The sequence below is a fragment of the Carex rostrata genome, chromosome 19 (assembly GCF_964058835.1).
Source record: "Carex rostrata chromosome 19, lpCarRost1.2, whole genome shotgun sequence".
Taxonomy (NCBI): domain Eukaryota; kingdom Viridiplantae; phylum Streptophyta; class Magnoliopsida; order Poales; family Cyperaceae; genus Carex; species Carex rostrata.
Genome location: NC_135936.1, coordinates 8,025,345 through 8,086,757, shown reverse-complemented (window position 1 = coordinate 8,086,757; position 61,413 = coordinate 8,025,345). Strand labels below are relative to the sequence as shown.

The window sequence follows — 61,413 nt, the reverse complement described above, 5'->3', positions numbered from 1 at the left end:
TTTGGTACTTTCAACATAAGCTTGGTCCACAAAGTTTCCTTACAAACTCACTTTAAGGCTCATGTACACCAGGTCTAAACACAGTGAAGATCATCTTTCTCATAAAATCAAAAAGTAAATAGAAAAAAACAGAGAAGGGGCTGAGATAAATGGAAGGAAGAGATTATCTTCGTCATGTATTACATTTTTCTCGATGGAAAAAGGAAGCAAGGAGAATCTGATGTCAAATCATGGCCTAGTTGTCGTATATAGGTTTTTAGATTATGGACTTGTTGGCTGGGGAAGGAAAACCAACAAACTTTTCAACCTTGACTTGGTTAAGCAATCTGTCAAGCACATCAGGCCTCGAACTTTAATTTGAAAGGCTAATATTTGATTTACATTTAAATAATTGTGAATGTTCTCAAGGTGTTTGATAAAATGTTCAAACCAAATGTTTTTTTTAATGAAATAGTATTACAATTGAGTACAAATGTTGAGGCTAAAGATTTTGATTTCGGTACTAATATGGACTGTTTTGAGGAGAATGAAGATAGAATGTTGATAAGGTAGCCGGAGATGCTAAATTGGAACCATAAGTTCTATAATTAAGTAGTGCTTTCACAAAATTGCACTAATAATGTATTTTCAGTTGGTTATGAATTAACTAAGACACATCTGTATAAATCTTTGTTCAACCCAGTATCTCTTCAAGCATATTGGAAGTGTGGGGTGATGCAAGATTTTTCAGTCCTCACGTTGCACTATTGGTTCAATATCTTGTATTGAAAGATATTGGAAGAGCTGTTAAAATTGTAATTCGTAACATAATAGTAATGTCACTTAATATTACTCTTTAGTACATATATTTGTTGCTTAATCCATATTTGATATATTAGATTAATTTTGAAAATAAATAAATTTGTGATCCTCTGGTTGAATTCTTGTTTGTATGTGTAGAAAACAAAAGAACTCATGTACAAATATAATTATTTTGGAGTAGAACTAGGGTGCTCTTAAGCTCACCAAAGTTTTGGTGAGCTTAACTTTAAAACTCATCAAATCGATTTCAAATGACAAATCCGAACCGTTAAAACCCGCCTACTTTACGTGTGATGCATCTACATGTGAAATTTTTAAACATTCAAATTAATTTAGTATAAAGTCAAGCGGTCAAAAAACGTTCAAAAATGAATGCACTAAAATTAATTTATTAACCTTCTAATTTTGACCATTTGACTTTATACTAAATTAATTCGAATGTTTAAAAATTTCATATGTAGATGCATCACACGTAAGGTAGGCGGATTTCAACGGTTCGGATTCGTCATTTGAAATCGATTTTATGAGTTTTAGAGTTAAGCTCACCAAAGCATTGGTGAGCTTAAGAGCACCCTAGTTCTACTCTATATATAAGTTTGATATCTGATTAATATAATAATTTCAAAAAATCAGCAATTGAACCTGTTAAACCACCGATCCGACCAGTGAACCGTTGAACCGAAGCTTTAGCGGTTCGATGTCCGATCCGGTTCTGATAACATTGGTATGGATTGATATTTTATATCCATTCTATATCTTTTCATTCCGTCAATAAATCGTGACATAGAATTAATTCGATCATATTTTTTTTCTTTTCCAGATATTGTCTGTGTCACTCTTTTGCGATTTGCTCTCTCCCTTTCGTTCTCTCTTTTCTTCTTTTTTCTTACCAAAAAATGACGGATATTCTTCTTTTAGTATTTCTTTATCTAAATCGTGGGGAAAGGACTACATCGATCGACATAGAAAATTTAAGTGCATATGGCATGCATGTTTAAACAAATATTAAAAAAGATTGTGATTAAAAAAAAAAAAATCAATCATGTGGGACAGCATTTGGGTCTGACAACAAATGCTTATCCTCATTCAATTTTTACAAATATGTTTTTTCTTTTATATAATTTGTAATTGTACATTGGAATGGATCCATAATTCTAGATAAACGGCATAAATATTAGTATAACATAGTAATAAAAAAGAAATAAATAAAGAATTTTATTTTATTTATAAAAGCTTCATTTAGTTTGTTTATTTCATATTGGTCCTAGTAAATAAACATCATTACTAACTTCTTAATATTATTTGGGAAAATGAAATTAAGCATTGATTTTGGGGTAAATTAAGATTCGAGCATAGTCACTCAGGTATTTTTTTTTTAAAATAGAAACAAGGAGGAAACTCCCGAAACTTTTATTTTTACCATCTTAAAAATAAATAAATCAAATAACCAATTTTTTTTTTCGGAAAATTCAATTTTTATCATGTCTGCCATTTGTGTGCAGGTCTGATTGAGCGATTTTTACCATTATTATTCGGTTCGCTAATTCAAACTGCGTACTATATAAAAATCAAACATTTAGATAAAAAATCATGTTTATTTGAATTTTTTTAAATGGTTAAAATGAAAATTCCGGAAGAAACTCTCACCTTATATATTAACAAAGAATCATCAATTTGAATTTCAATCGTACGATCTTTCAGGCATATAGGTTTATCTTTATTACTAATTAATTTATTATATACCAAGTTTAGATTATTATTTATTATAAAATACAAGTAAAAACAAAAATGACTAAATAAAATATTTTATTACTTTTGAACTATAAGTAAATTCTGATCAATTTTCACACTACATCGAAATTATGTTTGTATATTTTTCCGTGCTTTCTCATGTAAATATTGAAATCCCACCATCTACCTTAGTCACAAGATTCGTAAATTATTCGCGAATTAAACCCGAATAATTTGTTTTTTGGTGATGTCAAACCGAATGCCAAATTATTCAATCGACCGAACTTTGACCGAATTAAACTCTAATAATTCATAAATTTTACGATTTTTTTCCAAATTATTCGCGAATTTTTCCCGAATTTTTTTTTTGCTCTGTTACAGAACTGGAATATCTGGTCCAGATAATTCTAAATCATTTCCGAATTACGAATTTTTGATCTCGTAAAACTGAATCCGAATAATTCATTTGTCAATGTGCTATCTACTGTACGTTGTTATCTGCTTCTACAAATAAAATCCCATATACTACCGAACATCTAATTTGATCTTGTTTGGGATTTTATTTGTCGCATTTTTCATAGATATTTTGTGTTCATGTATGATTTTATCAGGTGCAACGGTCTCCAAATATTTCTTCCTTTTACATTAAATTAGTTGCACCAAGGTATACCTCAAACTTTTACTGGTTTCGTCTTCCAGCTGTAAATTCTCAAATTTTCCTTCTGATATCACCATTTAATTTTTTTTGTTCTGTTTCAAATTTTAGAAAAAAGTAATAAAAATAATTTTGTTTTGAAAGGAATAGGAAAAATTACAAATGAAATTTAAATGCATGAATTTTAAAAAAAATTAATAAATAAAAATACAATTAAATATGAAACTCTTATCGGATGTTAGGTATAACCACCAATCAAATTAAAGATAAAATTAACGGTTATCTCTTGCATGTAGACTTTAGATCTAATTTTGCTCTTCTTTTCATATTGGAATGATTATATTTTTAATAAAATTTAATATATCTTAAAACAATTTTAGACAATTTGGTAGGCTCTTCTTATTTTGCAACTCCTAGATGCAATTGTTTGTTTGATGGAATATTTCCTGATAAAAAATATATTAAAGAAAAAAGTTTTGTCCGTACTAAACCACAAATAAAAACTAATATTTGATTGAAAAAGATGGATTGAATCGGAAATAATATAATATATAGGACGAATAGAATATTAACGGTACATTTTGACCTTCTCTTTATTACTTTTTAGCTCATGTGATTGGTGCAATAATCAATTCATAGAATCAATATTTATTTATCAAATTCTTTATTGATTTTTCTTTCTTTCTGATGATCATTTCATAGAATCAATATTTTGCTGAAGTTGAAGAATTAAATGATGTCATATCAATGTACCTAACAAAAACAGAAAAATTCTTTGGTGTACTTTTATTTTCTCCTCAAAACAATATTTTTTTTTTCATTTTTTCTAAAAGAGACTTGGATCAACGGAATTAAAAGATATTCAAATATGGACAATTGAAAATTGAGGTTGGACTTTTTCCGGATTTTAATTTTTTTTTTTTTTGATCTTTGGAATTGATATGAGGCAAAGAAATCTTTAATTAATTGGTTGTTGAAGGAAAAAAAGAAATGGAATTTTAGTCGAATTAAATTTTAGAAGCGTAAACTTGTTTCAGCTGTAAAATTAATTTATGGATTTCCAAAAAATATTTAATTATTCTTACTTGGATTTGTACTTAAAATTATTTTTCAATTGAGTGACCGTAAACATTGGTATGAATTTCATTATTCATTAATATTATGTGAAATTCATGAAATTTATTTGAACATGACTTGAATTTATTTGGAATTTAAAAGAGCATTATCATAAAATTCAAGTCATGTTCTACATAGTACAAAAGGAAAATCAGAACTATATCATTTATATGGTGATAAACAATTTTAAAATGAACAAAAAGAAAAGAGTCACATGTTTAATTTGTACATTATTGTTTTGAACAGAAGTATCAGTGCTTATAAATTGGAACCAAAGAACACATATAATCATAAAAATGTGCCATGGATCGCAACTTGCACTTGATTTAAATGTGATATAAAATCAAACAGTATATAAATAAAAAGAGATTGGATACTACGGTCCGGATCACCGACAAATTGGAGGTAATGAATTTAACAGAGCTGTTTTAGCTGCATACAGCATATAAACAATAGAATTAAAATAGTGTTGCATATAAATAGTGAGCTGCGTCAAGCCAAAACTACTCTGTTAAAATCGTTACCCACAGGCTGGCTTCAGAACTACAAATAAATTAAGCATGCAAAACACTTAGTTTCTTTTATTATTGAACATTATATAGAACTAACGGAGGCTTCTTTTTTCCGAAATTTTTTTAGTTACCACCTCAGAAAATAAAAAAATAAAAAAAATTTCTTGAAAACATTTGCAGAAGCTGCGAAGTCGTGAGTGAGAATCGAACTCTCGACCTTTGAATACAACAACTCTAAGACTTTTTTCTAGCCAATTGTGCTACCTCCCCTTTCTCAAAAATCAAAATCAATTAATTACCACTTTAATGATTAGATTTTATTTCCTACCATCCACGCGAACTCAGTTTGCGCACCAAATTGGATTGGTGCGCCAACTGGGAATGCACATTGTTTTGGTGCGCATATTAGATTGGCACACGTAATTGGTGCTTTTTATGCGCATACTGGATAGCAGTGGCTAATTTTGTGCGCCAACTCAATGTGCGCACCAAATTGGTGCGCATTCCCAGTCTGCGTGCCAGTCCAATTTAGTGCACGGATTGAATCCCACATAGGTGATAAATTTTAAAATATGTTGATTAGAGTGGTGATTAATTAATTTTAATTTTCTGAGATGATAACTAAAAAATTTCGGCTTCTTTTCGATTTGAATCTCCGGATCAATAAAAAATATTTTATTTATCGATCTGTCAAGTTATTTCATCACGAGGGGGGATTTCATTCCCTCAAAAGGATTTCCATGCATAAAAAAATAACACATGTACTATAAAATATTCCTTGATGATCCCCAAATTTTTTTGTCAGATTTTAATTATTTGTGTACGCCAAATGATTACAATTTTAGAGTAACTGAGAAAGAAATTTACCAAATATATTCCACTTGCGCTAATTAATTTAGTCGTTTTCACATGTCAGATTCCATAACATGTGTCTTTTCCTTTTATTATGCAAACTATTATTTTATTTTGCAAAACTGACCAAAGGTTTTTATTATGCAAACCTATTTAAATATTTTTTAATATATTATATATGTTTGGTGGTACTTCTGCTTAAATATATACCATCAATTTTAAAATCTATCAAATCAACTTCAAATGACAAATTCAAGCCGTTTAAACTGATCCAATGAGTGGTGTGTTTACATTAAAAAATTATAATTTTTTGAATTTATTTAGTATCAAATCAAGCGGTCAATATGAGGATTTTCTAAGTTAATTTTAATACGTACACTAATTACTCATTATTTATTATTATTTTTACCGCTTACATTGATACTGAAATAATTAAAAAATTATAAATTTGCATATAAACATATTAATCATAAAATATATCAATTTAAACAGTTTAGATTCATCATTAATTAAAGTTTTACTTGTATATGTAACTTTGTAAAGGACGGGAAAAAAAAAAGGAAATTTGAATACAAAAGTTGAAAATAGAGGAATTGAAACCGTTATTAGGTAGAAAATCGTAGGGTTTGATGGTACCAAAATAGTTTACTTTAGACAATTAAGTAGGAGAATGATAAAAATTAGAATGGTGAGTTGATATTTATTTTTGTTGGTTTCTGGTGAGCTAACTGGAGTCTGGAGTGGAGTATGATACGAGTGTATGGTAATGCCAATGGTATAACTAGACGTCACTCATCATCTAAATCTAATATTTTATTAATCATAAATATCATTGGAATCAAATGAGTACTAGCAAGTTGTTAATTGTTACCAATCATTAGTGCTAATTTTAATTTTAATGGGGATCTTTTCACGTGCTTTATACGGTGGTCACATATGTAATGTGGGAATCTTTTTGGGGCTAACAAAAGAGAAACTTTTGGTACAGTTGGCATACAAGAACTAGCAAATAGGAGCTGTTTGTCTGTGGAACTAGCATTCAGAATTTTTTCTTTGTTTTTTTTTTAAAAAAAAAAATCTTTTAGCCATTTTTTTAAAATTTTGTATTTATCAGATCCGCAAATTATAGTTGCGTAACTAACATGTTGGTTTTGTAAAAAATAGTGACTACTCGGTTTATTTTTTATTTCAAAAGAAAAGAAAGACAACAAAAACAAAACAAAAACAAAGAACTTGCACTTTTAAAAAAAAAATCCTTAAACGATTTAACTTTTTTAGCATCACATCTATAAATCTAAATAGTGTTGCACTTTTAAAAAAAGATATTTTAATGTATTATCAAAATTTTCTTCCTTTTTTTTCCCAACTAAAAATATCAGCTCTAACTAGCTAAAGAACATGCAGAATTTTATAAAATTTGGACGGTTTGATTAAAATAAAATAAAATATTGAGAAACCATATTAAATTTTGCAAAATATGAATGTTCTTGATTAGTTATAGGTATAGACGATAAAATAGAAATTATACTTACAAATTAAAGCCGGAATGAGAGATAGTAGAATATTAATGTTTTGCTATATATTTCTGGCATTGGGTCTTGCCATCTTGGTCAATTTATATTATTAGAAAGCAGATCACCTGTCCTCTGAGGTGCAGGAAAATCTTACCCCCTCAGTCACTGCAGCTGGGGCCAGTCACTGTTAATTTTTTAGTTTGAGATCTACTAACAGTGACTCTGAAGACAGGAAATTCCTGCCACCAGGGGAGCGGAGGATTCAATCTCATATTATTAATCCAGCCATGGAACAAGACATTGACATAATCTGTCCCAGATACCAACTAGTACTCAATAATGTTTCAAGTTGAGTACCAAATTGCGTATAAATTTAAATAAGGGACATGTTGCTGGCCCCTATATGATCGACGCTATACAGAAGGTTATAAACCGCAAAAAGTGAAAATTTTCATTTTCATATTGTTAAATGAATGATTTTTTTTTTTTTTTTGGGGGGGGGGAGCTACATGCGACCAAATGTGCAGAATTCTTTTTATAAACCATAATTAAAAAAAAAGATTTTTTGGAAACCAACATGATTACCTTTTTTTTTTTTACAAAAACCATAAGAACTGAAATGCTATTTCGGTCCGAATTTTTTTTTTTTGACCGAAATAGAAATTCAGTACGAGATATTTTCACAATTTTTCAGCGTATTTTCTTCTTGAAATATGTCAAAACGACTCGGACCGAATTGCCATTTCTGGTTTCAAAAAAAAAAAATAGGACCGAAATGACATCTTGGCTCTTATGATTTTTGTAAAAAACAAGTTGTTTCCATAAAATATATTTTTTATTTATGGTTTCTAAAAAAAAAAATTCAAAGGTGCATTCTTGAATATGACGTCTGTTATTATTATGTAATTTCGTCACCGAAAGATGGAATTTATAAATTTTTTAAAAAGTAATTACGTACGTCTTCGTCAAATTAAACTTCTAAATTAATTTCATAATATATTAATCGAAAGGTAAAAAAAAAAAATTCCCTTCAAAATTAAAACCTTCTATATTTATCTTTTTTTTTTCATTTAATTAATATTATTTTGGTAGAAGATTACTTATAATTTCTTCGTAATCCTTTGCTGAAGATTAGAATTACCATTTTATCCTCGCATAAACAATGAATAATTATATGGAATGAGTGCTGACAATTGAAATAAAGAGGAGTCTAGTACTTTGGACTTCTATTATAAATTAAGTATAATTATAATTTATTCAAAATAAAACAAAAGAGAGGAAGTCCGAAAGATCTTTTAGTTTCAATAGAAATAAGCAATTTTGAAAATTTGATAGGGACATCATAACTTTTAGAAGTTTTAATGATCATATATATATATATATATAGAGCAAGATTATATACATTAATTAGATGTAAACATTTTCTGAGAAATAAAAAAGAGTCTAGCCCTTATTAGTTTCTGTCCAGCGAAAACTACATGAAGTTCAGAAAATAAAATTAGATTTATAAATTGTGCTTATGAAATGTTTTGCCATATAGAACCATGGGCTTAGCTTTAGTGCCTGATCAGAGCTCTCGTCTCTCTTCATAGAGATGCATATTCTATTTTTAAAAATAACATTTAAAAAATACTGAAGTGTACCATGAACTTTTAATAATAAAAGAAGAAATGTTTTGGCCATATATTCTTAGAGAATTTCATTATTTTTTGCTATATATATATCAGTGTTGTAAATAACGGTATGTGGTTGTTGGACGGATAGAGTACTGCAAAGCGATTAATCGGGAATAATAAAAAATAATCTGTCGATTAGTCGGAAAAATCTATGACGGTTTGGTCATCGCCAATAACTAATCGGTCTAAACGGAAGTTTTTTACAACACTGATATATATAGAGGAAAAGAAAGAAAGAAATTAATTATTTTATTTGCGTGACTAAATATATATGAATTTATTGTTCAACAATTAGTTTATTAGATGTTGAGACTGGCGTCATTTTGAATGAGCTTGCTTGAAAAATTCGTTAGCAAATGATGGTGTGCATAGCATAATATATAGCTAGCTAGAGCGTCGATCTTAAGAAAGCATCATATAAAATTAGCTAGGAAAAAGAAGAAAAATTAAAAAAGAGACGAGGAAACATTATCTCTATTATTATTCTTAAAGGACCAGATCAATCGATCCCTGTTAGCTTACACGCATCCTTGAGCCTTTATAGATTCTATCCCTTCGCTTGCAAAGGAAGGTGTCACCACAACAAATTAATTATCATCAAAAATTAATGACACCTATATAATATAATATAATATAATTAAGCCTATGACAAATTAAACAAAGTAGGAAAATTCCGCTGTTATGGAGCCCAAAATATTGCTCACCATTATGGGTGTCAACGAGCTGGCTCGGTCCGAGCTAGACCGAGTTAAACAGTAGAAAATGCACACAAATTTATACAAATTCACAAATTGATGCCTAGCCGAACTAGCTGGCGAGCAAGCTAGGTCCCAGCTTGAACTCGTTAATTCTGAACCGAACTAGTAGCAAGCTGGCTCGTCAACAGCTCGATCAAGTAACGAGCGAGTGAGTCAAGTGCGAGTCACGATCGAGCCACGAGGTGCGAGATTTAGTGGGACAGGATCGAACAGGAATAATTCATATAGTTACAGTAATTTTTTTCTGAGAAATATTCCCCAGGAATCTTGGATCCTGTTAGCTCACCTTAATTTCTAAACCAAACAAATATTTTCTTTTCTCTAGCCCAACCAGACCAGTTTGGTGTAACAGTGAATTCACCTTTCCTTCTTTTCTCTTCCCATTTGGACACCTGCTGCAGGGTTCTTATGAAACGCTTATTGTGGAGTCTGTATACATTCATGTATAATCTGGGTTATATTTTGGAAGTTCTAGTTCCCCTTCCATTGTTTGTTATTATTTTGAAGAAACTGAAATATACATTTTCTAAGCTTAATAAAGTGATTCGCTACACAGGTTACTACAGATCAGGTGGCACAGTACTTTTTATTTTAGAGAGAATAATATAGGATGATGGATTGAATTGGAGGGCTACAAAGGAAGGATTGTGGCTGGAATAGTACCAGGCATATTCCTCCAATCCCTTTAATTCAAAGATTTCCAATCTCTATGGATTTGTCGGCGCAGCTGCTATGGCCTACGAGCCTATGATGCAAAGTTGGTCCTTGGATTAAATGCCTCAATTATTTATGTCTTGTATTAACTGTATAATTAAGCATGCAGCTAGCGCAACATCGCATAGAATATTATTATCATTTAAGAAAATAGTTGCATTATGTTATGCTAAATTGCTAATAATTAATATAGTAAAAAAAGCGCATCATTGATTAGCAATTACAAATTGGTTATTGGCTATTAATTGTTGTCACTGCATTTCCTTGCGGCATATATATATATACTTCCCAAAGTGATCCAGATATTAAAATAAGTTTATTAGAGAAGTTGGGTGGCCACGTGAAAGAATTAAACATACATAATAAGATTCTTTACGGTCCCCTATTAAGACTAACTGGCGTATAATGGGTTCCATCAAAGAAGTTAAATTATAATAATTAACGACTTGTAACATCTATAAATTGAACGGTATAATGTAGTATGAGATCTCATGGTCATAAATTACTTATGAATTATTTATAGACACTCAAACACATGAAAATGTATATAATTGATAATGAGAATGTGTAAATAGAACTCTTTGGTTTCCCCATGAAAATTATTGTGAAAAATTATAATTTTATTTTGAAAAGAAAAAATAGAGCTCTTTTGTTCATCAGAAAAAAGAAAAGAAAAAAGAATTATCGCTCGAAAGAACTTTACAAATAAAAATAATTACAAGTTCATCATAAAAGAAAAAAGAGTGAGTCTATGGTACTATGCATATTACGATTTGTTACTGTGCTACGGCTCTATATTCGAGTTTTCAAATCCTAACGGTCGATTCGAACCGTTCATCTTGTTCTCCATATTAATATGTGTTTGGAGACCAAATTTTACATTTTTTGAAATTTTTTTACTATTTTTTTAGATTTATTGAAAATCACTGTTTTTAGATGGTACATAATTTTCAGATCAAGTGATTTTCTAAATATCTAAAAAAATAGTAAATTTTTTTAAAAAAAATGTAAAATTTGGTCTCCAAACACATATTAATATGGAGAACAAGATGAACGGTTCGGATCGACTGTTAGAATTTGAAAACTTGAATATAGAGCCGTAGCATGGTAACAACCCGTGATATGCATAGTACCATAGACTCACTCAAGAAAAAATATTCTTGAATTTATTTTTTCATTAAATAAATGTGTTACTTACACATGTAAAGTGCTTATGCGTTAAGAAAAAAAATAAACATAGTGTCATGTTATAATAATAGAACTAAGTTAAATTAAGTTTATTTGATAAGTTTAATGAGTTAAATAAATTATTTTTAATAAATTATGATATATATGCATAAATTTAAGAAACGTTAAATTGTATGTATAATTTTGATTTTTTTGAGAGAAGTATGTATAATTTTGATTAATCGGCCTTGTACCGATTAATCACTTAGCGGTATTCCGTCCGTCTGATGACCGCATTTATTTACAAACATTGGTTTGACCCTTATAGTTGAAATTGTTGCTTCCACTGATATTAAGGGTTGAATATTAACATGAAATTTGTGTTGGCACTCGATCGGGTGACATTTGGTGATATTTTCAATACAAATGAAAGACCTAACAAACAAATTTTATAAATAATTACGTGATGATGTTAATTTTATTGTAACATACACAATTAGTTTAACAAAATATATATTTGTTTTATCTAATAATTAAGAATGATCTAATTACGATTTCATTATACAGAGATTAATAATTGGGTGTATAGGAAGCCGTTTGTTGCAACATTGATCCGCACCGGGCCTACATGTTTAGAGGATCCAGCAATGACAGAAGCATTTACAAGCTTCCGACTGCGCAAAGGCAGAGCAATTCTTCATTCTTGTACGGTTGGCTGTGGGGCCCACCACCGCAAAAATTATCTCTTTCGCATCTCCACAACACACAAGATCAGTAAATTCTAATCCCTCTTGTGAAGTTGAGAAGCATCATCGTCGTATCTTTTCTTTGGATACGTTGTCAATATCCCAAATTTATCTCGTAATCTTGACTCTTATTATTTTTATGAACTCGGTGCACAAATATCAAATATGGCTCCTCGTCCCTCGACCTGGTGCACCAACTAACTATTTACCTGCTTTCGGCAGCGAAAAACCTTTACCACCAAGCCAAGACAAGACTTATTTCCCTCGGCAGTATATAAGTGCGCGCTTGTGCATTCTCCATCGTCGCAACCATAATCAAACTCACAAATAAAGAAACAAAAAGGAGAGACAGAGAGAGAAACCCACAATTATTCTCTCTCTCTCTCCTCCTCTCTCAAAAATGGAAATCCAAAAATGGCGCCGAGGAGGCATACTAGGCCGTGGCTCGTTTGCAACCGTCTCAATTGCAACCAATTCCACTTCTGGGGAATCAATTGCTGTAAAATCAGTTCCATTACACCGTGCTGAGGTGCTCAGGAGAGAACAGAGTATCCTTTCTTCTCTTGATTCCCCCTTTATCATCTCCTACCTCGGCTCTGACATCTCCGATGATCCTTGTACAAAGCAATTGTGCTACAATATATTCTTGGAATATGCGCCTGGTGGGTCCCTTTATGATGAGGTCAAGAGACAACATGGCCGGCTTCCCGAATCCTCTGTTCGGTCTCGCACATTTGAAATTCTCTCTGGATTGGTGTACCTACATGATATAGGTATTGTACATTGTGACATCAAAGGCCATAATGTGCTTATCGGGTCTGACGGCCGTGCCAAAATTGCGGATTTTGGGTGTGCAAAGAGTGAATTTTGTGAATTTGCTGGTTCTCAGATAAGGGGTACACCGATGTACATGGCCCCAGAGGTGGCAAGAGGGGAGGAGCAGGGGGCACCAGCTGACATGTGGGCCCTTGGTTGCACAGTCCTTGAGATGGTGAGTGGAGGTGTCCCTTGGACTGGATTTTCAGACCCGGTCTCAGTTCTTCACCACATTGGTTACTCGTCTAACGTACCAGTGGTACCAAATTGGATTTCAGAAGAAGCAAAGGATTTTCTATCAAAGTGTTTGATTAGAAACCCTGATGAGAGGTGGTCGGCTGAGCAGTTAATTAACCATCCGTTTGTCGCGTTGTCAGAGAATTCGGCATCAGAAAAAAGTGCGATTGAATTGTGGGTGTCTCCTAAGAGCATCCTTGATCAGGGAATTTGGGAATCTCTCACACTCAATGTGGAATCAGAATCAGTCGAGAGGTTCAAGATGGTTGCCGGCGAGACTGTTGCGGGGCTCAATTGGAGCAACGATGGAGATTGGATCATGGTAAGATGTAAAAGTGAAGATGCATTTGTTACTGATGCTGGTACTACTGCAAATAGTGCTGGTGGTGAAGAGGTTAATTTGTGTGGTGGTCACATGGAAACAGAGGGATTCCAGTTCAATCCACATGGTTGTGAATTTGTTAGTAGTAATAATGATTGTTTAGAGGCTAGTCAATGTAAAAATAATTCTACTGTTACTGATTGTAGCAGTGATTTGTTAAAGAGAAGAAAGGAATTGAATATAAAATTTTTAATTGGTTACCCCTGTCTACTCTAGTTGGCTTGTTTACTTTTGCACTTTCTTATCTTCTTGCTTTTGATATTTTGATGAAATCCATTTTTCTTTCTTTTTCCTCTTTTTTTTTTTTGCCCTTTCTGTGCTGTCTCATGTGCGGAGTGTGAATGTATTAGAAGGTGAAATAGCTGTTCAAGGAAGAATTCTGAGTCATCTCTTATGACATAATTAAAAAAAGTCAGCCAACTGGAAATCACTATGCCTATTTCATCTCCTTTGGCACTAAAAATTCTGCACGTGATCCATCTGTTACTATTATTTTTCCCAATTTAATGATTTATGCAGTAAGGCAAGCTTCTTTAATTAATATTATCACCATTAATGTTGTTATTATCGTATTATTGTTGTTGTAATTTATTATTGTTATTAGATTATTATTTTTAAATACAACTAAATAAAATATTTTAAACAAAATCAACACAAAAGTTTTGAAAATTACAAAAAATAGTACGGTGAAGGAAGAATGAATGAATAAATGAATGGTAAAGATTCATCAAATGGAGTCTATATATCACCCTCCACCGTAGCAGTGCTACGATGGAGCTGTTTTTTGTAATTTCTAAAATCTCTGTACTACTAGTTTTGTTTAGACTATTTTATTTAGTTCTATTTAAAAAAAAAATCTTGTTATTATTGTTAATTGTTAGAAAATGGAGAAGACTACACTGATCTTATTTTATAGACATCTGAAGATCTTTTGGGTCAGCACCAAATTCTTTGCCATGATGATGATGTTTAATAGAGGATTAGTTAACCTGCAATGGTAAAAATTAGATGGATGGTTGGAGACCAACATTGATATTTGTGTCTGATTTTTCTTAAAAAAATAATGAATCATTACTGTCAAGATCATATCTTAATCGATCAAATGTTATGAATTATTTTAACCAGTGGCAGTTTATCTAATCTGTATAAGAGATTCTTCATTTTTGGTAAGTGTATCATCACAATCTAGCTTTTTCAAAAAATAGATGCTAAATCAATCTGAATTTAATTCTACTTTGTTTTAAGTTTAAGAATGGATATTTGTATGATGGTTGATTTGGTCCCTAGCTCTCCTAATTTTATAGTTGGGTTGACAGTGACTGCATAAACAATTACAATAATCATGTAACTAATATCTTTTAAGATAATTTTAAAAAAGGCATGGGACAACAAAGGAGAAAAAAATATATATACTGTACCAAAAGAAACACAGAATATTAAAAAACAAAAGTTATTGCTTCCCTTTTTGCTAAAAAATAATTAAATGGATAAATAAATAGACTTGTACGTCTCATATTCGTACTTAAATGTATATTAAACATTTTAAATTCTAATATCTTACAATGGTAGCAACATTATTTGTGCCCCAACAGCCCAACGCCTATTCGATCGGAAAGATGTGTTATTTCTCGTTCAACAAAAGAGATCATATATTGTTGTTTAATTTATTTCTAATATGATGTGGCAGTTTATAATCCAGTTTTAGAGATGTGAGAGAGTTTTTTATTTAAAAATTATGCAGTAAAATTTTTTATTAAGAAACTGTTTATAAGCTCTATACTAACTAAATGATTGACTCAAATTATTTTTTCTTTTTAATTTGTTGCTGACGTAGCTTAATAGAAACTTTAAAATTAATTTTAGAGATATAAGAGTGAGAAGCTTTATAGACCTTAATTTTTAAAAAGTGATCAACATATATTTAGAAACTCAATTGAGTTGCTGGGATGTAGATACTTACGACATACATATTTAAATCTGCATATGACACTTGTTATGAAGTCTAATTTTGTACATACCAGTGACGAAATATAACAATTAAGCAATCAAATCAAATCAAATATATTATAACCTCCTAACACTCAATATCTTAGTGGTACCCACAAAGGTGGTTGGTTTTAACCCTTCATTTAAACGCTACACTTAACATCACCTTTTCCATTATTTCTCGTCTTTATACTTGTCTCCAGATTAATTGGTAGTCACTATCACGCTAATGCACAAAAACCTCGGAATGCAATCCTTTTGGATTGGAATTTGGAAGTGTAAATAAGAGGAAAAACGCATGAGTTTAAGCGCGTGCGTTCCTGCATGGGCCACGTTTCAAGCGTTGATTGACTTGACAGACCACACGTCTCATACCTTTTGTTTGGTGAGCCTTCTTTCTCCATGTCTAGGTTTGTTCATATGGTACAAATTAACCAAATTTTGATTGTCAAAAATGATTTGTCGGTACTGGATTTTTTTTTTTTTTTTAGTCCCAGAATTTTTGTAGTAAATTTCCCAATTTTTTTTTTGTAAATATCCAATGCCTTAGGTTGTGCTTCAGAAGTGAGGAGAAACTCTCATTAAAAGGAAAGAAGGAGATAGATCAGAGGGGAGCCAACCTCAGAACAGTGTTTTTACATCCCGATTTGGGGTGACAAAAATTCTCAAAAATTAATGCTTCGTGACCTTCTCTTTCTTTCGAACAGTAGGTTTTCACTCCGCTTCCTCTTCCGTTCACCTCTTCTGGAGAAGGAGAAATTATTGGACTACCTGCACTCTCCTCCGCGCACAGTGTTTTTTCCTTCCTCTCCCTCCGCGTACCTCTAATTGGAGCACGGCCTTAGTTTTCTTGATTTTGAACAAACAATTAATTATTTTATCTTGGGAAAGAATTGGTACAGAAGGCAATGACTTGTACTATAGTCCACTTTTAATTGACTATTCAATTACAGTGTTTCTAAACTTATGTCCCACATTTTCAAAATTTAAAAGAGAGAATACCAAATTTCGTTTGCATGTCATTGTCGCTTGGATATCTGCTGTTCATGGTATGGTATGGAACTTCAAGAAAGCGATTTTTAGGTGCACTGGCCCTGACTTAGCTCTAGAAGGAATCACACGAGTGTAGACTAGTTCAACATACAATTTTTCCATGGCCCGGAAGAATTTTCTTTTAATCACAAAAAAACATTTACATTTCCTAAATAGCATATATGAGTTAAAAATGAACAATATTAAAAAAAAGGCTTAAATTCAACTTCAGAAAATATATACTACAACAATTAATGAAATATTTATTTACATAGGATTTTGCTTCAGAAAATTTATACTACAATAAATTTAATATATTTACAGGCATCCAGCTTACTATTGGCATGGAACATTTGTTAAAAAAAATAACAGAATAAAATGTAGAAGCAAATTGCACACTTTGATGTGGACTGAAAAATTGTAATGAGAGAGACAGAGTAGCCACCATGCATTAAGCCATTACACGTGCCTAAAATTTTAATTTATAAATGCATTTAGCAATTAGCATGCCAGTTAATTATGTCTGTTAGGTACATCAAATTGTCTCTTTCAATGACCTTCAGCTATTAAGTCCTCTTACTTCATCATTTATGGTTATGCTAACACCTTGAATCAATACAACCAATAAAGTAACCACCTCTTTTTCGAAAGGTTAATAAAGTGCAACTTGTGACAACCATTGTCAACTCCTACACTATTATGAGTTGCAATTTATTAACACCTAATTAAAATTACAAGAGTCATAACTGCATCTTCTAATATGCATTTCATAGTGTTATACTTGATGCTAAAAAAAGTTATACCACATATTAGGAGGAATACAAAACTCTGAAAACTGTATACTATCTAGGAATAAAAATTTATACCTCATACTGGACAAAGTTTTTTAACTAGAACTTCCTAATGATCATTCAGAATTGAAAAAGTGATAAACACCTTGTATGCTAGGTATAAACACTCGTGAGTTTAGATATTAATGCCGTGTATATTAGTATAAATAATTTCGGACTGCTAATAACGGATATAAAACATGGGTGCAAGAATAATTCTTAAAAATAACAAAATAAAAAGGATAATTGACCCATCAAACATATAACTTTGCCCTTGTAACAGTAGAGCTTGGGACTCCACACAAACTTAAGAAAATGAAAGTGTATCTAACCATTCCCATTGTGAACATATTTCTCCAATACTATTAATGCCAAAATAATAAATACTTCCAAATATAGTTGGCTCCTCTATACCCACTATATTTAAAAAAAAAGAAAACATAGTTGGCTCCTCTAATTGATTTCAACACAACACAGTATCACAACCATTTTGCTAATAAATAGAGGATACCAAGTCACTTACAATTATCTCAACTTTGTAATACATGCCATTTAAAAATAAAACATTTATTAATATATTGCCTAGAATTAACTAGACAACTCTCTGTCTAGCCCAAAAATTAAAAAATCTTTCGAACTATTTTTTTTTTTCATTTTATTGGAATGTGATTATATGTAATACCCAAGTGGTAATTCATTTCTTTAAGTTCCCTTTCTCTCCTGGTTCCCTGTAAAGCTCCCAGTAAATGGCTATATATAATGGTGTAATCAGTAAATTCGCACAGGTAGGAGTAGGCGAGCATACAAAATTTTGATATATAAAAATAGAACAGAGAAAAGATAAATTGAATCAAGGTATATTCAAAGCTTCATGTTATGTTTACTTCTTTGTAAAATGTTGACTTGCTTTTAAACCCAAGTGTGCAAAACCCTAATCCATTACATCTTCTGTCAACAACCAAATCTGAAACTGATAAAACCATGATATTATCGACCAAAGCCCAACAAAATGTTGACTTGCTTTTAAACCCATGTGCGCAAAACCCTAATCCAGTGCATCTTCTGTCAACAACCAAATTTGAAACTGATAAACCATTATATTATCGACCAAAGCCCAACAAAAAAATGAACCCAAGCATCCCAAAATCTGAGTAGGTTGTAACCCAAAACCTGAAACCTGAACCAGTCCAGTGTTCACTGTACTGAGAAAATTCAGTGGCACCTCTGAATCCATTCCATCAGGATACCTTAAAAAAAGTTGAAAATGACATTAATCCCAATTCCTAGCCCAACTAATCAAAACATGAACCTGAGTGCGAACTGACACAATCACTCAAAATCAGATGACCTTGACCTGAGATCTATAAAGAAGAATGAATGAAACAAATAACCTAACCAAACTAATGCAACACCTAAAAAAAGCCGAAACAAAGAAACCTGATAACAAGTCATACTAACTAAGACTGAATCTAAAATGACCAACAAAGGAAAGCCTGATGACATCTCCTGTTTGTTGCCAGTTATTTTTTGGTTAATTGGTAATGGAATGGCCTGACATTGCCACTACAAACACTGTTACTACGTTACTGCCAATCAAGTCTTACTGTAAACTAAAATTATCTGCTACTATGGAATGCAAAGTAACTGACTGACAATAAGCTTTGCCATAATTCCAAGATTTTCTAATTGAGAAATGAATCCCAATTTTATAATTCCAAGATTTTTCGTCATATCCAAAACAGATAAAATTTTTCAAATCAGTCAAATCCTAAGCTTTATTTTAACAGTACTCACCTAATTTTGAATTGATCTATCATTAGCGTTTCTGTGAGACTTTTTTTTGGTGCTGTCAATGGTAGCTTTCAGATCTATTTATGTCTGAAACCGACCTAGACTTATCAGAGAACAAGAAAAAAATACCAGCAATAGAGAAAGAAATCAAAGTACTGAGAAGGGAAGCGTAGATCAAATAGAGCCATATAAATCGGCATGAAGAAGCACGAACACGAATCACATAACGGGGCATTGGGGCCATCATACTGTCTGCGATAGCAACACCAGGTTGTACGAGGAGAACCGAGAAAATAACCATGACAGAGACCGTTTTGACGGAGACTGCCATGTGGGCCATTTTAATCTTTCTTTTCAAAGCCCGTCATGGAGTTCATGTTTAGCAGCAGTCACTATCGGGCCTATTGGGCCCACTTGTTCTTTAAATTTAGATTTTGTTTCATTACTTGTGAATGGATAGTTCAATTTGTAAAATCTCAATGTAAAATTTCAATGCGGTTCAAGACCAGTTCTTATTCAAATTATTTTCGGCCCAGAACTTAACGGCCCATAAACAATAAACCTTTGATTAATGCGGGCTCTTGCGAACCTTCCAACGCAACCTAACGCAGGAATAAAAAATCAATTCTATTTATTAGCAAAGTCGAGCTCATAATTAATTGTATTGCGAAAGGGGATCAATTACTGTTGCAAAGTTTGTGCTACATCCTCCTCGTTGAGCTATAATCATCCTCCGGGAAAAGCTTAATTCATACTTTTGATTAGATAAATGTAATTACAAGCCTTATGATAAATCAATTGCTTAGGCAGTTAGATCTTTAGAAGTCTTCGAGTTAAAACAAATATGACATGTAAATTCGCATCACCTAACAGAATATTTCTATTTGGATTTGGATATGGACCGTTCAATTAGAGTGGGAAAAATGGCACGACGAAGCTGGTTTCGTCACGGAATGGTACGACATGCCGTGACCAGCTTTTGAAAATTTGGCACGACGCAACACATCACGCAAAAGATCCGGTCATGGCACGGCATGGCACGTGACTCACGTGTAATTAGGATCGTTAGGTCTTAATCAAATGGTGAATCTTGAATAAACTAACTTAAATTATGAAAAAATAGTTAAAAGGGAGAAACGTAACTAGTTATGTTTGGAAACGGCGTGACTCGAGTGCCGTGACCACCCCTCAACATTTTGGTCAGGGCACGGCACGTATCACTGTTCATTTGGTCACAGCACGGCATGCAAAGTCACAGTGTGTTAGTCACAGCACGGCACGACACAACACGTTTTTTTCACTCTACAATCAATCATCATCCGCATGACTCTCAAGTCGGATTGGCCCGGATCTCGATTGGATGGCCGTGATCCAAACAGAAATATTATGTTACCTCAGAGGATATGGATTCTATGACATATCTACTCTTACCAGGTGCAGGAAACTGTACTTACATTGATTTAATGCAGTGTTTGGTGCTTAATTAGTTTATGGAATAACATGGATATCTAAGTAAAATGCTACAATTATAATTAACGATTGAAGCTAATATAATTATAAGCTTATCAATAACACTGTGAATTTTTTTTTTTTTTAAAAAGAGAGGCATAAAGCCCATTTCATTGCTGAAAATGAGTTAAATACAAACCATGCTGATGTTCTTTAAGTGGCCAGTACCCTGGACCAACTACCACATCCAAAAGGAAGAAAAGATAACAAGTCATACATCACCAAAAGCATAACACAGACATCAAGTTTCAAAAATATATAAGATTTGCTAACACTAAGCCACTTAGTATAGGGCTGAGGCTACTTAACCTAATAGTGCAAAAGAAGGTATGTGACTTCATCAGCTAAATTAAGGAAGCTCTACATCTCCCCCTACTGGTTGGTACACCACAATGGGAGGAGCCATATATTGATTAAATGGAATAGTATCCTCAATTACTGGAAGTCAATTGCCGACCGCATTCTTGAACTTCTTTTTCATATTACCTGTCCAAAAGAGACAAAGATTTTGTACATATTTTTCATATTCATTTAGTAGAAGATCAATGAATTATTTTGATGCATGCGTTATCTTTCCTTTTCACAGTTTTGAACATCTTCAACTCATAGAAAATGAGCTCGACAAACTCAAAATTCTGACCATAGACTCGTAACACAAACTAATATGAGCGTTCCAAAATTTCTCATATGAAACTAATATCAACATGCCGAATGATCGATGCATCTTTCCTAACCAAGAGGGGGATTGTTGAATACCAGTTATATAATGATGCTGAGGTGTCTAACCTTAATTTTTAGGATGCTTTGCAAAGGTGTTAATTCTACTTTTGATTTCAATGGTCATTGTTATCCAAAACTTCTCTATCACACAATGGAAAGACTACCAAAATCAGAAACCAAGATGGAGGGATTGGCTTCAGCCAATTACTTGAAAAATTGCGAATTGCACTCTTCGCCAAAGCGATGGATGTAATAATGCAGTGTAAATTAGCTCAGTAGAGCCAACAACAGATTTAAGATTTAAGATTTAAGAACTATCTTCCTTGTCAAAATTAACAACACATTATGTGGTTTTAAATAATTTCTTGTAATGTAATAATTTTATGTAACTCTGGTTATGGCACTAACTGTTTGTGATATGATTTTGTTATCTTCTTTGTTATGACACTAATTACTGTTTGTGATAAGATTTTGTTATCTACTCTTCTTGAGTGAGTCTATGGTACTATGCATGTTACGATTTGGCCCATAATACGGCTCAATATTCAACTTTTCAAAATCCTAACGGTCGATCCGAACCGTTTATCTTGCTCTCCATATTAATATGTGTTTGGAGACCAAATTTTTCATTTTTTTCATTTTTTTACTATTTTTTTAGATTTATTGAAAATCACTGTTTTTGAATGGTCTAGAATTTTCAGATCAAGTGATTTTCTAAATATCTAAAAAAATAGTAAACAAATTTCAAAAAATGTAAAATTTGGTCTCCAAATACATATTAATATGGAGAACAAGATGAACGGTTCGGATCGACCATTAAAATTTTGAAAAGTCAAATATTGAGCCGTAGCACGGACCAACCCGTGATATGCATAGTACCATAGACTCACACTATCTTCTTTGTTATAACACTAATTACTGTTTGTGATAAGATTTAATGACTTATAACATGTTCATTACTGAGTTCAATTTTTATGCGTTAGAGGTTTATATGATTTTGATGTGTCATTTTTCAATAATTTGTAAGACCTTAATCTTATATAAATGAGCTTAAACGGTACACAACATTGATCTTAGTAGAAAATACTGTTCCATCATAAATCAAGTGATAGTCCTTCAAGTGACAAAGATAATAAAAATATATTGATTCGATCCGGCTCATTGATTTAGAGAAAGTAATTAAGGACTAATTATTGTGCTTTAGAAAGAGGTAATGAGAGGATTAATATATAAAAACTAATTTGTATTACAAAATTGTCAACCACAAAATCACACTTATTGGATGAACTAAATCGCAGCATCTTAATTTATAGGATATCCTTCAGTGAAATCTTGGCTGCTCCGCGGGTTTCCTACACAAATAGAAAGAATACTGTTCAGTGTATACCTTTTGAATCACAATTTAGATTTATTTACTTTTGTCTTGTACTCTGTCAACTGGAAGTTCTGTTACTTGTGACTTTTAAAGCTCACAACAGCTAAAAGATAAAGCTCATTTTGTATGCTGATTTACAGTGAACCTATCTTTTTGTATGCAATATATATTTTGTAAAATTTGCCTAACTAAAAAAAACCCATAAAGATAAATAAATAAAAAGAAAGAAAAAAGCAAAAAAAATGGATTTTTTTTTTCTTTTTGTAAGAATATTTATAAGAAAGAAATCCAAAAAACACAAACCCTGTTAGTAGGCCCTGCTCTGGAGCTGCCGGGCAGAGGAAACCCTCGCTCATCATAAAGTATAAGACCGCTGTACCTCGGCATTTCGCATCTCTCTCCCATCAGTATCCGTCTCTGCCACAACGGTTGCACCGGCGTACTCACCATGCCTCCGTATCCTTGCACCGCCGCCTCCACATCTGCCTCCATCTCGAATTTTATACTCTGAAGACGACTCTTCTCCCCCCTATCTCTGACCTGAGGCGAGTACCCGAGCAAGAGAACTTTCTTCACTCCACCCACAATAGAATTTGATTTAGTGTGAGTGTGTGTTTTGTTTTTGACAGAGATGGATGAACAGATGCCCATGGTGGAGCAAGGTGGAGAGAGAGGAGAACTGAGGTAGGTTGCTTGGAGAGATGGAAAGATATAATATAAGGTTTGTGATAGATAGGGTTTAGGCAGTGTGGTAGTGGCAGAGTACTTTGTGTTGGCGCCTTGCATCTTGGTTTGAAGATTGGTGATAAGTAGAGAGGGTTTTATTGCTATGTTCCATGATTTAAAGTGGCAAAATTGGTTGCCTGTTGGGGCTTAGTTTTCTGGAAAACGACTTGTTGTAATTGCTTAGATCGGGTTTTGGGTTCAATATGAATCGGATGAATTCGATCATATGCTATAGCGACAATTATCTAGGATAGTGAACACACGGATCCGGGTAGGATCAGGTCTGAATCCAATTACTACAAATCGGGTCTGGTAGAATTTTACCAGTTTGTGATGCGTAGCTTAATGATGGTTTGCTACGCTTTGTTTGTTGTAGATTGGGACTAATACAGGCCCACTTGTGAAGTAACAAACAAGAAACACAATTACAAATGCATTACATCTCTTCTGTTGTGAAATGCTAGCTCTTACCAATCCCATTTAATTACTTCAATTATGAGGAATTTCATTTCTCTTGTCAAGCAATATATTGGAGGAACACCCACTAGATTAATTACTACTCAAATTAATCACTTTATTCACCAAGTTCAAATTAATAAGTAAAAGAAATTAACCATGAGAAGTAAAATTTTAATATTTTTGGTACATAATTAATTAGATTGTCACATTTTCCATCATTTTCTCTTGCTCAACAAGATGTCTGTCTCCAGTACGTGCGTAAAATACTGGAGAGAAAACAGGGAGATAATAAATGAGGGAATTGGCTTGAATTGCTTCAGAAGCAGAGATCTCGTGAGTATAGCCGCTCAACACCCAATTTGTCAAGACTTGCACCGTTTTGGCAATTAAGTTTGGAATTTAAATTCCAGCATTTCACGCCAACATACAAGATGGAGGATTTATTGCCCATTTAAGAAATCCTCCAAGTTAAGATGCATTGGTTCGTTCTTGCCCCCCAAGCTAAAGCTGTATATGATAGATAGGGGCGACCTAGCTAGGTCTAGGTTTTTTTTATTGGGCATAATTACAATTTTCCCATGACAAAATAAATAAATAAATAATTGCCAGCTGAGAACTTGATTATTAAAATATTCGCTTAACAACCAATCTGTAAAATTCTGATATATGAACTCGGTAACCTGTTTATTTACATAATTCCCCCAAAAGGAAAAAAAAAAACTCTTTATTTACATAAAATTTATTTGGGCCTAATTGAAATATTGGGCCAGAATGAAGTATAGTAAAGCCCAGTTGGACCCTAGCAAGGCTTTATATGAGGCATACAATATATCGTTTATCATTGCCCTTAGGCCTTAGTATACTTTGGGAGTTTGGGTACATGAAATAAAAAAAATCAGGAATAACGATGCATTCTCTAGTTGCTAAAATTGATAACAACTTGTTGCAATTTTAGTTTGAATTCAGGCAGGAGATGTGGGTTATACAACAAAATTAACTTCAGAGAATTGGAAAGTATTTATTTGTTAATTGAATTTAAATAACAGACTACTCACAACAATATTCTCAGATGATTTTTTTTTTTTTTTTTTTTTGCAAAGACCCTTAATTAAGGCTTAAACAAAAAACTTGTAATCAAGCACATAAATAATATCATTTTTTTTAAAAGTCAGATGGTGATTATGAGATTATCCCAGATAATATCTTATTATAATATAATTTGTACTAAATCGTACCAAAAATAAATAAAAAAGAGAAACAAACTTAATTGTTTTGATTTTTACAAAAATCATAAGAATCGAAATAGTCTGAGACATTTTTACATATTTCGATCAAAAAAATGTAGTTGTTGAATAAAACTTGTGAAAACATATCAGTCTTGAAAAAAAAAATATTTTGAACCAAAATAGCATCTCAGTTCTTGTAAAAACAAAGCAACCAAATCGATTTCATAAAATATTTTTTTTATCTATGGTTTCTAAAAAAAAAAATTCTATAGATTCTATGCATATGTCAGCATATTTGTGATTTTGTGTTTAAAAAATGGGACACGGAGGAGGTTAACAGTGCCACGCCTAGAAAGCCTATTGGCTGGGGATTCCGCAATGATATCATACCCTGCTGAGTGCTGACAGTGTACACTTTTTTTTTTTTTTCCAAATGTTAGAGTGCGTACAAGGAATAAAAACTTGGCAACACTTTTGGACAAGTATTTAATTAATTTTAGTCAATGGCGTCCAGCTGTGAATTTTGAGGAATCTCTGGTGAGGAGCGCAAGCACCAGCTGAAATTTGATTTCAAACCACTTAACTTTCTAGTCTTCATGATACATTTTTTATTTGAATTTTGAACATGAAATTATAAATTGAAGATATTATTTTGCTACTAAATTAAAAGTTGATTTTTAATTATTTGTTCCTTTTTTAATGAAAGAAATATGTATTGATATGCTTCAGAATTTTTTTTGTTTTAATTTTAGTTTCGTAATATTGGTAGCTCGTTGTCATGTAACCTTCTATAAATTATTAATTATTCGTCAGAAATAACATTTCTATGTTGGTGTACTCTTAAAAATAGTCACATTTTTATCTTTGCGGATAGTAGGGGTGTTCAAATGGTTCGGTTTATTTGGTTTTGAACCGAACTGGTAAGATTTGGTTTAAATGGTTCGGTTGTTCGGTTGAATTGGTTCGGTTCGATTGATTTTGTGACTTAGTTCGGTTTAAATGGTTCGGTTTGGTTTTGATTTCTCAAAACCGATTAAACCGAACCGACCGATTTTATTGATAGGGTCAAGACTTCTAGTATTATTTTGGTTCATTAATCAAAACCGAAGTTTAAATTGAGTATTATAGATGTATTGAGTTTTGATTTTTGAGAAAGTTCGGTTCAACCGAACAAACCGAAGTTTAAATCGGTTTAAATGGTTCGGTTTTAATTCGGTTTGCTATTTTAGTTCAGTCGGTTCGGTTGGATTTTCAAACTTCGGTTTTAAGTTCGGTTTGATTATTTTAGTTCGGTCTAAACCGAACCGACCGTTTGAACACCCCTAGCGGATAGTGACTTAATTATTTTTATGAGCCATTTGAGCTGAGAGAGAGTCAGAGAGATATACATAAATCTTATAATATAAATGCCTAATTAACGGATGGCCAATTGTGAATTGTCAATGTCGGTTGTCAGCAAGCACTCAAAAGCTTTGACCAAGCGCCGTTCTTCTAAGATAGTGAAAAAGAAGAGGCACTATATATACTATAATATACTATACAACTAAGGCCACAATCCGTTATAAATACCAAAGATCTCCCGTATCTCAACCACACCTCATCTTACAAAAGAACAAAAGCCAAGTGAGACCAGTAGAATAAAATGACACCAAACCATGGCCCCTTCACAAAAACAAACCACCAAATTCCCATTTCATCTCTTAACCAACCAACCACAAGCACCACTGGTATCAGTACCAGTACCCGTACTAGAGCCAACAATACTGTCTCAGGTACTGATTTATCAATCCTTACACAGTTTCACGCTGGTTACTTCCGCATAAGCCTTGGTCTTTGTAGCCAAGCTTTGCTCTGGAAAACCCTAGCTGAGCCCACAACTGATGCTCATGCACTTAGCGGCATAGTTCGAACCATACCTTCTTTTGCTTTTATCCTTCTTTGGTTGATCGCACTTCTGACTCTCCTCCTACTATGCTCCCTCTTCCTCGTAAGGTGTTTTCTTCGGTTTAGAAGTGTGCGTGCTGAGTTGGCGCATCATGTTGGAATGAACTATTTATTCGCTCCATGGATTTCCTTTTTGTTGCTACTACAGTCGACGCCCTTTCTTCGGCCAACCAGTCAGTTGTACCGAATACTGTGGTGCGCTTTCTCGATGCCAATTATAATTCTAGATGTAAAGATCTATGGGCACTGGTTCACTCAAGGAAAGAGATTTCTTTCAATGGTGGCCAATCCTACTAGTCAAATAACAGTAATAGGTATTGCATTTCACTTAACTATGTTATCTATATATTCTTCAGGTATAGTTGTGCCTCTTACCCTGAAGGAAGAGCCTATACAATCAATATATGCACCTATATATATATATATATATATTGTATAAATTTAACAGTTCATCTATAACATAATTGATGGTGTGATTTTAATAAATATATAACAGGAAATTTAGTCGGGGCACGTGCGGCGGCACAAATGGGTTGGAGGGAAAGCGCAGTGTGCATGTTTTCGCTCGGCATGATACACTACTTAGTGCTGTTTGTGACGCTATACCAACGGTTTCTTGGGAGTGACTCACTGCCGGCGATGCTTCGGCCGGTTTTCTTTCTCTTCATCGCCGCCCCCAGCATGGCTTGCCTTGCATGGAACTCCATCTCATCCAGCTTTGACACCTCTTGCAAGATGTTGTTCTTCCTCTCCCTCTTCCTTTTTGTCTCCTTGGTAATATATATTCTCATGCAAACTATAACAATTACATTCGTTTGAATTTCTTTCGTTTAATTCTAATTTTTAAACCTGCATACAGATATATATATATATATATATATATAGACTAATATGCATTCATGGCCCTATGCCAATTTCTTTCGTTTAATTCTATTTTTTAAACCTGCATACAGAGATATATATATATATATATATATATATATATATATATAGAGAGAGAGAGAGAGAGACTAATATGCATTCATGGTCCGATATGCATACGGTCCAAATTTGAAATTTCAAAATCCAAAACGTCAATCCGAACCGTTCATCTTATTCTTCATATTAATATGTGCTTGGAGACCAAATTTTACATTTTTCTGAATTTTTTTACTATTTATTAAGCCACTTTGAAAATTGTTGATCCAACGGTGACAGTTGATTTTACTGTTTTGTTAAGCCACCGTTGGATCAACAATTTTCAAAGTGACTTAATTAATAGTAAAAAAATTCAGAAAAATGTAAAATTTGATCTCCAAGTACATATTAATATGGAGAACAAGATGAACAGTTCGAATCGACATTTTAGATTTTGAAATTTTAAATTTGGACAGTATGCATATTGAGCCATAGGCATACGAATGCACATTAGTCACTATATATATATATATATATATATATATATATATGTATAGGACTTGGCTACTGTGTTATGGGTAGCTAAGAGGCCTCCCGTGCTACGGCTCAATATTTGAATTTTTAAAATTCTAACGGTCGATCCGAACCGTTCATCTTGTTCTCTATATTAATATGTGTTTGGAGACCAAATTTTACATTTTTTTGGAAATTTTTTACTATTTTTTTAGATTTATTGAAAATCGCTGTTTTTCAGACAAATCTGGACCATAAAAAACAGCGATATTCAATAAATCTAAAAAAATAGTAAAATTTTTCCAAAAAATATAAAATTTGGTCTCCAAGTACATATTAATATGGAGAACAAGATGAACGATTCGGATCGACCGTTAGAATTTTGAAAAGTTGAATATTGAGCCGTAGCACGGGAGGCCTCTTAACTACCCATAGCATATTAGCCAAATCCTATATATATATATATATTGACATTTAAAATATGTTGATACGTGCCAATTTAAGTATGCAAGAAAGACAAATGCACCTATTATCAAGGTTCATAGCTTGGAATATTTGGATATGCATGTGTCGTTTTCTTGAAAATTAACATAGCCAGCTAGCTATATGCCATCGTCATATATATATTAAAATAAAATAAGGTTCATGAACTCATGCGGGTGGAAAAGAGCAACTTCTCCTTGTTTTCTATTTTTATATATAGGAATCAAGATCCTCTCAGGCATGGATGAACTCGCCACACCTTGTGACGAGTTATTGACAGGTGATTCCAATAACAACTATCCATAAAATTAAGCAGGACCCTACGTAAAGGTGTGTGGGTCCAGGGCTTCAGTGACTTACCAGTTACCAGTTGCCAACACTGTAAAAAATGCTGTATTATTGGTTGATTGGGCTCTTGGGTAACTTATGTATAACTTCAAAAACATTTACTATCCTCCAGCAGCATGAGTGTGCTGTGTAGTACCCTTTTTGTACATCCCCTTGGCCTGGAATTTGTATTCTCTGAGTTAACTCAAATTTTGAGTTAAGATCTGGACCGTCTGATTTAAATCCACACTAACATTAAAGGCCCTGTGCATTATAGATGTGGGCCGTATTGGTTCGAGTTCTGATCACACGGCCTAAATATTAACTCAAACGGTACGTTAATGCAGAGGATATGAATTCCTTGTCAAATTAAGTGTAAATTTAAAAATCAAACTCGTTTGAATTTCTGAACAAATTTTGATAAAAAAAACTAACTTTTAAATTTTAAGATACACTGACCTTCGAATGTTCTTGATACACTACAACTTAAATTTTGATGAATAAATAAATAAATTTTTAAATTACAGTAAATTCAATACACTATCTATCGAAAAAAAGAGGAGGGATTGGATGACACCCTTTTTTGGTGACATCGAATAATATCGTGCATTTCTAAAGTTTTCAAAGTCCAAACAGTCAATCCAAACCGTTCAACTTGATGGATATGTTAAAATGTGCTTGCAGATCAAATTTTACATTTTTATGAATTTTTTTACTATTTATTAAGTATTTAACAAAATCGCTATATTCAGACCGTTGAATTTTTGTATCCATCTTAATAAATAGTAAAAAAATTCAGAAAAATGTAAATTTTGATCTGCAAGCACATTTTAACATATTCATCAAGTTGAACGGTTTGAATCGACTGCTTGAACTTTGAAAATGCACGGTGTCATCCGATGTCACAAAAAAAGGGTGTCATCCGATCCCTCCTCCTAAAAAAATAAACAACATATACAACTTAAATTTTTTTTATCATTTTATATACCCAATTAAAAAAGAGTCACTACTTATTACAAGACAAGGAAGAAAGTGGAGAAAATACACAACCAATTGCTAAGCAAACTAAAAATGTTTTTCAATATCTTAGATAAATTTAAATATGTTGTCAATATTTTAATTTTCCATTCAACTAGTACAGCTTTTTTTTCCCCATGGAAATAATTAAGCTTGAAGTTTGTATTGCTCATATATATATACCTCCATTAGTCACCGCCTCAAACCTGTCAACCATACCTCCACCAGCCACTGTATATATATATATTACATCAAGTCCCTATCTGATTTAACAAATTAAGTACATTGTACGGCTGCATATAACAAAGATTGATTCGCTTTCTAATCAGCTTACATATATGGAAAGCAACCTGGTCAAATTACTTCACTTTCATATCCTTTGAATATAAGAGTATGGGTCACAAAGTCACAACAAAATTAAGTGGACAATGAAAGAAGAATATATATATAGAGAGGAGAGAATATCCGCAACATAAAATTAGAATGGTTGATAGATCTAGAGTCAAGTAATGTATGGTATGGATCCCCTCAACAGTCACTTTAGTCCTTCAAGCGTGCCTTAAGCTTTTAATATTTTTCACACATTAGCATAGATATAAATGAGCAAGCATTTCAACAATGGTGGGTTCCCTACTTTACATGAAATGCATTACATATATAGAGATTGCTAGCTGTTTTCAGGTTAGATCAATAAGTTAATTTCCAAACTGTAGTTGTATATATCTTATCCTAGGAGAATGCAAAAGATTAGATCATATCAGAGCCTTTAGTAATATTCTGTGCACTTTTTAGATAGATAAACCCTAGACCTAAAAAGTGTGTCATCAACTAGCTAGAATGGCATATATATGGAAAGGCCAGTTGTGTACCACGTCAGTTCATCTTGTTAGTGGGTCACCACTCGCCATCACATCAGATAATTCATTCATGCATGAAGAATATTTTAGTTAGACATTGAACTCAAAATAAGTTCAAAAGCGCCCTCCTGCTGATGATAATTTAATTCACCTAATTAATTTTAATTACTAATTAAATTTGCAGGTGACGAGACCAGCATTATTCAAAAGATCAATGAGACGATTTAGCATCGCCTGGTGGGCCTACTCGTTCCCTCTGACAGTTCTTGCACTGGCTGCCACTGAATATGCACAAGATGTGAAAGGCATGATGCCGAATATACTGATGCTTGTTCTCTCGGTTCTCTCAGTTATAGTTACAATTGCACTGATGGTGTTCACTGCTTTCAGAACACACGATATATTACCGCATGACGATCCCTTCGCTTGTTACAGTATTGTGAGACATATTAGCACCTACGTAGCTAATGACTAATTCAACTGGTCGATCAGATGTACTGTTTAATTAAATAAGTGAAATTAATTAAAGAGCTACTATGAGAGAGATGTTCATGTGTTAGGCATATGTCCGTGGAAAGTGGAAAAATAGTAAAGCACATCTGATGCATAATAAGATTATGGATGTGCCAAGATTATAAAATAGATATACAACAACAAAGTAGACACTTTTTGCGAGGGAAAAAACGCATTTATGACAGTACTCCGTCGCAAATAGGAAAAACAGAACAATGACGGTACTCCATCACAAAAAGTCACTTTTTTATCCTCGCAAAAATTGTCTCATTCTTGTTATATCACCAAAAAAAATAAAAGAAGTTGTAAACTAGATGCATGTGTTATCACTTGCCAATTAATCCTAGATCGGAAGTGTGTGTAGAGAAGTTTATGATGTTACCTTGTAACTAGTAACATCTTTACATCTTATCTTTTTCTGTATGCGAAGTTTGAGAAATATTTATTTTGTGGGCTCTCATTATCATACCTTATTTAGACTTTGCTTTCATGTTCGGCGGAAATTAAGAAAGTGTTTATCTGGTCGATCGGTGTAAAAAAGTCGTTTGTGATGTCTCAAGCCGTTGATAGTGAAAGCGTGCATTGCACTCTATCCAAAGTGCCAACCAATGAGACAAATAAGTAGAATGGAAACAATTAATGCTTGAGTTTGGTTTAATTCTGCAACAAACCCAATGGGGTAGATTTTTCAGCTGTATGATTTTCATTAATTATATTCCATGCCAATAGAACTCTGGGCTGTTGGAAACTTGGATCAGCGGCACCTTTATTTATACAACACAAAGTTCTAATAAGATCAATTGGTATACTTCTATTGGTTCATATATTATAATCGTCTTAATTACAAAGGGAAGATATATGTAGATTAGACATACTCTAAGTCAGCTATAGTTCTAAACTACCTATGAGAGCAATATATATTTAATAAGATCAAAGCACTTAAAAACGGCGCATCATGGGATAGACCATGAAATTAAATTAAATATGCTCCCCATCAGGCTGGGTACCAGTACCACCATGTTCGTACCGGTTTGAGATGTTTTTCTTTTCTTCTGCATGTTTGAACTTGGACATCCAAGAAAAAATGAACGCAGGGTGATGTAGGATCACTTTATCCAAAAAAAAATTATATAAGATACCATAATCAGAAAAAAGAGCCCTGAATTTTCTATCACAAGAAAAAAAAAACAAGAAGAATGTTATGTCTATATTTGACAATCAATGGTACAAACTTGCCCCTGTTGAATGAAAAAATAAGGTTATTTCTATGACAGATGTAAATAATATGGTCTGAAATCTATCATACAGAGACAGGATAGCCAGCTGATATTTGTAATTACCATAGGTGGAGTGGAGCTTATGAAAGCATGAGAAAAGGAGAGGCGAGAACTTTTTATTTATACCCTGCAAATGGTAAAATTTTGGGCAAAATCCGTAAATTATAATAAGAGATCTTTGTAAACACAACCCCATTGCCACGACTAATTAGTAGTTTCATAAAAGTTGTAGCATAGTTCTATAGCCTTCTAGGCATGATATCCCGTGCTATATGATTGTTCTCCTTCCAGAATAACATAACATGGTTCTCCTTCCAGGAATCAAGGGTATAATGGGTACTCCAAAGCTCTATAAGTACAGGGTCAATAATGGGATTATTACATCCGAGGGCTTATTCCTTAATTGAGAATTGCTTGAATGCCACTAACAACAGATGCCTTCAGACTTGGAGAAACAGGCGAATTTCCAAAGAAACCATCAAAAAGAGCTGAGTTCACATTTGACGATTCTATTTTGGCATCAACATTAGATGGCAATCCATCAGCAGAAATGGAGATCTGTAAATGGAAATACAATTTGCAGTGCCATACCCATTAATCTAAAAGTTTAGTCTGAAAAAAGAAATAAAAGAAAGGAGGGCACTAGTACCTGACAGCACTGGTTATGACTGTTATGGACCATACAGGGAACTAAAGTAAAAAAAAAAAAAGTACTGGTACCTGCCAGCACCAGTCTTGACTGTTATGGACCAATTAAAGCTAATAGAAACAGAATCATCAATTTATATCACATACCAACAATTTTGAAGGTTCCGCCCAAGTAAGAAAAATGGATGTGCCTTCTTTGAGGTTGCGATCCATAAAGGTGGTACGGAAGACCGAAAGAGCAGCCTCGTCGGTACCGGCCAATTTTTCAATTCTTGGAGTGATAACATCATTCAGTGCATCCCAGAATGTCTTTCCATCGACATTTCTAACGAGCTTTATGTTTAATGATTTCTCACATGCCGCTGAGTAAATAAAATTATACTCAATTACAATTATAAATCAAAAGTTCTTTCCATTGGCATCTTAACTCATCTGGCCTTCTCGAGATTTTGATTTATTTTTCCACTTATCTGGTATGGAGTGAAAGCATGTTGGCTATAACAATGTTAACTGGAGGCTTCATTACACAATTGACAGACAATTAAGGTTAAAAATGGCTGTGACATAACTGATATAAGTGTACGTGTTACATACCATTATAAATTGAGTTGAAGACGGAGGAATCATCTGAAATTTCCTTATCAGAGTACCCTTTGAAGGGAGACAAATGTTCTTTGATAGAAGGATCTACAAAGAAGCAAGCACCATAAACCTTTATACCGATAATTGCAAACACCTTCTCTCTGTAACCTAAAAAATAACAGACAAATAATGTACAGATATCTCTTTTTAAACTATTGAACTAGAGTGATGTTCAACAAAATCATAGAATTAGTCTTATGTAACTTGTGCAAAATCAAATTCTAGGGTTTTATATAATAATCTAAAATTGTTGCCGCAATCAAAATTGACATATGGTGGGTACAGATCTGAGCCCTAGCATGTTGTACATTCTGGTACCAAGCCTGACTGGTGATCGGCGATAAAATATGTAGACTCCTCTGAAACATTAATTGCTAGCCTGTAAATCTGACAAAATTTGAACCACATTTCCCTGAAAGGAGCGACAAAATGCAACCCCAACCGACTTGCGAATCGCGACATAAGCTGACCAGATATATGATTAGATTTAAACATGAGAAACCCCAATTCAGAAGGCCCATAACAAGAATCCACACAGCGAAAATTACTAAAATTGCAGATCCAAATTGAGCTTTTTTTTATATATAAAACATGAAATTCTCTGTGTAATCAAGGTAACTACCCAAATCTGAAACCATCTGAGCCAAAATTTGAATATCCTGATACCAAAACCTTGAGCAAAGAGCCTCAATGCTAAATGATCAAAACCCCAACCGACCAGACCCAAACACAAATTGACCAGAAGCCAATAAGCCCCCCCCCCCCCCCCCCCCCCCCCCAACTTGAACTTATTCTACACTGTGTGCTAGTCTCAGAAAGCTTATTACCTGTTCCCAGAAGAATCAAGGATTTGGAGCAACCCGGTACTGTCACCTCCTTGGGGAATTTCACTTTTGTTACTGGTTCAGCAACAGAATCGACACTTCCAACTACAATCGAAAAGAATAACCTTTAAAACAAATTCTCATAAAATACTGCCTTTTGTAAATTTGTACTGACCTGAAGCTCTAGGTGCAAGAGAGGTAGTAACATTCTTAAGAGACCAGTTCAGGGAGCTGGAAGGACAATTCAATCCATTTCCCAAGAAATTAGGTGAATTGCAACGAAAAATTCCTAATTTAAATGTAGGCTTCGCGACAATTGTGGGAAAGGATGGAACTCTGGCCGAGGTTAAACCCGCCATTTTCTCTTGGGTTCTATCTTTTTAGTTTTCTTTCTACCGAAATGTTGAGATACAGTTTTGTAGTGTCAAATTCACATCCTCTCAGCTTACCGGACTCGGTACAATTGAATGGAATGGTCCAAGTTCTTTTTAACATGGCACGAATCTCAAAGCACAAATAATACTGCCCCTCTCAGCCATTCCGTACAAAAACTGGATGAAATTAAATCTTGGCCGTCCTTTTCAATTGTGTTGAGTCAGGTACCTGAGAGGATACGGATCCCTGCAGTGTCACTGTCAAGTGCAGAAGTGCCGCGGTGGTGCTCATCTGTGTTCAAGTTCTCTGTTATTCCGCGCAATTTTAGAGGGGAGAAATTAGGTCTTAAAACCAATATTGTAAATAACAGTACGCAGTTGTCGGACTGACATGTACCGTCAAGTGATTAATAAAAAATAATTAGTTAATTAGTCAAAAAAGTCTGTAACTGTTTGATTATCAATAATAACTAATTAACTAATTGATCGATCTTAACGAACTTTTTTTACAATACTCGTTAAAATCTTAAAAAATTGTCACTAAGGAATTATGTTAAACCCGTCATTATGTATTTCAACATTGTGTCATGTATTAAAATAAAGCCGTGTACAATCATGTACTCATGTCCGTATCCACGCAGAAAACCTACAAAACACATCATGGGACTCTTAAAAGGCCTGGGCCAGTTAAATGGACTCTTTGTAAAAGAAAACACAAGTGGGCTTTCTTTACCAACAGTGTTGAACTTATATTGGAATCTAATATTTTAAACTAGTAAATTGTGCCGTTGATGGCTTCATGCTAAGACTGCTCACAAAATAAAGGTAAAATTTCATTAATAGAAAGAAAATGGATGTGAAATAAGCGTTATTTTATCTTCTCTTTGTCCTTGATTTGAAGTGAAAGATCTGTCAAAATCTAGGTAGCGTTTTTCTTCGCACAATGTCATTTCCCTCTGATCCCTCTTTGTTTTACTTTCATTTCCTCTTATGAAGCAGGTGAACCTGTCCGGTCAGACGCAGTATGGTAAAATTCTCCCTCTACAATTTTTTCTTCATCTACGTCTGTGTACTCTCAATTAGAACTGAGTCTGATGAACAATATTGCTGTCCCGATAGGGGTTAAAAACGGATTGGAAATGGAATGAACAGTGGTAAAAACTATATCATATCAATTTTTTTTATCTTTCAGATATAAATATGATCGAATATTAGATAAATACAAATACAGAAAATGACAGGGGAGAATTTGACAAATTTCAATGGCAAAAATATTCCTTTTGATGTGTATATCTCCTCTTCTACTTTTGATTTTTGAAAGAAGTCTCTTCTTTCTGGATCTTTCCAAAGAAAACTCTTTTTCCTTGGATTGTGAAGGGCTCAAGAGGAACTTCGTATCCCTTGCAATTAAGGATGTAAATAAAATTGTCATGGAATGATTCCAACAAGACAACACGGTGCATGTGTTTAATTATGTGATTAAACTTTGTGTGTTGTATGTTTTCATTATTCGTATGTTGTGATCATTCTGTGCAATAAATAATATAATACGTAAATTAATCTATTACAATACGACACGAAATAAGATACGACACGACACGGTACAAAATGTAACTATGCATAACTGAACTAATATAAAATTATATCATTATTTATCTCAAATAACAATTCAATTTTTAAACAATATATTTATTTGAAACATTGATTTTTCTACAATATATATTTCTTTAGTTTACAATTATTCATAATTAATATTTTTATTTATTTTCTTACTTATACTACTTCAAAAAATATTAATGTGATCAAATATAAATCACAACATGATTATTTTCATAATTTTAGTTATGGTACAGTATGTAAAAAGTAAACTTAATCAAAACGCAACTATACTGTACATGACTCAAGTTACAACGTGACTAATCACAACACATGAAGACAATTTACATCCCTACTTACCGTAATCAATCCTACGCGTGAAATATTCCTTGAATTCATGTATTGTGTCAATATTCTCTCAATCCTCCCTTCTTCCCTCCTGAAAATCTAAACCGTCCTTGGATGTTACGCTGTTCGTTGGGCAAAGCGGAAACAAAAAATAAAGGCTCACAACTCGAAACTCAGTTTGGAATCAATTCAGATTCAACTCGCTAATAACTCGAGTCAAAACTGACTTGCGTTTACTGACTCAGTTGATTTATGAGTTGAATCAGAGTTACCTCCAACTCGATTCAGAATCAACTCGGTTGGACTCATAACAAATCCTAATCTATATATTTCTAATTATTGTGTCCTCAAACCTTATATTAATTTGTTTCCCACAATCTATTATATTGCTACTTTCCAATATACCGAATGGTTGAACATACTAGATATTATTAGTCATTTTTCTTACACTCATTTACAGGATAAACTCAGCTGGAGATGGGAGACCAATGGTCACTTTTCTGTTCAATCCCTTTATAAGATTCTCAATTTTCGAGGTGTTATCCCCAAAAACCCCATGTTATGGTGGCAAATTCCAATTCCAATTAAGATTAGGATCTTCATGTGGCTTACCCACAAAAACAAAATTTTGACAACAGAAAACCTCAAAAAGAAAGGGTGGGTAGGAACTGATCAATGTCGGTTTTGCCAACAACCAGAATCTGTTGACCACTTATTTGTGTCCTGTACATTTACCAAACAAATATGGTTCTACTTAGGGTCCTGCCAAAATAGTAGTATTGGTTGGCACCGATTTTCAGATGTCATTAAATATGCTAATCACCTCCCCAAAAAACACAAAATAGCTTTTTTACTAGTTATAAGTGCATTTTGTTGGACTGTGTGGAAATATCGAAATGATCTATGTTTTGCTCAAGGGAATAAAAAAACAGTCAGACAAGTAGTTTTACTTATTATCTCTCTTGTCCATTATTGGTCAGGTAAGGTGAAACCCCAAATTGCTGAAGCAACTGCTATGTGGCTTCCTGAGGATCTGAATGTGCTACCCTTGGCGGTATGGAGTCCAGAGGATGCAGCAGCTGCGCCTCCAGGAGCTGACGGAGGAGGGCTACAAATGGTGATTTATGAAGAATGAAGTCAGCAGCAGGTCCTTGGCTTTTCAGCCATTCCTTGTGTTTACTTTTGATTCCCTCAGCCCCTTTGTGCGGCTTAGATTTACTCTTGGTTGGTTTTGTGCTCGGATACTACGGTTTTTTTTTGTGACTATCGTTTTTGAATTTAATGTTATGGTATGCATCCTTATGGGACTTTTCAGCTTGCATGCTGAATTTTTGGTTTCCAGTATGCCTTCTGGGCTTTTCGATTTTAGATGGGTTATATTGGCATCAGGTGCAATAGGCAACTGACATTAATGGATGTAAGTTAACTTTTCTTTTCTTTAATGAAGATGGGTCTTTTGACCTTTTTAATCAAAAATTATATTGCTACTTGAAACTAAGAAAAAAAAATTATCGCTTCTCAAATGAGTAAACCTTATCTATTTGGTAATTTTAAATTATGTACTATTTTAATATTTTTGTAATTTTTAATTATGTATTAGCCATTGTCTCATTATGTACTGCTTTAATTGTGTATTATTTTAGTAAACTATGCAATATTTCTTTTATTATAATTAAATTAGATTGTCTCAGTATGTGCTATATTATTATGAGTCACAAGTGAATTCGGCTCGACTCGAGTTGCTTATGAGTTGAATTTAAATTAAAGTTTCTGACTCGAAGCTGGATTAGCAACTCGGTTCATGAGTTCGCGAGTTAATTTCAAATTATTCTCAACTCGGGGGCAGCTCTAGTTACAATACACGCCATTGGATCTGCAACCACAAACGGCCTAGATTCAATCCAGTCCTGCAGTTCTCTCCACGTGTCACCTCCCGATTACCATGCGTTGTGACCGTGCATTCCCCCGCGCCTCATGTGCAGTTGTGCACCATACACACTTTCAACCTTTGGTCCACAGCGGTGCTCTCCGGTTTTGAGCTTCCCAAATTTTGATTTTTTTTTTTTCCAGTCTACCACTTGGATTTTGACTATCTTTGAAGAATTTTCTAATTTAGCAAGACCACATTCTAGCCGTACAATTGTTAAGTTGAACAAAAAAAATCTTCTCCTCCCGGAGATATTTGTGGAACCTGAAATGCTACGCTTGAATTTCGAATTTTTGTTGGAAATCATAAATAAAAAAATATATTTTATCAAACCAACTGAGTTGCTTTGTTTTTTATAAAAATCATAAGAACCGAGGTGCCATTTCAGTTCCATTCTTTTTTTTTGTTGAAAAATAGTGAAAATAACTCGGACCAAATTGCTATTTTGGTCTCAAAAAAAAAAAAAAAATTTCTGACCAAAATGACATTTCAGTTCTTATAATTTTTGTAAAAAAAAAAATAATCATATTAGTTTCATAAAAAAATATTAATTATGGTTTATAAAAAAAAAATTCCTGAATTTCATCCGGGCTCGTTCTAAGAAAAACACACAGAAAGAAATGCCACCTAGATACCTATCCAAATGGGTGAGAGAGAACCACGTCACCCATCGTCAGCTCCTGAACCTATGAAAAGAATCTGAAGAATACTCTCGGATGAGAGAAATTATCTTCCAGAAATGCCCCCCACTCCCAAGACCTCTGCAAGTGTCTGCCAAATGTACCGCCTACCAATCATCCACGTCTACAAGAGAATCCAAACCACGCATCCCTTCAGCCAATCAGAAGATAGAAAAATATTTTCTAAGATAAGGGTCGCAAATTAATTTGTACCTATAAAATCTCCCGACAATTTATTGTGCCTCATTCCCAACAAACAAAGAAAGTCTCTCAGTAGTCAGTAGTCAGTACTTGCACAATGGCTCCAGTAGCTCTCTCCTCTCCTACTTTCCTCGGTACCCCAGTGAAGCTGGGTGTCTCTGACATGTTCATGTCCCGTATCACGATGCGCAAGACCGTTGGCAAGGCAACAGTCTCTGCCAGCCCCTGGTATGGTCCTGAACGTGTCAAATACCTCGGTCCCTTGTCTGGCGATCCCCCAAGCTACCTCACTGGTGAATTCCCTGGTGACTACGGCTGGGACACTGCTGGTCTCTCTGCTGACCCCGAGACCTTTGCAAAGAACCGCGAGCTTGAGGTAATGTGAAATTTGTAATTGTAATTAATCGATTAAAAGAAATCATTATTAATTCAAGCAAATTTGAACAACTTTAAAATTGTTCTATTTGTTGTATGTCCATAGGTCATCCACAGCAGGTGGGCCATGCTCGGTGCTCTGGGTTGTGTCTTCCCTGAGCTCCTTGCCCGCAACGGTGTCAAGTTCGGTGAAGCCGTCTGGTTCAAAGCTGGCTCTCAGATCTTCTCTGAGGGAGGTCTTGACTACCTCGGCAACCCCAGCCTGATCCATGCCCAGAGCATCCTGGCCATTTGGGCCTGCCAGGTCATCCTCATGGGAGCTGTTGAGGGTTACCGTATTGCCGGTGGTCCCCTCGGTGAGGTGGTCGACCCACTCTACCCAGGTGGCAGTTTCGACCCATTGGGTTTGGCTGATGACCCTGAGGCCTTCGCTGAGCTTAAGGTGAAAGAGATCAAGAATGGCAGACTTGCCATGTTCTCCATGTTTGGGTTCTTCGTTCAGGCAATTGTCACCGGAAAAGGACCCCTTGAGAACTTGGCCGATCACCTTGCTGACCCCGTGAACAACAACGCATGGTCCTACGCCACCAACTTCGTGCCCGGCAAGTGAGCAATTGATTTTTCAGTTGGTTGATTAGGAGGGTTGCAGTTGCAGGTTGGTATCTCTTAAAGAGTGTTGGTCTGCATGTGCTTGCTAGTTTCCGATGATCTGTTTCAGATTGTTGGTGTTGTAAACTAAAATCATTTTGTGCAGTAGATATCATTTTTGTTCTCTCTCTTATTACTTATTACAATGCCTGAACCATCTCCTCTCGTCAATCAGACAAAAGCTAAAATACATGCATGGACACACGCCAACGCACACACAAGTAACTACTCAGAAGCATAAATCTTAAATCTGTTAGTACATAAAAAAATAAACCGTTTTTTTGTGAAAGAGAACAACGAAGAACGCGAGAAGTTGAACTATATAGTGAAAAGTGAAAAAATTTCCATAGTAACTTGACTATTGAACTATTTCATCCTTCCAGTATTCATCAGTCACAACTAGGGGTGGCAAAAAAGCTCGTAGCTCGTGGATCGCTCGTGACTCGCTCTCTAACAACTTGTTCGTTAATGAACCAAGCTATTAACGAGCCAGTTCATCTCTAGCTCGATTCAAAATTAACAAGTTTGAGCAGAGGACTAGCCCGCTCGTGAGCTGGCGAGCCAGCTCAGTCCAAGTATGAATTTGTGAATTGATATGCATTTGTGTGAATTGGTATGCATGAATTTATTTTGTGAACTATATATGTCTTAATTTGAAGATTTAGTATTTTAGTATGTATGAATTTAGTTACATATTTATTTATGGTAGTTAACTTTATAATACATATTATCTAGTACATTTGAGCTTTTGGCCCACGAGCTTTCACGAGTTGGCTCAGCTTGCTCGTTGCCAAAACAAGCAAGCTTCGAGTCACTTTTTCAGCTCGGATCACTTTTTCTAGCTCGAGCTTGCTCGTTGCCAGCCCTAGTCACAATGAACTGTCCAATAAGCCTTATCAATCAGGATATTGGGTTAGTCTGTCTCGATCGAATGGCTGTTCCTCTTGTTGTATAAAGATTTCTGAAGCTTTATCAGTAATGAGCATAATTAATAAGATGAAAATGTCTCTCTTCAAATCCAAGGTCAACATATAATTTGAAATCCAAGTGGACAGCTGAATTTGTTACACCAGAATAATTGGTAAAACAATTTCAAAATAGATATTCAATCCATTACCACGAAGGTAATCTCCGTTTTGAACTTCTGATTTTCCAATCTGGGAAATTCATGGACAAAGGAAAGAAAAAACAGAAACAAAATGGCCACTTTCCCCTGTTTCCAGGAATTTTATTGTGCACTCGTTGATAACCAAAATAGCAGATAATACATTCAAAAGTGATCAGAATTGAAAATGTCTAGATAAATAGCAGTAGCTAATTGAGTTACACTAGATAAGTTTTTGAATACTAGTAGGGGATACCCACCGATTTGATTAATAATGAAACCATTTAACAGAGAACTGGTACCAAACTCTGACACTATTCTTACAGCTACACTAGATAAGTAGAATTACGTAATCAGGCAAATAAAAGATTTGAGGCCTTGTGATGTTTAATACACATGAGATGAATCAAGCAATTTCTAACACCTGAAATACACGACAATTATTTGGCATCTTCATCTTGAAGACTATATGGACTTATGCTGTGGGAAGAAACAAGATAGAGCATATATCTATAACTTCTAAAGCTTTGTCAGCTCTCAAAATAAGAATATATTTTACACCTCAAAAAACAAACCTTATATATTCTGTTTCAGAAATTAAAATATACAACTCGGGAAATGCAGAAATTTTTTACTTCTGTAACACACTAATACTGCATAGTATCTACATTACACAGCTATAAATTGCATGTGGCAGTTCTACTCCGGCTTCAGCTTCAATGATACACTGGGAAGAAGGAAAAAGTGAAAAGATATTTATAAAAATTAACATTGTGGAAAACTGGGAATGCCTTTCTACCTTTCTCAGAAAAGCCTATTTTTCCTTTAGGAAGGGATATATTGACAACCATACTCCTTTAACAACCGATAATACCGTTAGCAAAATGGAAAATTTTGAATTATGGATATGCTCCTGATAGTTTAGATATGTAAAAATTTGATGTGATTTGGAAATAATTTGGTCACCGGTGAAGTACCCATAAAATTGAACCATTAATTTTTCAAACACAACCAATCAAAACTATAGAGAAGATATTTTTTATTTTTCTTTTCTATTTTCATAGTCATTTGATCAGCTGTCAGCCTGTCATGGATATCAAAGAAATTTGTTGTCAATATAACCTATCCTTTTCCTTTCCTTTTTTTCTTACCAAAAGATCTCAAACTTTATAAACAATCTCAGAACATTTTTAAGGTATACCTGTCCGGTACAGAACCAGCAGCACTACCGAATAGTGCTGTTCCATGGTTTTTGGTCAACTTGATGTTTAAGACTAATAATGTGACTAAAAACCAAAGAAAATAAGAAACCAATCAAAAAAAAGATATCACTGGCCATTACCCAGCTGACCTATACCAAAGTTCTTGTTTGGATGACTGGCACCAAACTTGAATATCATTGTGCTACAACATATTTTACCCACATGCTCAGACCATAATACCAAAATTAGACAGAATTAATAACTAACAAACAGGATTAAATTTACCTGTTAATACAATATCTCTTTCCGGTAGGCGGTGGCCCATCATCAAAGACATGGCCAAGGTGAGCATCACAAACTGCACAAAGAACCTCGGTCCGAGGCATAAAAATAATGGACATGTCCAGTTTGGATTTCACATTATTTCCAATAGGTTGGTAGTAGGAAGGCCAGCCAGTGCCACTGTCAAATTTGGTTTTTGATCTGGCAAAGATACATAAACCACAAAACTAACATGAAGCTACCCTAAAGATTAAATATTTAAAATAGAAAAAATTGAACTATTTATTATGCTCCTACACACCCCTAATGTACTTTTCCTATACATACCCTTGGAAAATCAGAAGTTTCTCATACACACAAACCTGCACAAACATTTCTCCTCTTCCATTTAGCAATACACCTCTAATATTTATCCTCTCTTATTTTCAATGCAATACACAAATGCCATTCAGTTCTTATCTATTCACTTCAATGAGATAATAATGAGGAATCACAGCTAGTGTTGGGAGTGGTGGAAAAATAGAAAACTAACGATGCAAAAATATTTTTCATCTTTTATTGGCCGTCGCACAACATTTCCAATAAGGGGTAAACAGGCATATGACTGAAAAAAATGAATTTATAAATTGATCCAGAGAATCAACTTACTCGAATAAGGGAGTATCACAGCATATACAATGGTAGATGCCAAGTGTTTTGGTATTCCAATATTCACTGTCAAAATATTACATATTAGCAAGTAACAAACTATAATAAAATCAAATGAAAACAGTAAATGCAAAAGTTCTAGTGGAAGTAATATATGTATGAGGAGGGTTCAAATGCCTTCATTTTTTGCCTCCATTTTTTGTGCCTCCATCATGTCTACATTTTTAAAAACTTTAACAACTCAAAATTTAAAACTTAAAAGTCAAAATAAAATCTACATCATTTTATCTGTGCATTTGTAGACATTGATTTTTTAACTTATTAATTCACATTAAAAAAAATTGAAATGTTATAATTTTTTATGAGCGCACAGAGAAAATAACATAGATCATATCCAACGGTTTATTTTGACTTTTAAGTTCTAAATTTTGAGTTATTAACGTTTTAAAAATGGAGGCATTTGAACCCTGATCTTTTTATATCTCACATATCAGAGCCAAGTTTCACGTGTATTGTCATCACATATCAAGAGAATCTGGTAATAAAAGAGGCAATATGGCCATATGGGTAATTACCTAGGGAGAGGGGGGTGTCCGATGGGCATCGGACCAAATCCTGTTCGATGGGCTGTTTAAACCGTCAGATCTGCTTTAGGATTCGCACCCGCAATTTCGGGTCTGCTTTAAAATCCGTACACAGGAATCCTAAAGCATATCTGACGGTTTAAACCCCCCATCGAACAGGATTTGGTCCGATGCCCATCGGAAACCCCCCTCTCCCAATTACCTAACCTTTTTACATCTCACATAGAATAAAAAAGGGTGATACGGACATCTCGAAAAAAAATTGGTGATGGATCAAAGTTACCATGTGCCACATTTTTTTTCCAATTGAATTTCGTCTGCACGGATACAAATGCCATTTTCCCAAAAAATTGGCAAAAGAAGAGATAACAGAACTAAAGTCAGAGAAATTAGATGCGTACCCAGTGAAAGCCCTCTCAGTGCCCTTCTTGCGAGTGACGTAATATTGTTGATCAGTTAAGCGCTTCTTCCACTCTTCTTCGCTCAAGGAAGTGAAGTTAGCCTTCTCCGCATCTTTCATACAAATAAATTGCACAAAATTAGAAAAAAAAAAAATACAACAAGGAAAGGAAAATAAGCTTCTACTATTAAAGAGAAATCAAACCTTGAACTGGTTCGGGTCGCTGGGAAGAGGAAGTGCTTGAGCCCATCGCACGAATAGCGAGATTTTTGTTAAACGACCTCGGGATGAGTACAAGAGAGGTTGAACTGGAGAAAGATGGAGAGGAGATTGCACTGGAGCGGAGAAGGTTCGCTGTTGAGAATTGAATTACACCTGCTCGAGTGGCCATGGTTTTGGTTAATGACGAGTGAGTTCCGGTTAAGACGAGAGAGCTCCAGTCAAGACGAAAACGGATAAACCAGGGGAAATTTTTTATCTTTAATAAGAGAGAAACGTATGGCCGTACTTTATGCAATAAATGGAGAGGATGTTAAATCCATATTTCTGATTCTGCGGTTGAAACAGGACGTGACTACGAGTGCGTGTCCTCTGAGATATCTCATATTTTGCTTGACCCACGTGTCCGGTGACGCAGGGGCCAGTATTATTTGAGCTTTGAGATGCGCGCAGAAGGTATTGTAACGGTTGAGATTTTCCATCAAGTCACGCAAAATATGAGATATCTTAGAGGATGAGACCGAATCCTCTGCCATCTAGGACAGAAAATTCATGCCCCTAGAGTCACTGTCCGTGGACCTCCAGTTCAAAAATTAAAGAGATCGACCCCACCCACCAGTGACTGAGGGGCAGAAAATTCATGCACCCCGAAGGGCAAGTGATCTCATTCCCTCAGAGGATGTGAATTTTGTGACTACCGACTATGGTAATATTCGAATGCGTATCCTCTCCATTAACTCAAAAAGAAAACTTTGAGTTAATGAATCTTAACCGTCTAAGAGATCGACCCCACCCACCAGTGACTGAGGGGCAGAAAATTCCTGCACCCCGAAGGGCAAGTGATCTCATTCCCTCAGAGGATGTGAATTTTGTGACTGCCGACTATGGTAATATTCGAATGCGTATCCTCTCCATTAACTCAAAAAGAAAATTTTGAGTTAATGAATCTTAACCGTCTGATTGTGCGGTTGAAACAGGACAGGACCAACTTGTTGGGTTTTGACGGTTCAAACCCATTGATTAAGTCTGTTGGGGTTTTGACGGTTCAAACCCATTTATTTGCTTAAGCTGCGGAAAGAGTAAAACAAAAATTTTTACATCTAACTTAAGCTACGGATTAAATGAATCAAGAAGATTCGTTTAATCCTATTTACAGATCTACTCCATAATTGATTTTCTAAAGCTTTAATCTATTTACCAATTAAATAGATTAATATAACAATTTATACCTTGTTTCCAAATCACAGTTGGAATGCAGACCGAGCGAGAAGAGCTACATCGGGAATGACTCGTCTCAGAGCATCAGACGTCTGATGCCTCTATCGGTTATCCACCAGGACTAACCGGAGAGCGGTTTATTTCTTTTGCCAGAAATACTATAAACCGCGGAATTTTGCAAAAACACTATTCATGGAGAAAAAGACGAAAACCCGTAAACACGAATTTTCGGTTACTCAGTTTCATCAATGAGCAAAACTGAAATACTGCGAAATTTGAGAAAACACTATTCATCGATCCCGTAAATATACTTCACAACAACCCGCAAGATTATACGTCAACTACGTATAACTTTCTTTTCTCAACCGAAACACTATTTGGGAGAGAAAATACCGATTCGTTTCGACACGAAACGATACGAGTGAATTAGGGGTTTTTCTCTCTACATGCACCCCTCTATTTATAGCCTCTAAAATGGTGTGAAAAGACCAAAATACCCCTATGACAAGGCATGCCACCTAGGGGGTGAGGTGTCATGTGGATATGATTGATGACGTGTCATCTGGATAGGATCGATGACGTGTCATGCGGATAAGGACGAATCTGAAAAGACCCAAATGCCCTCGGCCCGAATACAAATAATATTCGTATAATTATTCTGAACAATTATATTTCTTACGGTTGTTGTTTCGGTAACTTTTATACAACGTAACGTGTACGTTTATAAATTAACCGTTGTTTCTGCTTGTCATTTTTATATGACATTTATAATTTAATTATATCACGTATAATTAATTATAACCATCTTACTATTGATCATAACCAATTTATAATCAATCACAATAAGATTCTCCGATTAACTCCTATATGGTGTGACCCAATAGGATCTGTGTTATATTGGTAAATAGAGTTAAAACTGTTTTAACTTCTATAATCATGAGAGGCATCTGGCAGAATACATCATGACCATCCAATTACACAGATGATGCTGTACTGTACAATATCACGATCCAGTAAACAATTTACTTGTGTCAGTTCTTTTGTCACATAGCTATCAGGTCAGTTTCAAGGTAGATGTGTGTCATCCTTGCTAACTGAATCTTTTCTTGATCTTGAGCATATTATCAAATATAATTACTCTTGTAATTATATCGCATGCATATAATCTAACTCTATCAAGGGGCCCAGTGATGCTATAGCTCGTACAAAAATACGAGGGACAATAGTACTTTTGGTAAACCATCACTTCCTTAGCTAAGCTATACATATGGAAGTGCTACCGTTATGACTGCTTTTTACGGACAGCGTTAGATAACACTCACACATACACATCTCTTAGTAGGAACGATGAATACCTCATATTGTAGAACTTGACACTGAATGAAAACATTAATGACACGAACACAATTCTATTTAATGTTTCATTCAGGGTCTGTCAAATATCATGTTCCTAGAACATGTATCTATGTGATTAAAATGACATCTCGTGTCAATGGTTTGTAAAACTTAACCATCTTTTAATCCACATACTAACCTTGTAATGGTTAATTAGTGTTCCTGCTAATTACCTTGGTCAGTGACTTTTTAAGAGTATATATCATCTTAATTATGGAGTTTCACAATTCCAGTCATGAACTCAAAATGATTCACAATACAATAATACTCATGGCAACAAAATGATATATAATTAAACATTCAAGTCATGAACAAAGCTTTATGATAATTTATCGTATTATTGACTTCTAGATTATTACACTAACACAACTATGGTAATATTCGATGGATCCCTGCTATAGATCTATTTAGAGTTGGAAAAATGGCATGGCGGAGCCAGCTATGTCACGGAATGGTACAGTTACGGCATGGCACGTGTGTCAGTTACGTGCTGTGATTTGTGTGTCCCGTGTCATGATTATTCGTGTGTCGTGATTATTTTTTGAAACTTTGGCACGGTACGGCACGTGAAAAATCTAGTCACGCGAGTCACGTGTAATTATGACCATTAGATATTGATTAAATGGTTAATCTTGAATAAACTAACTTAAATTAAGATTAAGTGATCACGCGAGACATGTTTGGTCACATCGTGATCATTTGCGTGCCGTGATCACTCCTTGATATTTTAGTCACGGCATGTGAAAAATTAACTTGGTCACGACACGGCACGAGACCAAAGTCACTGCGTGTTAGTCACGACACGGCACGTTTTTTTCACTCTAATCTGCATTTCTTAGGCTGTTGATCCGGATAGTTAAATTTAATCTTATGAAAATATATTTGAAAACTAAATTTTATATTTTTTTTTTCTTAAATTTGATGGATAGCTTGAAACTATTATATTTGGATGGTCTTAAATTTTCAAGTCAATTTTCTTTTTACTTATCTAAAAAAATTCAAAATTCTGAAAAATAAAAAATTTGATCCGCGAATTCATATATAAAAAAAAAAAAAAAAATCATGTTAAACAATTCAGATCGCCTGTTTAAACTTTATAAACGAAAATATGAATCCATAATACAAGAATCGCTGTGTGATATTATCATAGCTAACTCTTTATATATAAAACCACGAATGTGTTATGAATAAAGTATAATGCAGATGTTCATAACTCGGCCATTTTTATTAATATCCTTAAAAAAACTTAATTTTAAAAATAACCCTACATTTAATTTTTTATTAAAAATGCCACAACCGCCAGGCCCACGGGCGGCCCAAAACACAAGCGGACCGCCCGTGGCTGGGGCGCTCCATACCAACTAGCGGAGCGCTCGTGGCTGGGGCGCCCCATGGTCCCTTTTTTTTTTTTTTTTTAGATCTTAGTATTTTGATTTGAATAATTTTGTGAAAAAAAAGTTTTCTTATTTAGAGTGTATGTCAAAAAATAAAATATTTGATATATTTACGAAGTGATATCGTAAATTTTTATAACTTTGATTTTTTTTTTTTTTTTGTGAACTTTGATTTTATTTGTCAGTTGGATATCACAAGTCTAAATATAACACTAATAATGACTTGGCCTTTATTATGGTTTTTATAATATATGTATAATATACACATATACACATACACACATACACATTCACATACACATACACATACACACATACACACATATACACATACACATACACATACACATACACATACATATACATATACATATACATATACTAGTATTTTGATTTAAATAATTTTGTGAAGAAAAAGTTTTCTTGTTTAGAGTGTATGCCAAAAAATAAAACATTTGGATATATTTATGAAGTGATGTCGTAAATTCATATAATATGAAATAATTTATTTTTTACGAAATTGATTTTCAGTGGTTCGTATAAAAGTTATACAGATTCAATTAATTTTATGTATAAATATTTTCTTATAATTTTGAACGAAAATTTTAGCTGAGAATTTTTATTTTTTATTATGTATGCACATATATGTTGATGAATGTCATTTGGAGATGCAATATGTTGGAGATCTTTAACCAAGAGACATCATGTCATGGATCACATGCATACTCTTTTTTTGATATGTTGAATCTAATACGTCTTAGTTTGTATGAAATTTCGGTCCAAACTAGATCATAACCAAGCATTTTGGCAATTTGAGCCCAATTTTGGGCCAAAGCTTGATCATGTGGTTACTAAGTGGTAAGGATATAACTTTTATACAAACATTGTATTGGATCCTGAGGAGTATATGTTATGTTTTATTACATGAGATTGCATGTACAAAAGGCTTTGTATATATATATGTTGCATGAATTGTAATCTTCTACATTTTTTTGTTACTAACTAATATCAAATTATAATTGTAGTATGGACCAAAGCAAAAGTGTATGTGTATATGTATACTAATATTATTTATTAGTTGGATATCACAAGTCTAAATATAACACTAATTAAGGACTTGGCCTTTATTCAAAATAGTAGTTTAGAGCTACTAAAATAGTATGTGTATATATGTAGCTTTGTATATGTATATGTATATGTGGAGTACGGCTAACGCGCTTCCTCTAGCATATGGGCCGAAATGCTTCCGGTGAAAATTTGAAATTTCAAAATCCAAAAAGTCGATCTGAACCGTTCATCTCCTTCTCCATATTAATATCTGCTTGGAGACCAAATTTTACATTTTTCTGAAATTTTTTACTATTTATTAAGCCACTTTGAAAATCGCTGATCCAACGGTGGCTTAACAAAACAGTAAAACCATTGGATCAGCGATTTTCAAAGTGGCTTAATAAATAGTAAAAAATTTCAGAAAAATGTAAAATTTGGTCTCCAAGCAGATATTAATATGGAGAAGGAGATGAACGGTTCAGGTCAACTTTTTGGATTTTGAAATTTCAAATTTCCACCGGAAGCATTTCGGCCCATATGCTAGAGGAAGCGCGTTAGCCGTACTCGTATATGTGTATATGTATATATATGTGTGTATGTGTATGTGTATATGTGTATGTGTATGTGTATGTGTATGTGTATGTGTATGTGTATGTGTATGTGTATGTGTATATTATACATATATTATAAAAACCATAATAAAGGCCAAGTCCTTATTAGTGTTATATTTAGACTTGTGATATCCAACTGATAAATAAAATCAAAGTTCTCCAAAAAAAAAAAAAAATCAAAGTTATAAAAATTTACGACATCACTTCGTAAATATATCAAATATTTTATTTTTTGGCATACACTCTAAATAAGAAAACTTTTTTTTCATGAAATTATTCAAATCAAAATACTAAGATCTAAAAAAAAAAAAAGGACCATGGGGCGCCACAGCCACGGGCGCTCCGCTAGTTGGTATGGAGCGCCCCAGCCACGGGCGGTCCGCTTGTGTTTTGGGCCTGGCGGTTGGGGCATTTTTAATAAAAAATTAAATGTAGAGTTATTTTTAAAATTAATTTTTTTTTAAGGATATTAATAAAAATGGCTGTTCATAACTCGTTTATTTTATAATTGTCAATATTAATCACCTCAATTCATTTCCTTATTTACTATAGAAATTTATTTCTCCGTTTATTATTGAAATTAATTTAGATGATTTGTCCTATAAATAAAAGCTTTATAATCTTGTATTATACACATGAGGAAAAAAAATATAAATAAAGAAGTAGTCATCTTTTTACATTCTTTCTATCTTATTTATTTTCTTTATTTTTATTTTGCAGCACGAACTTTAATATTTTTTATTTCCAATTTCATTTAAATAAATAATTGTTAAATGGAATAAGTTATTAATTTATAAATATTTTTTTAAATAATTATACAACAAAATTATCATTAATAACATTTGTACTAATTAACATAAAGGGTCCGTCCAAATGGCCTACGAAGCGAATTCGGATCCCTAAATAACTCAAATTTTGAGTTTGGATCCGGACCGTTCCATCTGTTTTGGTACGAATGTCAAAGGATTCCGGACATTCTACCTCAATCCGACTTGGTACGGAGCTACGGATATCAGACGATCCGATCCAAACTCAAAAGATCCGGATCCCGACATGACATAGCGCGGCAACGAAGAGCGCTAGAAACACGCCTGTTCCGAGTTTCTTGTAGGTTTGCTTAATCTCAGTGGTTGGATCGTGATCCGACGCTGTAGAATTAAAATGGTTTATTTTTTATTATACAGAATCTATGAATTCTATAAAGTTTTGTTTCAGAATTTTTTTTATAAACCATAATTAAAAAAAATTATGAAACTGATTATCCTTTTTTTTTCAAAAATCATAACAACTGAAATATTATTTCGGTCCGAATGTTTTTTTTAGGATCGAAATGACAATTTAGTTCGAGGTATTTTTATAATTTTTCAATATATTTTTTTCCCAAAATACGTGAAAACGATTGAGACTGGAATGACATCTCGGTTCTTATAATTTTTATAAAAAAATAAATCAATCAAACTAATTTGATAAAATATATTTTTTTATTTATAGTTTCTAGATTCTTTGTTTCAACCTTTTTTTTTTGTCTTTTACTTTATCTTCTGAAAAGTTGTTTTTGAAAATATTTTTGTATTTCTCTCTTTCCAGTTTTATGTTAGTGCTGTAGCGGAACAGAGGTTCTGTTTTGCCTTGCTCCACAAGGATTCCCAGTTTGTCATTTTATGGAAAGAAAAGCTGAAAGCAGAGCAGAGAGAAATTTTGACTGGACCAAGAGTCCAAGACCGTCTTCTTCTTCCTATCCATTTTCTTGAAAGCCTGGAGCATAGCGCCGACTTAACTATTTTACCTTTTTATACACCTTATCTCTGTTCTTAAAAATAGAACTGCCAAAAATAAAAACCCAGTTTAGAAAGCGAGGTGAACTCTCATTGTTCTCCCCTCATAAGAAAATAGTAAGGTCTCAATTTTAGATTTGAAATTGTTTTCCGGATTATCCCTTTGTTTTCTCTTGGTGGTTTATGGTAGTTCTATTTCTGAACTATTCCTTTTTAACCTTACATTTATGTTTTTTTGTTGGCTTATCAGTACAAACTACAAAGCAAAAATTGTAAGGCAAACTTAATTGGAAATTAGTTGATGTTTCTTTTTTTGCAAATTCTTCAGGTACATAGAAATTGCAGCAGCATTCGACATATAAATGGGGTCTCGTCTCTTCCAGGTACTTTGACTAAATTAAATTAGCAGAGTTATTCCTGTTAGCTTGTGCCGATATGTAAAGGTACCATAAACCACCAAAATGTGAATCATTAATGAAGAAACTTTAATAAAATAATTTTCTATCCAAATGATTTGGGTTTAGGGTTTATCCTTCTTTTTTTTTTTTTTTGAGGAAAGGTTTAGGGTTTATCCTGACATCATTTCACAAGTTAAGATATATATTAAGCTATTACTAGATGGGGGCAATAAATAGTTCCATGAAGTGAATAAGACTATAAGATTGGTAGTCAGGAAAAAAAAAGATATTGGAATTTGCAATATATTTAATTCATAGTAAATTTATCTCATTGTTATTTTTTATTATTTACTTTTTAAGTTCTATTTCAGAACGGTATACCTGTTGAGGGTGAAGCAGATGACGATGTACTTGCAACACCATTCACGCAAGAAATGTTCCTAAACGGGTTTAACTTGGAGCCGTTTGTAAATGAACTTGCTAGGATAAGACATAGCATGAAATGTCTCCAGCAGAAACATGAAGTTAAGGTATATTTGAGTAATTTTTTCCATCTCTGTACCAGTGCAAGGCGATATGCAGTGTGGTCTCGCTGGATCTCATTTTTGCTCCCTTACATTTTTTGTACTAGTAGAAATCGAAACTATGGCCGCAGTATGAGCAAGAGATAGAAAGCACAAGGAGAAAGTATGATTTGTTTCTCAAAATTGAAGATGCAACATTTAAGAAGGATAAGGCATTTCTAGAAGAATTAAGACAGAAGGTTGAGAGGGGTATATCGGTGGACAAAGAATTTAGAGCACGCTTTTTACAAACTATGGAGGCAGATGCATTACATGAAGGTAAAATACTCATATGATCAATACAGATGGAGATTTGTACTGGTTTTTACTGGTACCTAGTAGAAACAGAAAGCAATACATCCCAGATTATTTGGTACTGACAAAGATAGGTTTAGGAGTCCGGCCAACCAAATTGAGATATGGGGCCAGTTATGGCTGCTACCAGCAAAGCGTTCATGCAAATCGTCTTTTTCAGTTGGTCTTTTTGTGCCTATATTGGTTTAGTACTGTTAAGTTTCCATCATTATTCCATTTAGTCGACACCACATGATCTTGATCACCTTACATGACACGAAGTGGCAGTAAATATCACACACTGACACCACCACAGTAGTACAGGTCTCATGCCAGGACATCTCAACAATTCCATTTTGGGTACGGTTCCTCCCAAAGATCAGATCGAAGGACTCAAAATGGTCTCCATTTTGGACCCTGCTTCTCCCAAAGGTGTGGTCGAACAACTCAACAGTAGCTCCATTTTGGTTCCTGAACCTGGCACAAATCTCAGGAGTGACAATGTGGGACACACAGGTATTGGTACCTGATTCTCATTGATCCAGAAATCCTGACAAATCTTTTTGCTGGAGATAGTGTTTGCTGATATGATGTGAATACTCATGGAACCGACTAGAAATGTTGGCATTAGAACAGATGTTCTAAAATGTTGATAATTTTGATATTTTGTGATTTTTCTTTTTGTCACCTTGCATGGGGTACTAGTAATTGTTTGTGTGTTCACTGAGTTGGAAAATTTTGGGGTAAAATGTCCGGTTGAAATGACAATTTCAAATTAATTTTGAGGTTCGCCAGAAAATTAGCTCTGGTGGCTTGGCTTACTTTTGTGATACAAAGTTAATTGTTTTGAGAGTTGTTTGTTTTATTGCTAAAATTAACTGCATACAACATTTTTTTATTTTTTATTTTTTATTTTAACGTGCCTATTGCCATTCCTTCATTTAAAAGTGTTATTCCAATTAAGTTTGTAATTTATTACAGATGAATTGCTTTCACTATCTTTTATGGTACCAAATTAAGTGATGAGGGAAGGAATGTAATCAGAATTTTCAATCCTTTTATTCTAATATATATGAAATGAAATCAGCCTACGGGCTTTTGATGCAAAAAAAAATAATAATAATAATAATCTTTCTTATTTATTGAAATGTCCTCGTCTTTTAAATATTTCAGGATAATTGTCATTGTTCAATTAAACAATATATCAATTTTTCCTTTCGTATTCCAAAATATTTACTTTTTGAGTACCACAAATTATTCTCATCTCATTTTTCTGCTAATATTCCACAGCACAACACATAAATGGCGAACCTGCCCGCTTGATCTTTTTTTTAAAATATATAAAAGGCTTTTTAGCCCGTTTACACATCGTAACCAGAGATTGTATACAAAAGCGGATAAGCCTGTCTGCTAACCAAAATAAAATGCAGCCTACATATCAGTCATAACATCCGATAACAAACCAAAACATAAATATTAACTAATATAGAATAGAGTGTCTATGGTACTATGCATATCATGGGTTGGTCCGTGCTACGGTTCAATATTCGAGTTTTCAAAATCCTAACGGTCGATTCGAACCGTTCATCTTGTTCTCCATATTAATATGTATTTGGAGACCAAATTTTACATTTTTTGAAATTTTTTTATTATTTTTTTAGATATTTCAGGACCATCCAAAAACAGTGATTTTCAATAAATCTACTCGATTCAAACATCAGTCTAAATTATTTAAAATAAACTCGCCACTGTTTCACAAATGCAAAGCATCCTGAAATTGATAAAACACGTTTAAATTATTTTAATTATAAAAAAGAATCATGACTAACTTTTGAGTCAGTCCAAATTCATTGTTATTAATATATTCCAGTTGTTGACTTTACTTGTATTCTGTATAATTGCATATCGGTGAGTTAAAAACTATATTTTGTTCAAATTCGTTATTATTACTCTTTAATATATTCCAAGAGAAATATCAATTACAATTGTTAAACACTGTATTGCGTTCCTTGGTTTTTACTTTTTAGAAAAGAGCCATTTAATTCTAGAAATTAAATGCCTAAACAAAAAAAATTGGTTAGACTTTCAGAAGAAAATTGGAGCCCATTTAATAACTTTCAAGGTTAATACACTCAAAGCCACACCGCCGCCTACTTTCAAGTCTCAACTCAGCTCACCTCCTCTCAACTGTTTGTCAAAATGCTCCTGACAAGTATTGTCGGTTGGAACAAGTACCCATCTATCTTATCATTTTAACGCTGTCGAATCCCCCAATCCCCTCCACCTCGTCCAAGCGCACCATACAAGTCTCTTCCCCCAATCCTCAGCTCTCCTCTCTTCCTTTTTCAATGTGGTGTACTGGAACTCTCTTGCACGTCAACTGTTTGTGAAAATGCCCCTGAGAGATATTCTAGCTTCAAGCACCAGTTGTCCATGGCTACGCTGTGTCCACGTTTTCTAAACAAGTTCTCGACCTCTTCTTTGAAATGCAAAACTGAAGTAATCATACTGTACTCTCTTTAACCATGGTAACACGTCTGCCCTCCTGTGTTGGTTCCTGTATAGGTGCTTTGCATCTAGGCCAAAAATGTAGCACCTTGCTAATTTATGGTGCCTTTTTTTCTGTACTCAAATTATGTGTCATGTATTTGGTACTGCACATGAACAATTTGGGGTCCTCTGGACGTGCATGTTACCTGCTTGATAAAATGTCCCAAAGAGACATTACAATATGGATTCATTTTTTTTTAACCTTTATGTTGGGAAGTATCATTTAAATTTAATTTTCCAAATGGATAAATAACAGATAAAACCAAATAATTGCAGCTGTGAAGTTGGATGTTTTAGGAAGAAAATAGGGGTTTAGGTTATGAACCACTGGTCCACAACACCAGTTTAGTAAGGTTAAATACAAACAAAATAAGAGAATGAGAGAACACTGAGATTACCATAATGAGGGATACATCTACAATTGTATTTATTTTATATGTACTAGGGTATGGATCCGATAGCGAACTTAGGCACTGTCAGATGTTTTCCGAAACACCCACCTCCCTTTTGAGATTGAGTACTAACTATGTGCCTAAGGGCTTTCATTCAAAAAAAAGAGTACTAACTAGGTGCGTCATGTTGCGGCTCCGCCGCAACCATTATTTTTGTGAATGTTAGCGTACAGCATTTTTGTCATATCTCTTTGTTCACTTATCATTGTATTACTTACAAAAATAAGAGAATTAATAATTGAAAAAGTTCCTACTCAAATACCGCACTATATGGATAGTACTTGCACCTAAGCAAAAATCACCCATCTATTCTTAATTACAGGAAGCAATGAAGATAAAAGAAAATTATCTTGAACTTTAATAGTAACATGACAGTATTAAACAACTGGATTATCATTTTTTTTTTCATTTGATTTGTACATGGTATGGACTACGAAAAAGCATAAAATTGTATAGTTATGCAAACACCTGAAACAATGACAAATGAAATATAGTTGCAACAATATAGGCCTAAATATCTCTATCTACCACATTCTTAGAGCTGTTTTTAATGTTTTCCTTGGTATTTTTTGTCATTTTAGGTTATTTCTTGTACTAGTGAATAGACATTCAAATTGACATAGTGTACGAACAAAAGTTAAAAGTTCAGCAAGTGTACTAGTAGAAAGAGTAGATAATTTTTTATTTATAGTAATTATAAAAAAGAGATGTACGGAAACATACAGAGTACCTCGTTTTCAACCAATATAGTAAGATCGTCAGCACGGATCACGATCCACATTTTATGAATCTAAGGCAATGTCCACGATCCATCTTTTTTTTCTTTTTCTTTTTTGTAAAACGGTTTAAAATTGCAGTCTAAGTTTAAAAAAAAAAAATGGATCGTGGGCATTGCGTTAGAACCATAAAATGTGGATCGTGATCCGTGCTAACGATCTTATTATATTGGTTGAAAACGAGATACTTTATCTATTTTTTTACATCTCTTTTTTATAATTACTATGAATAAAAAAATCCCGAAATAGTAGCTTAAGGTGAAAAATAAGTTCATAATTAGTAGTAAATATTCATAACTATAACTGTTGCAACCTGGTACAATACAGCAGAGCTGATGTACAGGTGGAATTCTAAGAACTGTGCAGATCATAGTTCATATATTATCCTCATTTGTAAACCTAATTCAGTAGGAGGACATAAATGTCACTGTGTTAAATCAGAAACAGTGCATTTTTCTCTCATGCCGCAAATAGCTAGCTTATCCAGTATTAAAAGGGGAGAAGGATACACTCAAATAGAAGAGAGAGAGAGAGAGAGAGAGAGAGAGAGATGGTTATTAATATATTCCAAGTGCTGTGCTTACAATTGATGTTCATGTGCAAGTGCAGAAGTGCTATGCTTCCTTTAATTGTTAGATTTATGTGGCATGGTCAAAATGAATGGCTGAAAATTTAAAGAACCGTAATACTATAACGATTTCTTAGGACACTTTTAAAGGAACTGTTTAGTGCATTGGAAAACAAATATATACAATTATGTATGTTAAAAATGAGTTTTGAATTAGTAAAAATAAACAAAGATGGTCCTCAGTTCTAAAAGTTTCTCTCTAATTTTTTTACACGCTGAGGTGTATATCGCCCTTTTTTGTCATATGATGCGGACTCAGTGACAGTGAGTTACCTCTAGGCTCCTCGATATTAGCGCTTATACTTTGCGTGATTTCCCTCTGTCGGAAAATTGTCCTGTCAAATCATTTTTACTGTTACCTCTAGAGGGCGTGGCGCTAGTGAATTATAGTTGAGGGTCTTGTTAGATTTGTCTAATCAGTCGCCGAACAGCTGGCCGGAATAAACACAGGAAATTCTGTATAATTCACTGAACAATTTCGTATTTTGCTTGACACCTGATTTTGGCATATTCTTAACCTTTCGATACAGTCATGATACGCTTTAAAACATACTGATACGACCCATTTTCTTGCGGATAGGAAATTGATACAGCTACAAACGAATCTTATTTCCTTTTGTAGACCCCGCATGGACCCAAATGTTGTCTCCGTTTCATTTTTTTTGTGCACCAAGCAGTGAGCCGTGCAAATTCAATTAATTGAGAAAAAATCATGCTACAAGGAGAAGTCAAACCTTATTCTATGGACTATGGCTACTGCAACAATACCTTTTCCACTGAACTGGCCTTATATTTTATTTTTACAATGGAGTACTTCTTTTATTTAACGTATACAACATACTTTATCTAAGATTTTTAATATTTAATTTATATAATATAATTAAACTAATAAAAAATATATATAATAGACGTATTGTATCTGAAATTTTTTAAAATTACCGTATCGCCATATCAGATACGATACTCATACCCGTATCCGTGCAACATAGGTTGTATGTGTTTAATCTGGAGAGTTTAAATATTATAATTTTCAATGCTTTCATCGTATCTATATTTTTAAAATATTAATAATTTAAAATTTAAAACGTGAATATATTTTTACAAGTTCTTGATGACAAACTCAACAAAATTGAAATATTATAATTTTTCACATTTGCATAGTTAAAATAATGTAGATCATATCTTACAGTTGTATTTTAACTTTTAAATTTAAAATTTTAAGTTGCTAAAGTTTTTAAAAATAAAAACGTGACAAAAATATCAAAGACATTTGAACTCTCCTTATGTTTAATTCATATTTTTTATCTTATGAATAAAAATAATTGTCTAATAAGTTTTCTCTGACTATTCAACGTTTCAATTTACGCAGACGCTGAATAATTTAGCGTTTTGTTTAGTGCAAGAGCGCTGAATTATGCAACGTCCGTGTTATAAAATAAAATTTGGGAGAGTTGGATTGTACATATTATATATATATATATATATATATATATATATAGAGTTAGGCTTGGGTGCTATGGATAGCATAGTGGCATCTATGCTACGGCTCAATATTCGAGTTTTCAAAATCCAAACGGTCGATCCGAACCGTTCATTTTATTCTCCATATTAATATCTGCTTGGAGACCAAATTTTATAATTTTATGAATTTTTTTACTATTTATTAAGCCACTTTGAAAATCGCTAATCCAACGGTTTTACTGTTTTGTGCAGCCACCGTTGGATCAACAATTTTGTAAAATACTTAATAAATAGTAAAAAAATTCAGAAAAATGTAAAATTTGGTCTCCAAGCAGATATAATATATGGAGAATAAGATGAACGGTTCGGATCGACCGTTTGGATTTTGAAAACTCGAATATTGAGCCGTAGCATAGAGGCCACTATGCTATCCATAGCACCCCAGCCTAACTCTATATATATATATATATAGGAACATGCTAGCATGCTATGCATAGCATAGAACCCCTCCATGCAACGGCTCGGATTTCGAGTTTGTAAAATCCTAACGGTCGATCCGAACCGTTCATCTTGTTCTCCATATTAATATGTGTTTGGAGACCAAATTTTACATTTTTTGGAATTTTTTTACTATTTCTTTAGATTTATTGAAAATCGCTGTTTTTTTATGGTCCAGATTTGCTGAAAACAGCGATTTTCAATAAATCTAAAGAAATAGTAAAAAAATTCCAAAAAATGTAAAATTTGGTCTCCAAACACATATTAATATGGAGAACAAGATGAACGGTTCGGATCGACCATTAGGATTTTGAAAACTCGAAATCCAAGCCGTTGCATGGAGGGGTTCTATGCTATGCATAGCATGCTAGCATATTCCTATATATATATATATATATATATATATTTATGCAATGAAAAAAAAATTGGGTGATGAGTTGGTGATATGAGAATAAGATTATAAAAATGAGTTTTTCCTTTCTTTTCTC

General features: G+C 33.7%; 5 protein-coding genes and 1 pseudogene across 7 annotated transcripts; 4 read left to right on the top strand and 2 right to left on the bottom strand.

The window, feature by feature from the left end:
* The first annotated feature begins 12,548 nt into the window (after positions 1–12,548).
* On the top strand, positions 12,549–13,893 carry LOC144571416 (mitogen-activated protein kinase kinase kinase 18 pseudogene; annotated as a pseudogene).
* Positions 13,894–26,904: 13,011 nt separating this feature from the next.
* LOC144571572 (S-type anion channel SLAH4-like) lies at positions 26,905–32,027 on the top strand. 2 transcript variants are annotated; one of them, XM_078320911.1, is made up of 4 exons: positions 26,905–27,589; positions 27,772–28,049; positions 29,389–29,448; positions 31,554–31,660. In XM_078320911.1, exons 1-3 carry the CDS (start codon positions 26,974–26,976, stop codon positions 29,443–29,445), a joined length of 951 nt encoding a protein of 316 aa, XP_078177037.1. In that variant the 5' UTR covers positions 26,905–26,973; the 3' UTR covers positions 29,446–29,448; positions 31,554–31,660. The 2 variants fall into 2 exon arrangements, with proteins under 2 accessions (XP_078177037.1, XP_078177036.1); XM_078320910.1 differs by lacking the exon at positions 29,389–29,448 and having other exon boundaries at positions 26,906–27,589; positions 31,554–32,027.
* Positions 32,028–33,259: 1,232 nt separating this feature from the next.
* FAP3 (Chalcone-flavanone isomerase family protein) lies at positions 33,260–35,683 on the bottom strand. The gene is made up of 5 exons (XM_078321052.1): positions 35,449–35,683; positions 35,277–35,378; positions 34,402–34,557; positions 33,955–34,169; positions 33,260–33,717 (listed from the first exon to the last, which is right to left on the bottom strand). The coding sequence occupies exons 1-5, from the start codon at positions 35,630–35,632 to the stop codon at positions 33,559–33,561; spliced, it is 816 nt and encodes a 271-aa protein (XP_078177178.1). The 5' UTR covers positions 35,633–35,683; the 3' UTR covers positions 33,260–33,558.
* A 4,749-nt stretch (positions 35,684–40,432) lies between these two features.
* Positions 40,433–41,553, top strand: LOC144571690 (chlorophyll a-b binding protein 1, chloroplastic-like). Its single transcript, XM_078321051.1, has 2 exons — positions 40,433–40,775; positions 40,881–41,553. The coding sequence occupies exons 1-2, from the start codon at positions 40,497–40,499 to the stop codon at positions 41,382–41,384; spliced, it is 783 nt and encodes a 260-aa protein (XP_078177177.1). The 5' UTR covers positions 40,433–40,496; the 3' UTR covers positions 41,385–41,553.
* A 1,481-nt stretch (positions 41,554–43,034) lies between these two features.
* Positions 43,035–46,148, bottom strand: MSRB1 (methionine sulfoxide reductase B 1). The gene is made up of 5 exons (XM_078321050.1): positions 45,848–46,148; positions 45,645–45,756; positions 44,660–44,725; positions 44,015–44,212; positions 43,035–43,254 (listed from the first exon to the last, which is right to left on the bottom strand). The coding sequence occupies exons 1-5, from the start codon at positions 46,032–46,034 to the stop codon at positions 43,227–43,229; spliced, it is 591 nt and encodes a 196-aa protein (XP_078177176.1). The 5' UTR covers positions 46,035–46,148; the 3' UTR covers positions 43,035–43,226.
* Positions 46,149–53,615: 7,467 nt separating this feature from the next.
* LOC144571637 (uncharacterized) lies at positions 53,616–55,249 on the top strand. Of its 2 annotated transcripts, none has more exons than XM_078320987.1 (4): positions 53,616–53,688; positions 54,075–54,233; positions 54,338–54,545; positions 54,880–55,249. In XM_078320987.1, exons 1-4 carry the CDS (start codon positions 53,668–53,670, stop codon positions 55,098–55,100), a joined length of 609 nt encoding a protein of 202 aa, XP_078177113.1. In that variant the 5' UTR covers positions 53,616–53,667; the 3' UTR covers positions 55,101–55,249. The 2 variants fall into 2 exon arrangements, with proteins under 2 accessions (XP_078177113.1, XP_078177114.1); XM_078320988.1 differs by having other exon boundaries at positions 54,885–55,246.
* Positions 55,250–61,413: the final 6,164 nt, after the last annotated feature.

What these genes read in the sequence shown, in the direction of transcription:
- LOC144571572 (XM_078320910.1), top strand. Translation starts at nt 26,974, where the DNA reads ATGACACCAAACCATGGCCCCTTCACAAAAACAAACCACCAAATTCCC. An exon ending in TAGTCAAATAACAGTAATAG is followed by an intron (nt 27,590 to 27,771) that starts GTATTGCATTTC and finishes AATATATAACAG; the next exon opens with GAAATTTAGTCGGGGCACGT. An exon ending in TCTTCCTTTTTGTCTCCTTG is followed by an intron (nt 28,050 to 31,553) that starts GTAATATATATT and finishes TTAAATTTGCAG; the next exon opens with GTGACGAGACCAGCATTATT.
- FAP3 (XM_078321052.1), bottom strand. Translation starts at nt 35,632, where the DNA reads ATGGCGGGTTTAACCTCGGCCAGAGTTCCATCCTTTCCCACAATTGTC. An exon ending in TCTTGCACCTAGAGCTTCAG is followed by an intron (nt 35,379 to 35,448) that starts GTCAGTACAAAT and finishes TTTCGATTGTAG; the next exon opens with TTGGAAGTGTCGATTCTGTT. An exon ending in CTTCAACTCAATTTATAATG is followed by an intron (nt 34,170 to 34,401) that starts GTATGTAACACG and finishes TTATTTACTCAG; the next exon opens with CGGCATGTGAGAAATCATTA.
- LOC144571690 (XM_078321051.1), top strand. Translation starts at nt 40,497, where the DNA reads ATGGCTCCAGTAGCTCTCTCCTCTCCTACTTTCCTCGGTACCCCAGTG. An exon ending in CAAAGAACCGCGAGCTTGAG is followed by an intron (nt 40,776 to 40,880) that starts GTAATGTGAAAT and finishes GTATGTCCATAG; the next exon opens with GTCATCCACAGCAGGTGGGC.
- MSRB1 (XM_078321050.1), bottom strand. Translation starts at nt 46,034, where the DNA reads ATGGCCACTCGAGCAGGTGTAATTCAATTCTCAACAGCGAACCTTCTC. An exon ending in ACTGAGAGGGCTTTCACTGG is followed by an intron (nt 44,726 to 45,644) that starts GTACGCATCTAA and finishes ATATTTTGACAG; the next exon opens with TGAATATTGGAATACCAAAA. An exon ending in AAGAGATATTGTATTAACAG is followed by an intron (nt 43,255 to 44,014) that starts GTAAATTTAATC and finishes CCTTCTTCCCAG; the next exon opens with TGTATCATTGAAGCTGAAGC.
- LOC144571637 (XM_078320987.1), top strand. Translation starts at nt 53,668, where the DNA reads ATGGGGTCTCGTCTCTTCCAG. An exon ending in TGGGGTCTCGTCTCTTCCAG is followed by an intron (nt 53,689 to 54,074) that starts GTACTTTGACTA and finishes GTTCTATTTCAG; the next exon opens with AACGGTATACCTGTTGAGGG. An exon ending in GGCAGATGCATTACATGAAG is followed by an intron (nt 54,546 to 54,879) that starts GTAAAATACTCA and finishes CCACCACAGTAG; the next exon opens with TACAGGTCTCATGCCAGGAC.